Raw genomic sequence first — 71,038 nt, forward strand, 5'->3', positions numbered from 1 at the left:
GGGCTGGTGACGTGAGCAGCTGGAGGAGGAGACAGGGGGCCTGAGGTTGGGGGGGGCGTTGGTTGGAGAGGACCCTCTGCCTTTGCAGAGGACTGTGCCCCTCGGTCTCCCTTCCCCCTCCTCAGGGTCAGCCCAGGGCCCATTCACAGATGAGGTCATGGGGTTGGCAAGTGGCAGGGACCAGCTTGAAGTCCATCTGATGCCGAAGCCTGTGCTCTCCTGCCAGCCAACACCACCCTCATCAAGGCTGTCCACCTCCTTCACTGGTGGGAAGAGACGTCATCTTTCCTGTTCCAGACGGCAAGGCCCAAGGAGCTGCCACGCCACAGCCAGGGGAAGGAGGGTAACTTGGGTACAGAAAAGTGGTATGGAGGGTGTGAGAAATGGCATTCTTTACTCATAAATAAAAACATAAAATTACCAGAAATAGTTTACATGGCCAAAGAGGGGCATCAAAAATAAAATAAAACAAAGCTGTCAAAAGGAAAGCAAACCAAACAAGAAACAACCAAGAGAAAACTCTATACATATTCTTCTACGTGCCAGTCCATCCAAGGCCAGCCTCGACGGGGTCCAGCTCTGCCTGCAGATGCTGACCGGCCCCCCGAGAGGGGAGGAGGGCATGCAGGCGCCCCAGCTCAGGAGGACTCAGGATCCCCAGGGGAGTCCCCTCCCAAAGCCGCTGCTTGCACAGCCCAGCCTGGCTCACCCCTGGGCCTCCCTCTCACCCAGAAGAAGGCACGTGGACGAGGTGAGCAGGGGAGAGAGCCCCCAGTACCCACACTGCTCAGTGCCCTTGGGGGCCATGTGCTCCTGACAGGAGTTACCCCAACAACACAGTGGCCAGCGATACCACGGCGGGCGCCCTGTGAGAGTCTCGTCATTCCAAGGCCCCAAGGCAGAGTCCCCTCTGTGGTGAGGTGGTGCTGGATCCTGCTGTCTCTCTGCACAGAGCTGGACCATTTTTAGGCCAGCATCCTTTGGGGAGCAGAGTGGGTCAGTCTGACTGAGTGAGCGAGTGTGCCAGCAGGTGTGTGCAGAGGGAAGGCCAGCAAGCTCACGCCGGCTGTGGGCCAGGCCGCCTGCTCTGAGGCCCGTGTTGGCCGACCTCCCCAGTTCCTGCTCAGCCTCTGCTGTTCAGAGCCTCCTTCTGGAGAGGCTGGGTTTGGCATGGTCCAGGAATAGTAAGGATGTTTTTCCACAGGGAAGGGAAGAAAAATCACACGGTGGCGAGGTTGCTATGTTACAGGACACTGTTACACTCTGGGGTCACCATGGGCCACCCTGGGGCCTTGGGCTGGTGGCAGCTCAGGGAGGACAATCACGGGTTGGCCTGGGACAGGGATGCGGGTGTGGGGTGCAGGGCATGGTCACACGGCAGGGGAGCACAGGCTGTGCCTGAGCACCCTCCCTTGGGCTTAACACCCACCTCTTCTCAGGGACGTCTGGAGGGCCGAGCAGTGGGGCTGGGGCTGCTCCTTGGGAGGGAGAGGAAGAGGGTTTCCAGCCTGGGAGTGGGCAGCAGCCCTTTGTCTATCCTGTGAGGCAGTCTCACTGGGAAGAAGGACTCAAAAGGCACAGGCTGGTGGGAATGGTGGGACTGAGGGGTGGCACAGGGATTGGGACATCTCTGACTGAGGGTCTGCACTGTGCCCAGTGGAGGGCACTGCCCCCCAGGCAGGGAGTGGGCTCTTGGCCTGTCGATTCCAGGTTTAAATCTAGCCTATGCCTAAGAGCAATGGCTTAAAATTCCAGAAAGGCTCCCCTGTCATGTGAAGGCAGCAGGACAGGCACGGCTTCACTCCAGGACTGGAAGGCAGAGCCCCCCGCAGGGAAGGTGGCCCTACCCTCAGCCCAGCCGCAGGGAGGAAGGTGGCCCTGCCCTCAGCCCAGCCGCAGGGAGGAAGGTGGCGGGCCCTGCGAGGACAGGGGCAAGAAGAGAAACAGCTCCCCTCTCCCCTCCCTCCCTACGGTTAGGGAGGCAGAGAGGGGTCTGGTGTCGGATTCTAAGGGCTCAGACTTGCCCGTCCCTTCTGCCTCGGTGAACCCTCTCTGCAGGCAGCCATGAGGCTCAGGAATCCAGCAAGCGCTGGCTGTCCTACAAACAGCAGCTGTGGCCAGAGTCAAAAATAGAACATGGAACAGCCTGGCTGCCTGCTAGATCTGGCTTGCTCCTGAAGACATGGAAGAAAAAAAATAAGAAAAAAAGAAAGTTCCCTGCACCAAGCAACTGAGAAACTGCCCCTTTTGTCTCTTCCCCCAGCACTGCACGTCTGCAGAAGAAAAGCCCCCACCTCCTGGCACAGGCCCGCCCCCAGCGGGCCATCACTCTCTAGGCAATTGACAGGTGGGGCTCAGGTGGGGCTTGTGGCAGAGGGAGGCCTGCCGTGGCCCTGGGGCTGCTCATGAGGCTTGTTTGCGCCTCTGAGTCCCCTGCTGGGGGCTCTGGCCCACGGGCACCTGGGGACCCCCTCCTGACATAAGGACTCTGGTCTGAACTCAGCACTGCCGATGCGAAGGAGAAAATGTGTGCCACTGACATTTACATGGTGACTGACGAACAATAATGTATAACTAAAATTTCACAATGTTATAAACTATTATGACATCAATTAAAAAAAGTGTGCCGCTGAACTAAGCCACAGGCAAAGGAGGGCAGTGCCCAGGTCGTCCCTGCGCCATGTGGACACAGTTTGTTCTCGATCCAACAAAGGCTTGATTCTTGGGAGGAAAAAAGTTCAGAGTAGCCGCTGGCCAAACTGAACCAGGTGGGGAAACTCCTACCTCTAGCCCCACAAGGAAAGATACGGAGGCTCTCCCTGGGACAAGTGGAAAGCCACCCCCTCCCTGGTGACCAGGCCTTCAATCTGCCCTTCCCAGCATCCACCCCAGGGCCTTAGTGTCTATGGCTTTGAGAAAAGTGATCACTGCAGTCAAAGGCCACCAGCCATCCAGAGGCTGCTCACCTCCAGTCAGCGGGGCCCAGCAGGGTCTAGCCGTTACTACGGAGCTTCTCCCTCTGACTCCAGTGAGTCCTTGCTGAGTCTAGACGCTCCTGGGCTGCCCCAGCTTTCCCCTCCTCTCTGGCTTGCCAGGGTCAGGTCAGCTCTGATGATGCTAAGCCCGCTTCTCCACATCCCACTCCAGCCCCTACACGCCTGTGGCCAGAGGAAGAGCTCAGGTTATGACCGGGTCCGGTTCCAAGTCTTCTGGTCACAAATGGCTTCTTTCTATCTCCAAGGGATCCCGATGTGTTGGAGGAGAAAAGAGGTTGTGGGAAGAGAGGTGGAAGGGAGCTTCTGTCCTGGGGTGGCCACTGGCCTTCATGGCAGTCACCACCATCCTGGGAGAGGGTGTCTCTAAGTATTTTGAACAAAGGCCAAGGTTTACGGTGCCCTTAACCAAATGGTGGAGATACTTGGGCCCATCTCTTGGGAAAGCTAGAGGTCCAGCAGGCTGCAGGGATGTAAGGGCTGGAACGCGGGATGGCAGGGAGAGGCCACATAGCAGCCCCAAACCTCCCTTTCCCTTGAGGGGCCCAGGCCTATGTCTGGGGAGGCTTCTCTCAGGCCTGAGTGACAGCACAGGGGAGTGGGGGGCCCTCCCGACAGACTCTGCACCCTTGCCTCCCGCAGCCCTTCAGATCTCGGTGGCTATGATGTCCTCATAGGGGATGTCAGCCCCTTCAAGATCTATCTCCAAAGGCTCCCCTGCCCCGTCCCCGTGGGCCAGCTGCTGCAGGGCCCTCTCCAGGCGCTGGTTCCGCTGGTACATGGCCAGGTAGGCCTGCTGCAGCTGCTTCTGGTACTGGATCACCTTCTCCTTCTCCTCCTTCCACACCAGCCGCTCCTGCTGGAAGCCAGAGGACATCTGGTCGTGACCTTGTCGCTCCTCCTGCAGCTCTGCCCGCAGCCTTTCCAACTCCCGCTGCAGGGTGGGGATGTCCTCGCAGCAAGCAGGCCCGGCCCCCAGGCCCGGCCCCAGGGGCACACCGTCCCGCAGCAGGTCATCCCGGGCCCTCAGAGCCCGCAGCGCCCGCAGCTCCTGCTCCAGCAGGTTCCCCTTCTCCCGCAGGAGCTCTGCCTCGCTCTTCCTGCGCTGAAGCTCATTCTGGCAGACCTCCAGCTCCAGGCCCTTGGTGCGCAGGGCGCTCTCCAGATCCTGCGTCTTCAGCTCCATGCCCTCCAGCTTGCCCCGGGTGTCCTTCAGCTGTGCCTTCAGACTGAGGATCTCAGTGGCCTTGGCGTTGACCTCCGTCTGGGACTCCTTCAGCTGCTGCTTTAGGAGAGAGATCTCGCCCGACTTCTGGCACACCTGCCAAGGGTCAGGGTGGGGAGGAGACAGTGCCAAGAGGTGAGAGGTCTTCACATCTGAATAGCCTAAAGGAGTCAAGCTGGTCCTGACATGGTGCCTCAAGAGAGTGCCCAAGCATGGTGGTCTGGGTGACCCATGAAGGCCAGGCCCCTCATGGAGGCTCCTTTCATTCGGTAGTCTGGCTTGGCCTGCCTCACCCCCAATTCAAAGTCTCAATCTCAATCTGGGCTCTGTGTAAATCAACAATCAGTGGTTTAATCTGCCCACTGCTGGTAGCTCCAACATCCCACATTTAACATCCATGACACCAGTGTCCATGTTTGCCAGATTTCTATCATCTATGTTTATGCCCAGGCCCTCTGACCTCACCCCTGCACACAGCCAGCTCTCCTGTCCTCCCTTCAGAGGCAGAGACCATATTCTCACATTCACTGCTGTACCTCAGTGCCCAGCACCAGGCCTGGCTCAGAGACAGGCCCAACCTGGCAAATGAGGAGCAGTTGTGTCCCCCCGCTCCCCTCTTCCACCATTTCTACTCCTGTTCCCCATTAAAAGTTGTCCAAGAGCAGTGAAGAAACCAAAGGCACTGAATCAGATCCATGTGTCTCTGGGGTCTGGGCCATTTGGGGTTATCGGTGGCTCAAAAGAAGACCGGGGCCATTCTGGCTGGCTGTGTGACAAGAGTGTTTCCTGCCAGCCAGTGGGAAAGCTGGCCAGAGCGAAGGCCAGGCCTGGGCCTCTATAGAATGGACCCTTGGAACAAGCTTGGAAGCCATGCTAATAGCCCCTCACTCTCGCTCTCACAGTGAAAGCCCCCCTGCTCTCTTGAATCACCTAGGAAACATTGCACAGCCCCACCCTCGACGCCTGGTTGGGACCAAGGCGGCCTTTCCGAGGACATGCATTTGTCTCATGGACGGAGCAGCACAGTTGTGGTTGAGGCGAGGGCCTGGCTTTGAGTCCTAGCCCCATCACTTATGACCCAGGTGACCTGGGTACATCAGCAAAGTGGCAATAAGGTGGAGTGATTAAGAATGTGGACTTGGAGGCCAAACTGTCAGGCTCAAATCCTGGCTCTGATACTTATTATGTGGTGATCTTGGGCAAGACATTTAACCAGCTCTTTACTCTCATGACCTCCCTGTGCCTCAGGTTCCTTAACTATAAATTGAGGATTAGTAACAGTACCCACTTCACAGGGTTGTTGTAAGGCTTAGATGAGAGAAACTAGGGCGTGGCACTTAAGAAACTCTCTATAAATGATTATTATAAATATGTTTGTAATATATTTATGTGTTATTATAAATATTTATTTGTTTTACTACATAGCCTGACTGGACAACCCAAGACGAGATCACAGGAATGTCCAGCTTAGTTCCGGACTGGACAAACCAGGACGGATGCCTGGTGCCAGCACTAGCTTGTACCTCTGAGATGCCCTAGTGTCCCCGAGCCCTGGTGGAGAGACGACGACTAGGGGAGGGTCTGCTGTGCCAGTGTCGATGAGAAGGAGGAAAGGCCCTGCTCTATGGCGAATTCGTTCCTCTTGGGGAACCCGGCAAACAGAGCGCGGCTCTCCCTTCTCACCTGTTCATTGCCCGCCCCCCCATCTCTTCCATAGAAAGGATCGTTTTCCCCTACTCCTGCTGTTACTTGTCACTCTAACTTCCAGGTCAAGTACAGGAAGCTCCAGAGCAAACAGACGGCTGTGCTGCTGAAGGAGTATCCCCTGCCTTGGGGTGGTGCTGGTCTAACTATACCCGTTGAGCCCTCATCCCTTTCCCAGGGTCGTAGTCTCTGCCTGGGGAGAATGACACAGCTGCCATGTTCATGCCCTACCTGCCCCTGCACCACCTCCAGGGGCCTCACAGGTGAGAAAAGCTATTTCCAGTGAGCAGGACGTGGGGCCGAAGCTGGTTCTCCAGCAAGGTCAGGTTCAGATGCCTCATTTCCAGGTGTGTCAGAGCCCTTCCTCTTCTGTGTTTCCATCTCAGCCTACCTCATTTACCCTTCTGTGAGGAGTGGCCAATTCTGTCACTGAGACTTGCCACAAATGGGGTCATTCTTATAGCAGGTGGGGTCCCTTCCCTCAAGAGCAACAAATAAATTCTGTGCTCTCTTGGGGCTGGCCTGGTGGCACAAGCGGTTAAGTGCACGCGCTCCGCTAGGGCAGCCCGGGGTTCGCCGGTTCGGATCCCGGGTGCACACCAATGCACCGCTTGTCAAGCCATGCTGTGGCGGCGTCCCATATAAAGTGGAGGAAGATGGGCACGGATGTTAGCCCAGGGCCAGTCTTCCTCAGCAAAAAAAAGAGGAGGATTGGCAGATGTTAGCTCAGGAATGATCTTCCTCACCAAAAAAAAAAAAAAAAAAATTCTATGCTCTCTGGTGGGCTCTTGGACCAGCGTGGACTCAGGCGTGGCTGGAGCTTTCTTTGAGCCTCCTGTAGGCAGATGAAGCGAGTCGGCCCTCAGATAGCCCGGGGCGGCCTCGGTTCCCTCGGTTCCAGCTTCTCAGTCAATGATTCGGTTAGTAAATTCAATTCCGGGGGCCATGAGGCACAAAGTGGGGACAGAGTAGGAAGCTCTAAGTGCACCCCTATCATACTTTACCAGGGAGCCCCTTCAAAGCTGGCACTGTAGCCCTGTTGCCTGGGGAGTTTGTGTTCACACCCCATTGGCCAGAACATGGAGAAGAGGATGGGCCCGGCACCATCACCTGACCACCCCACGCCCATGACCGTCGGCCTCACCTCCCACTGCGTCTCCTCCAGCGCGGGTGCGAAGCTGGTCTTCTCCTTCTCGTAGGACCTGAGCCTGGTCTCCAGCAGGTCCTGCTCCTTCATGAGGCTCTCGAGCTCCTGCCGGAGCTGCCGCTTCTCCTGCTGGAGCTGCAGCACCTGGAGCTGCAGCACCTGCTGCGTGCGCTGGCTCTTCTGCGAGGCCTGCCTCACCTTGCTGCCGCACTTCTGCTCCAGGCCCTCCAGCTCCTCCCGGCAGCGCCGTGGCCGGTCCTCAGAGGCCTGGCTGGAGGTCAGCTCCTTCTCCTCGAAGCTGCGCCGCAGCTTCTGGAGCTCACCCTCCCTCTCCAGCAGCTTCTGCTCGAGCTCCTGGATGGTGCACTCGTCTGTGGAGATGGGGGAGCGGACACAGGAGGAGCCCTTGTCCAGCTTGCTCGAGTGAACCAGCTTACTGCCCCCATCAGAGAAAGACAGAGCCTTCAAGCTCATCATGTTGCTGTCCTGGAGGAGGATGCCCTGGGTGATGTTATGGGCTGAGCCCCCAAAACGGCTAGCGGGCCCCATGGGTGTGACCAGCGGGTCCAGCTGGTAACTGCTGCTGGTGCTGTGTGTGGGCAGGCTGGACATGGAGTTCCGGCCGGAGTCCGACAGCGCCCCGGAGCACAGGCCAGGCTTCAGCTCCTGCTCCTTGGGCTTATCTGGAGGGGCTGGGTGCAGCTGGTGGCTGGCGCCCTCAGGGGAGGAGTGGAGGATGGCTCCCGCCCGCGGCAGCACGGGCTTGAATGCCGTGGGCCTCGCCGCACCCTTCTCTGAGCCCTGGGGGGTGGAAAGAACCACACTGACCCTGTGTCTCCCCTCACACTCCTCCCACCTCTCCCTCCCCTACCTGGGTACTGGTGCCGTCACGTGGCACCTTTCTTGGTGGGCGGCCATAGGTGAATCTCTCTCTGTGCCTGGGGGATGCCCTTCAGGATCACCAGGGCACTTTGTTCATTAACTGCCAACCTGTCACCAGCTCGTCCCAGCCCTCCTGAGATGAGGAACAGCATTTCAAGTTCACTGACTGAGATCCCATGCCAGGGCTCTGGCTCTGGGTCTCTGTGTGGGGTAGGGTCAGGCATTAGGCTGGACGAGCGTGGTGTCCTTGTAGCAGTCAGTCCCTTCTCCATCTTCACGCCTCCTTCCAGTAGGCCAAGAGCAAGAACACTGACCATGGCCTCCTTGAAGGATTGGGAGGACCCCTTAAAATAACAATCCTTTCCTTAAAATTGTCATTTTCATTGGTAGAGTACTTTGCAGTTTACAAGCCCTTTCATATGAAAAGCTTAGGGCTCTATGCAAACGTAGGGGACCATTTCCTTAGTATATTAGAGCCGTGGATTCATTCCCCTGGGGTGGGTGCAGGGGACTGAACAGGAAAATTGTTTTCAGCATCCACTGGTGGCTCCCAGGAGAGCCTGAATGGCACGAGGGCTGGATTTCTGACTAGGTAAGACTCTTTTCCCTCATCCCTGCTGAACTGATGATGATAGCAAACTCATAGCTCTCATCCAGCCACAGATGCTTCCAGGTCGGCGTGAGCAAGGCGCTGGTGCACCAGCAGAGCAGCAAGCGAGGGAGGCGCCTCCATGAGTCCACTAGCCAGAGAAGCCGCAGGCTCTCCCCCAGTGGACTCCTCGCCTGCTCTTCCCGACGATACCAGAGCTGCCTCTCCTTCCCAGGCGCCTGAAAATGTGCTGTTGGTCCTGCCTTGACAATCCAGAGTCACATCCCCGTGAGCTCAGAAAGGCTCTCACTTCCCCTTTGCTCTTGGCTTAAGGGCTCACCCAGACTTCTGGGTTGGGCCAACCGGTCATCTCTGTGGTGTGGCTGAGCACCTCCGCCCTCACACGCTGCTCTAGCCTCTCGGAGATCTAAACGTTTAGATCACCGCCACCATCATCCCCCCGTCCCCCTGCTCTCCACCCCCATTTTGCCGTCTCCTGCCTTTCCAACCCATCCACCCTGACCCCAGACCCCTGCTTACCATTTCTAGCTGATTGGAGAAGGGCTTGAGCTTGGGTGGAGTGGATGGGCCAAAGTCCACCCCAGCCTGGCCCCCTACGTCCCCACTGCACAGTGCAGTGTAATCTGGGCAGTGCGAGCCCCGGGCCTTCTGGCTGACCTTGATGTAGAAGAAGTCCTCACTCTTCCCCATCTTGGAGCTGGACTTGCCATGACCCGAGTCCTGGGAGAAGCCAAACCTCAGCAGGCCGTCCGAACACCGATTGAGTTTCTTGAGGCGGGACGACTTGCGCAGCTTGTACTGAGAAGCCCGGCAGTGCTTGCTGTGGAAGCTGTGGCCAGAGATGAGGCTACTGACGCTGCCCATGGTGATGCGGGGCCAAGCACAGGCGGGGCAGGGCGGAGACCTGGTGTGGCGGTGGCAGCACGGGGCAGCCCTGGCTTCACAAGGAGACTGCAGTCATAGCAGAAGCCCCTCAGAGCCTGGAGTGCTGCAGACCTGGGGGGAGACACAAGGCAGGGGGAGCCTGGGTCGGGTCCGCTCACTGCACAGCCCTCGATGGCGACTCCAAGAGGAGTTGTCCTGACAGCTAGCTCTAGGCAGGAGGGAACTGGATGTTTCCCTTACTGGAAACTCAGCCCTGTTTCTGCCATTGGGCTCTCCACTCACTCTTCCTTCGTGCGCCAATTCAACAAACACTCCCTGAGAGCCTACTGCGTTCCGGCAAGGCTCTGTTCTGCACACTGGGATACGGTGGTGACTACAACAGTTACAGCCCCGCTTGCACGGGGCTTGTGTTTAGTGTAGGGTGGACAAGCCATAAACAAGTCAGTGTATACTATCTCAAGTGACATATGTGCTGTGGTGAAAACAAAGCAGAGTGGGTAGGACAGAATTCCGGAAGGTGCTTATTTTAGACAGAGTACAAGGGAGGCCTTTCTCCTGGGGTATCATTTGAAGAGACCTCAAGAAAACAAGGGAGCAAGCCATGTGGAAGTCTGGGAGGAGAGAAGCAGCTCCAAGTGCAAAAGCTCTGAGTCTGTGCCGCAGAATGTGCTGGGCATGTGGGAGACCAGCAAGGAGACCAGTCTGGCTGGAGAACAGTGAGCAGTGGGGGTGGAGGAGATGTAGAAGTCGAGAGCTAGCAGGTGCCGGGCAACACAGAGCCTGGCTGGCCATACAGGTTTTGACTTGTCCCTTGACTGCGATGAGAAGCCCCGATGGCTTTGAGCAGCTGACTTTGGTCTGACTCAGGCTGTGGAGGGTCACTCTGTCTGCTGGGTGGACAAGAGGCTGTTGAGGGGCCTGGGTGGTGGGCCAGTTACGTCAAGTGATAGGCTAATACGGCTGGGCCAGGGTGGTAGCTATGCATGACATATTGGATGTAATTTTAAGGTCAAGTTGATAGGATTCGTTAAAAGATTGGACACAAGGGGTGAGAGAAAGAGAGGAGTCAGCGATGACTTGGATGTTTTTATTCAAGCAACTAGAATAAGAAAGTTGCCATTTATTGAGATGCAAAAGACCACAAAAGAAGGCAGTTTAGGATGGTGGGGGTGGAAAATAGGAGTTTGGTTTAACACATTAAACTTGCAAAGCCTATTAGACACCCAAGGAGTGATGTCAAGTAGGCAGGCGGACGGGCGGGGACTGTGGGAGCTGCAGACTTCTACGTGAAAGTCATCCGTGAGAGAAGCAGCTCTGAGACTAGCTGAGGTCACCAAGCAGCAAAGGCAGGAAGACAGAGAAGTCTGAGGACTGGCTCATGGAGGTCAGGAAGGAGACGAGGAATGAGGAAGGGAGCCGAGAAGGCAGTGATGTGGGAAACTGAAGAAAGGCAAGTTAAGACACCGTCTCAAAAGGATCTGTCTCAAGTGCTGCTGAAGTAAGATGGCGCCTGAGAATTGGCCAATCGATTTCCCCATGGGGAGGTCACCAGTGACCTTGACGAGCAGTTTTGGCGGAGTGGTGGGAAGAAAGGCCTGATTGGAGAGGGTTCAAGAGAGAACAGGGAGGAAGTAATTGTTCCCTGGAATGCTGAGCAGTCTGTGAGAGACCTGGTGTGGATTCCCAGCTATGCCACCTGCCAGCTATGACATGTGAGGTCAGCTCTAACATCTTTAACCTTCAGTTTCACAAACTAATTCTAAGACACACTTAAAATTGTTTTAAAAAGTAATAGGAATGCATCTTATAACCAATGCTGAAAACAATAACAACGGCCTTGCCAGGCACCAGCAAGAGGAATACACGGGATGCCAATGCCGGCACACTTGCAGACACAGGCAAATCTCTAAGCATAGAAAACATGATTTTCAAAGCCAGGAAGGCTGTGTGGTTATCATGCACTGCAAAGGAGTATTTCTCAGTCAGTCAGAAGATAGATGATCCAATTAAGGGGGAAAGAACTACAAGCTTAATAAAAGAGAAAATGCAGAAGGAACCCCACATTCTTTACATTACACTGTTGAACCTACAGGGACCAAAGAAGTTCCAGGTGGGTTATGGAGAGGCATATGTGCACAGCGAAGGGAGCCAGAGACTCTGCAGACTCTGAACACGAGAACTTGGATTCAAACTTGCATTGTTATCCTGAAGAATAAAGTGATTATATTATGAATAAATATGTTCTATATTCCATTAATAAAAGCACAATACAACAAAAGATCATTGTGTAAGTTGAGTGTACGTTTTCCTATGAAAAGCTTTTACTAAATAGATGGCCTCTTGGAATCAAGGATGGTTATGAGAAGTTTATTAGACACACCATACGCTGACAGGTCTGGTACAATTACTGCCTTGTACATAGTAGGGGCTCAATAAACGGCAGGTATTTTCAACAATTAGTTATCGTCATTGTTCTCTCCAGGACTCGTCATCCCTGCTAGTTTCAGCGCTCACATCTCATTTTCCAGAACTAGTTCTCTCCCTTCCAAATGTGACTTTCCTGCATCCCATTGCCTGACAGTGCTGCTTACGAGTGTGGAGCTCCTCTGCTAACTGAACAGTTGACAATGACAAATGTATTTATTATTATTATTTTTTTGGTGAGGAAGATTAGCCCTGAGCTAACATCCATTGCCAATCCTCTTTTTGCTGAGGAAGACTGGCCCTGGGCTAGGATGTGCCCATCCTCCTCTACTTATGTGGGACGCCACCACAGCATGGCTTGACAAGCGGTGCACAGGTCCGCACCGGGGATCTGAACCTGCAAACCCTGGGCAGCCGAAGCAAGCTGTGGCCTTAACCGCTATGCCACTGGGCTGGCCCCACAAGAATGTATTTTTCATCCCCCAGGTCATCCATCTTTTGCTTAGCTGAGGCCTCCAGGTCCTCTGAGGCAAAAATTCTACTGTTGTCCATATGTAGGGAAGCTACTTTTGGCCAAAAGATTCACCTGCACTCTGCACATTACACCAGTTGGACAACCAGTGACTTACTTTTTGCCCATCCAGTATAGACAGTGTTGTAGAGACAAGACCACTGGCTATGGCATCAGACAGATTTGGATTTGAAAATTAACCTCTCTGGGGTTTCTTTGCTCACAAAATGGAAATAACAACTATTTCTTAGGACCAATATGAGGATGAAGCAAACTAAGAGAAGTCAAGTGTAATGCCTGGCACACGGTAGGTCCTCTCCAGATGTGTGTGTGACCAACAGAAGGACAAGAGGAGGGTGTCACCCTCAAGAAGCATATACCACAGTCGGAGTGTGACTGCAATATTGGGCAGACGTGTTAAATGAGTCTGTTTGCAGCTCTCCTGCTCCACTGCCGTCTCCTCTCACCTGGACCTGAAACAGCCTCCAAATCTGTTTTCTCCCCATCTGTTCATCCTAAGCGTCTGCAGTGTCACACTGGTCATCCTCCCTGGGGAAAATTCGTCAAGGCTTCCCACTGCTCTTGGAGCAAGCAGACTCCTGACCCTGTCCTGCAGGCCCTAGGCAGGCTCTGGTTCTGCCCACTACTCCACTCTTCTCTCACCCCGTTCTTTCTTTGCTCATAACCATGGTTCCAGCCACACTCGTCTCTCTTCTGTGGGTTGAACACACTAAGCCTTTCCCCACTGAGGAGCTTTTGTACCTGCTGTTGCCTCTGCCAACAGTTCTCTTCCCTCAGCTCTTCACGCAGATCGCTCTTTCTCATCTTTTAGTTCTCAACTCAAATGTCACCTCCGCAAGGTGGGTTTCTCTGTTTACCTTGGAAAAGTCTACCTCCCCATTACTCTGTTATTCCAGCCTATTTCCTTCGTAACACTTGCTTTAACCTGTAATGATCTTTTTTTTAAATTTGTTTATTGTGTCTCCACCAGAACATAAGCTCTATGAGAGTACAAACTTTGATCTACAGCTCCTAGAACAGAAATGAGGAAAATGAGGCCTAGACTCAGAGAGGGCAGATGACTTGACCCTTGTCACTCAACTGGCCAGTGACCAAGGTGGGATCTGAACCCAGACCCAAATGCCATGGTGTCCACGCTAGAGCCCACTGCTGGGGACTGCGCGTGAGGCTCAGAGATGTTAGGGGTCCTGTCCTGGATGGCCAAGTGAGTTTCCAGGATTGGCAGAGAGAAAGTTTGGGGGAGAGATCAGGGTCCATGGCCTCCAGCCATAGCTTCATTGCCGAGCCGGGCAGATGACAACAAGGTTTCAGGTACAGGTAAGCTCCTTTGTTCCCCTGAGCAGCAGCCTGGATGACTTGCGATACACAAAGAAGAAGAGAAATGATGCCGGGGAGCAGAGGAGTGGGTGAAGAATGGTGGCTCTGGTCCTCGGAGTATGTTCCTGTCCCCTAGCCCCAGATTCCCTGCTCTCCACTCCCCAGGTCTTGACACAGAGGAGCTCTGAAGCTTGAGATTATCCCTAGATCCACTTGAAGCTAAACTAATTACCTGTAAGTGTCTGGACTTGTTCCATTTTCAACTTGGAGAGAGCATCACAGAAAACTTGCCTATGATCCACCCTAGGTCCTAACCCTAGTCTTCCCAGCCACCCCTGACAGACCTGCTGTCTCTGCCCTCAGGAAGGTCAGGGGGAAAGGGCACATTTTTATCCCTGGGAAACAAATCCCCACTGGCCAGGGAGACACACTTAGGGTGAAGATCAGATTCCAGAAGGGGAAAGGAGGAGGGAAGAGGACTGGAGAGGAAACAGGAAAGGAAGCATGGAGGTTCCGCCGAGTATGTCACAGTGGCCTTCTTCCACGTGACCTTCTCCACGCGCTGTCTCAGGCTGTGCTCCTCTTTTCCTCTCTTCCCATGAGACATGAAGTCTAATTCTTGCTGGACTCCTTCTATAAAAAGAGTAGGAGGTCACGCAGCCCCAACGACAAAGAATTCTCTCACCCAAACAGTCAACAGTGCTGAGGCTGAGAAACCTGGTTGTAGAGGAACAGAAAGAAAATAAGAGTATAGACCCTCAGTTCTGCCACTGACTCAGTGTGACTGTGAGCAAGTGACTTCAGCTCTCTGTGCCTCAGTTTCCTCACTTGTAAAATGGAGGTACTCACACCTGCCTTGGCACAGGACATCACTATGAGCATGAAGGGAAGTGAGAACTTAGTATTCAGAGAAATCCCCAGTGCTGGTTACTGTCAGTGTATTTCTCACTATTCTCCAGGACTGCTCTGTAAGGTATTCAGCACAGTCAATGGTCTATTGGAGAAGCACCCAGGGCCGCACCCCCAGAACAGTGGCTCACCCCACAACATCTCTGAACTTGGGAGCAGACAGAGACCAAGGGGCCAGGCGTGATTCTCCCCGCTGCTGGTGCAGGGCCCCAAGTCCTCTCGGGGCTCAGTTTCCAACCACAACAGGAGGGGCTGGATTCATGTCAGTTCTCTGAGACCTCTTGAAAATTTAATGAAATCTATCAACCCCCTCCTCAAAAAAATGTCCCGCCTCCAACACTTTGACTGACTTCTCAGGGTTCCTTGACCCTGAATATCCCTGGATTGACCCAGTTTAAAAAGATTAATATATCCTGCTCTGGGGGATCAAATGTGAGCTTTGGGGCTCTGGGGAGGAACAAACAACTTGGTCTTAGATTGTTGACTGCACTAATGGCTCCCTGCTTCCCTTCGGGGACTGGGGAGGTGGAGCAAGGAGAGGCAGTGAAGCTACAGGAATGGTGTGTCACTTTAGCGCAGCGGCCCCCCCCAGACTCCAGGGTCTGCAGCCCGACTCCCCAAGACTTGGCCAGACTTCAGACCTACTTCAAAGGGGTCATAAGGTGAAAGGAGGGGCAGGGCTGGGAGGGGCGGCCACCTCGACGGTGATGAGCAAGGCTCCGGGCAGGGCAGCTCACCAGTGCTCCCCCAGGTCCCACACGCCCTAGTAGAGCTTTCTCCTTCTGCTTAATTTTAATTGTAATCAATTTTTAAAACACTGAAATACTATAAAAATAACTCAAGTAACTCATGCAGAATTGACATTGTCATACTTGTTTCAGAAGTAAAATATCTCAAGAGTTGGAATCTCCACCCTATTCCTTTCTCTTCTCTCCGTCTCTCTCCCCAGAGGGAATCCCAATCATGAACTTTGTGGGCACAGTTCTTGATCATTAAACATATGTAACATGTATGAATACTGTACGTAGTGCTTTGTTTTTCACTTCATCTAAATGGCATCATGTGTAAGTATCATTCTGCAACCTGGATGGTCTCACACACTTTAGATGTTGGGATCCACTCGCATCCTTCTTGTCCCTGCTGTGTGGTAAGTACTGCTTCACCACGTGTCCCGTACCAATCCCTACTCAGGAGATTCCATTTTGTTGCTGAATACCTCTTATATATGATTACTGCTCCCCATGTGTGGGATTTTTCTAAGATTTATTTTCTTTGAGTCTTGGAAGATGCTACTTTGTTAAATCCCCCTCCCTTAAATTGAAACCCCTGAGGAGAAGTGGTCTCTGAGACCCTTATTGGCCAATATGTCAAAGAGGGCAGCAAGGGTGGGACAGAGCCCCCAACCACACTTCACCAGATGACCCCAGGATGGGGGAGGGGCACGGCAACATTGTTACTAAGAAGAGGGTGCCATTGGCTGAGTGGATGTGGGAGGAGAAACCCTGTGACTGCGTGGCGTGAAGGAGCTTCGGCCAGAGAGGACAGCCTGCTGACAGAGAGGTGACAGAGGACCTCTCTGCTCTTCCATGGTCACAATTCCCTGACAGTGGAGCTAGGCAGGACCTGAGTGACCCGTTACCCCAATTCCTCCACTACACAGAGGCCCAAAGCAGGAAGGGGTCACAACACAAGTTCTGGACTCGAAACCACTATCCTTTCCATTTTACCAACAGGACAGGGCCAACCAGGTTCATTTTCCAGATGGGGCGGGGGGTTGGGGGGCAGCTCCCTGCTCTCCATGGGCCACGTGTGTAAGGGAGGGGATGTCCGTAAGGCTGCCTGATACAAACGGGATTCCATCTTGTGAGCTCTCCATGCTGCTCCATTCAGAGATGATCCCTGTGGGTCGGTGGATCATCAGAAGGCAGAGGAGCTGCCGCAGGCTCTGTGTGGGCCCCAGCCACGGATGGGAGAGCTGACCTGCTTCCAGGAATTGCTGGTGGCTGCTAGGCTGGGACCAGAGCTCTGCCTTCAGCTCTCTCCTCCGTCTGGGGGACATGAGCAGTCCACGATAACCTCTAATCTTAGCCATGGGCACCACGCCTCGGCATTCTTGTGTTCAGTCCCATCTGTGGAACCTGGAGAACTTCACACTCACTATTATCCATTCACATGTCCCTCATGGTAGACCACGTGCCAAGCATCACGTTGGGTGCTGAGAAGAAGAGGGGCAAGGCCTCTCACAAAGAACTTGAATCCAGTAGTGGAAACTCAGCTTCCTTTCAGAGGAAGAATTCGGCCCTTCTCCAGGCCTGGCTCGTGACTGCCCAGGAAGCAAGGGGCTTCACAGGAAGCCCCTCCGCCAAGGAGCAGTTGCTCCTCAGTGCTCAGCTCACTTGGCACTCAGCCTGCACAGCCTGGGGACAGCTCCTGCGTTATTCAATTTTTCAGGAGTGAAGGGTTCTCTCTCCAATTATCTTTAACCCTCCTTAAAGGCAGAGATGGGGTGGAAGCTTCTTTGTACCCCACAGAGTGTTGAGCACAGTGCTAAGAACACAGTAGGCGCTCAATGAATGTTTTTAATGAAATCAGCTCCCAGGGAGCATAGGGATGACTCTCAGAGCTTGCAGAGGGCAGGTGAGGTGCAGGGAGGACCATGACCTAGACTGGGCCACAACATGGACGGGAGCCAAGGCAACAAAACTAGAATTCAAATCTGGTTTCAACCCAAATTTTTGTCTCTTAGACTTTGTTTGAGTCAACTGGTCACCTTGGAGCTGAGGACATTCACCATCTCCTTCACCTCCTGGTCCTGTTCAAAGCTTTGCCCCAAGATAAAGAAATACAAGGCGACAGAGCCTCTGTTTTCAGAGGAGATGGTTGAGAGACAAGATAGGTACACCTAAATATGAAGGGTACAAAACAGCACCACTGTAACTGAAGATGCAGGAGGGCTGGAAGGAGTTTGCTGGGTTAGAGCCAGCTCTCTCCGCCCCAGCACACAAGCGTCTATTAACTTGTCCTTTCACACAGAAATGAGGTCAAGGTTCTCATGCTGTCAGCTGCCTGTTATGGACTAGGTGTTTGCGTCCCCCTAAAATTCCATATGCTGAAGCCCTAACCCACAATGTGATGGCATTAAGAGGTGGGGCCTGGGAGGTGATTAGGTTTACATGAGCATGAGAGTGGGGTCCTCATGATGAGATTAGTGCCCTTATAAGAAAAGACCATCGAGCTCTCTCCCTCTCCTTTCTGTCTCTCCTCCTGCCCTGTGAGGACACCGCAGGAAGGCGGCCACCTATAAGCCAGGAAGAGAGGCCTCACCAGAGACCGAACCTGCTGGCGCCTTGATTGTACACCTCCAGCCTCCTGCCCTGTGAGGAGTAAATGTCTGTGTAAGTCCCCAGGCTGTGGTATTTTGTTGTAGCAGTCTGAGCAGATGAAGACACTGCCCCCTAGACGCCCCGGTGAAGATGCTGCCAGGTGGTCAGGCCCGTTTCTGGCATTGTCCTTATTTCCTTCCCTCTTGCTCTCCATCCACGTGATGCTGAGCTCCGGAGTGTGCAGCCCTGCTCCCCACCCTGTTCTTGTGGGGAGCCCTCTAATGGAGAGACACTGCAGGAGGGCTGGGAGGCCTGGCCCCGGCTCTGGGACAAGCAGCCAGCTCACTTTCTGGCCAGCCTGCCTGCTATGTCTTGTTCTCCCCTTCAGGCAAACTCCTGAGGACAGGTGCTGTGGCCTGCACAGGTGTGGGTCCACAGGAGGGCCATCAGGGACCATTCGTCAGGACCACACACTGTGTGGCTCTCCCTGCGTTATAGTATCAGGCCCTCAGTGAAGGATCACAGACAGATGGATCTGCTCTGTCTCCTGGCATGAGAGTTAATCTTCCAGCACAGCTATTTCCTTATGTGCTGCATGAGCACAGCTGACACCTACCTCACAGAGCAACTGTCAGACTGAGGGAGATCAGAGATGAAAACGCTTGACCACAGCAAGAACGACATACACTGGATGAACTTAAACCAAAGGACTTGTGAAATCACAAAGCAGTGAGGAAAGAAGCTGGAACAAGATCCCCACATGTCTTTGGGAAGGGTTACCACGCCCAACCCATGGCCATACCCCTGTGGTGGGAGGGCTGGGTCCATGGGCCCTGGCAGAGCAGACCTGCCTCTCTGCCTTCAGGAGAGCAGTGGGGCCTACAAAGTAATGAGGGCAGTCCCGGGGTATCTGCCAGCTGGGGCTCAGGGGCCCTGGCTGCACCAAGCTGGTGGGTGGCCCCCAGCCCTCCCCAGCAGAGGTGTCTCTGAGACTAAAGCGGGGAGTGCCCAGGGTTCTTCGACCCCACTTTCAAGATGACCCTCCCCCTCAACCTCTGTCCCTCCCCCCAGCACACTGCCTGATTCAGCTTTCCTTATCTGCAGTTCCAGTGCTTGTATTCCTGTCCTTGACCTCTCCTCCCATTTGCTGTTCTGGATGAAGGTCGGGGGCCAGGGCTGGGGCAGGGGTGAGCCTGTGAGCTAGTTAATCATCTCAGCCCAGTCTGCAAACCTCCCAATGCTTGGTTTGCTGATGCCTGGAAGGCTCCATGTGCAAAGCTCAATACATATTTTCTGAGTGAATGGATGAATGGAAAAGAGGCGAGAATGGAGGAAGGAGTAGGGGTGCGTGGGCAGCGTGAGGAGAGGCTGAGGTGCTCAGGGGAGCAGGGGTCCACGCAGCTCCAAATTACGTGCACTTGGATCCATGGAAAGGCAGACAGGGAAAGGGAAATCGCCAGCAGGCTGAGTCATTCCATGGAGTGAACAATCGGAAGCAATTCCGTTTCCCACTGCTCCAGAGGAATCAAAAGCCATCATCCTGCCTGGCAGCCTTCTGTGTGTAGGTCGTCAGCATTCAGCTGCTGAGTCTTCCCTGTCGTCCGTCCCAGTGGCAGCTTTTGTCTCCGGAGAGCCGACGGATGCTTCTCCTCAGGAACATGATTACCCACCAGTCCCATCCCAACCTGCCCCACCCCTTCCAAAAACAGAGCTCCGTTACATGCAAAGCTCATGCAAATGGACCCTGCTGCTGTTTACACAGGCGCTGCTCCCACGGAGAGAGCAGCAGGCAGGCGAGCCGCATCCACATTCATGACTCGGTGCCCGGCACCGGGGCCCACGTGAGCTGGGCATCGCCAGGAGAAGGAGCCACTTCTCCTCCTGGCAAATGGGGCAGCACCTAAAGAACCATTACTCAGGTCTGGAATGGGGCGTGGGTGAGGTAGCCAGGGGAGGGCTGGGAACTTGGCTAGACTCTTTCCCATCCCACCAGGTCAGAGACAAGGAACCCAGGACCAGTTAGGCCTTTGGTGGCAGGGGCAGATGGCCCCCCTGCCTGCCAAACCCTCACCACTCTAGAGTGCAGGCTGAGTGGGCACCTCCAAAGCGAGAATGTGGATACCAGATCTGTGTGTCAACGAGTGATGGTCAGAACCAACGGGGTCTCGGACAGGGATTGAAACATAAGTTTTACCTGTTTATCATCTTTGTGGCTGCCTAAAGTATTCTGAGGTCAGGTTCAGGTTCAGAAGGGAAGAATCTGTGTTAAATGAGCAATGTGGGCCATGGGCTTGGGAAAGGGGAGTGGTGACATACTGTCAACCACATGACATCCTGTCTAGGGACCAAAGTTGGTACTGGTTCAGTGTGACAAATCAGACCGCCCAGCATCTTGACCTGGATGGGAGATGTCTCAAGTCCCCTCAGGAGCTCTGCCTCTGTGGCTCCAACTCTCCTAACTTCTGACCCTTCTTCACCTGTCCCCAGCTCCACATTGCAGTCCTCTCTACTCTTCAGACCAGGTTCCCTGGTCAGAGGAAAATGCAACAGGTGAGCTACCTGGTGCTCCATTTCATCCCAGGAGCCCGGGGAGGGAAACCGCAGGGAGCCTCTCACTAATGGTAAGCCACTTGAACTGAAGAAATCTATAGGGCCCCTTCAACGGCATTACCGAGACACACACATAATTATTCCACCCACGCATGAGGCCCATCCTAAGAGGGCAGGAGACCCGGGCAATCAGGAGGATGAGAAATAGGTTGGTACCAGATCATAGGTGGACAACAGCAAGGAAAAAAGCTTTTAAAGCCAGAGGTGCTGCTTCAACACCTCACAATAAGAGGCCCCTGTGGCCCAAAGAGGTGGGGTGACGTGTCCACAACCACACGCGAGGCAGGAGCAGGCTGGGGCTGGACTCCTGGCCTCCTGGCTTGCTGGCCAGCACTCTTACCACCTACATCTCCTTAACCAGGAGGAGGAAGGGCTGGAGTGGAGATGTTCTATCCTGAGAGGTGCTGCTTTGAAAACCCTCAAATCAAAGGGCCCAGACCAAAGACGAAACCAAGTCCCCAGCCCGCGTCCCAGCCACTGCAACCTCGTGTGTCATCACCAGCTGTCAAAAGGGGCTGAGGCCAGGTGATAAGTGGTATCTTCCCATGAAAATCAATGGGAAATTGGAGATCATACATTTGGTTGGTGTGAGGGTGTGACAAGTGACAGAGGTAGCAAGACAGAGTAGAAAAAAGCAGGCAGAGCAAAAAGCCCTCTACCACCTACAAGACCCCTGGGAAAGCTTTGCTTCAGGAATGGGAAGGAGATCTTACAACAGAAGGCACTGACCCTTCCAGAAGATGGGCAGGCGTGGGAGAAGGATGGAGTGTGGATGAGGTGGGGGGAGCACGTGAGTGCTTGTCCTGAAGCTCCCCTTCAGACTACACCGGGAGTATCCACGGTGTGTGAGTGTGTGCATGGGGGTGGGCAGGGAGATGCCTGGTGGTTTCAGAACTCAGAAAGCAATTGGAATTGGGGAAGCTCAAGGGAAAAGCTCAGATTCCTCACTCTGGAGGCTGGAAATGACCTGGACTGGCTTGAAGAGTTGGACCTGATCCCTTAGGCAGTGTGGCTTTTGGTATCTCGAGTTGTCCATGTGCACCTGAGTGTGTTTTTGACTGCTCCAAGACATGGCCTGTCTGTTGGGATCTGCATACACAACAGGGGAAGCCCGTAACTGTTCCTGATGAGTCGACATGTCCTGAGTTAATCCTCTCTTGGTGCCATCTGATGTGTCTGGCTGGGGAATTCTGACTTCTGTGTCACCCCTGTCTTGATTTCTCAACCTCCCTGCTTCCTCCTCCAGGGCGCATTCCTACTGGTGAAGTAGAAGCCTCACATCTTGCAGAGAAACCTCTGGTGAGCATCAAGCAAGCCCTCTACCCTCCTGGAGCCCGCTGCCCACACTGGCCCTGACAATGCAATAATTAACCTCTTTTCAAAGTCCAGGCATCCTGCAGGGTTGGCCCAAGGCTGCCCCTAAGTCCCTGACTACTGTCTTGTCCACCTCTGTGACACCTTCCTGGTAAAGGGTGCCGGCTGACAGAACCAGAAGCATGTGAAGAGGCTCTGAAGGGCTGCATGGAGACGCTGGGACTTGAGGGTCACAACAGCTTTGCTCCTGTCCCTCCTTGCACTTCATGCTCCAGTGATGCTGGAGGCTCCTGGCTTTCCAACTTGCCATCCTTGCCTCTCAGTGCATTTCCACATGCTCTTCCCTCTGCCAGGAATGACCTCCCTGACCTTGGCTGCATCGTGGGTAAAGTGGACAAGCACCTCTCCCCTACTCCTGCCTTGCTCGACTGTCTGAAGGAAGCAATGCCAGTCTGCTCCCTGCTCGGAAACCAAACCCAAGACCACAAATGCCCTCGCCCTGCACTCTGCAGGAGGACGAGGGTTGGCACCGGCTGCTGTTACTGGAGAGCACAGAGCAGAAGCTGAGAGCTGGGCAGGAGGAGGGGACTCCAGCTGGGGGCTCGTGAAGAACCCTCAGCAACAGTGCCTGTGCCGTGTCCCCGTCAACACCGTTTTGAGCTGGTATAGCATACTGGGTCCCCTAATCACCCAGAGCCTCTGTGGACAATATGTATCTACTTCGTCTGATTTCCACGAGGACGCTTACACTCAGTGCCCTGCCATTGTGAGTACTCAGTAATGGCTAGCTTTCGTCATGTGGTACCCCCGACCTCACCCATGTTTCAAGGCCCACCTCAAATGCCGCCTCCTTTGTGGGGCTGCCTAGATGAATTCAAGGCACGTCAATCTCGAGATCCTCTTTGGCAGTGGTTCTCAAAGTGTGGCCCCCAGACCAGCAGTGTCAGCAGCTTCCCCAGGGACCTTGTCAGAAATGCACCTTCTCAGGCCCACCCAAACCCAGATTGCTGGGCCCAACAGTCAGCATTTTAATGGCCTTCCAGAGGATTCTGATACTGGCTAAAGTTTGAGAACCACTGTTCTGGTATTTTCTTTATATTCCGTCATTGCACTGATCATAGCCTGACTTGAATTATCATTATAAGCTCCATGAGGGTAGGGACCTTGTCTTATATTCTAAGGAAATGGGGGGTTAGTCCTTGTGAATTTGAGTTGAATGAGCATTTTAATTAGATTTCATCTGAATAATTCCTAAACTATAATTCTTCCCCTGCCTCCCCATCCCCTCAAACTTCCCATCCATCCTGGGAATGGATCTTACCCATCCTCGGTAAGAGAAGACGGCTATCTTATCTTCCCCCCTCCCTTCCACCTTCCCAGGCAGCCACTTAGGGCTCATGAAATGGACAGTGAGTGTGAGCAAGGGTAGAGGGCACTTCTGGAGTATCAGGGAGCTCCCGACATTTAAGAGTTTGGATCAGGGGATAAAATATTGTCCCTGACCAAGTAACGTTGCAAAGACTTCACAAGCCTTCTAGGTGCTTCTTGGGCTGAAGTGTCCTCTCAAAATGCAAAATCAGGGCAAGGGAGTCTGGCCCTAACCGCCCTGCAAACAGATTCCTTCAAGATACCCGAGAGCCTGCTTACTATAACCCACTGCATTGCAGCCAGGTGAGCAGAAGGTGTGAGGACGCCCTTGCATACCTTCCCCGCCCTGCTGTACCAGCCACGGGGCTCCCTCCCCAGGCCCTGTGGGTGGGATAACTGGAAGATGGGCTGACTGTGGCCAAGGAGACAGACATACAGCATACACATGTTATTTAGCCAACCTGCCAGCCAGACTTGGTTCTCTCTGTGTCCCACCAAAGCCACTGATCTGCAAACATAAGCTTTCCCAGGAACACAGAAGCTGCGAGCACCGCACGGGCTATCAGAAGGGTGACTGTATAATTTGGACACTTTTAAGAGGGAAAGGGGCACTACTATTAGTTACACCAGGACAACAGACATAACCTGGGGAGTATGATCACCTTAGATATCAGCCAGGTTTCTTCCCACCCAGGCCAGGCCAGGGGTGAGGATGTCAGGATGGGAGTCTGGGTATCTCTGGGCCCCCTTCCCCCTCCCCTCAGCCACTTAGTGTTCTATTGACCACAGGGACACAGATAGGGAAGCAACAGGAAGCAGTGAGTCCCAGCAAAATGGACCACTGACCGGGTTATTTGCCTACAGTGACACTTAGGGTGCTATGGCACCTTATATTTCAAGCACCTTCGTGTCAGGTCCTTATCTCATCTGTCCTCGATACAACCCTGGACAAGTATTGTAAGCAGAGTTCCAGGGGGTACAGCTAGAAGAGCTGATTCAAGAACCCAGGACTTCTGGCTCATAGGCCAGAGCTCGTCCGTCACCTCACACAGCCTAGTCACGGGGCAAGCAAGACGAAAGCAGGATGGATATGCCTGCTAGGGCAGACCCAGCTCGTGTCGCCTCGCAGTACATGTGTCAGCGGTCACTTTGACAGATGGAGAGATCTGTCCCTGGAGCGGTGAGCTTGTGGGAGCACCTATGCCTTTGGTCAACATTCACAAGTCATGTTTGGTGAGCCATTACTATGGGCATGCATGATCAGGGCTCCATGGACACAGCGGCGAGCAGAGCAGAGTCTGCCCTTATCAACATGTAAAATTGCATCAGAAAACGACCAACCTAGCCGGCATTTGAGGCCCTGTACTATCTGACCCAACCTCTCTTCTTACCTCACCTCCCACTATTGCGAGCTACACCACCTAAGCGCACTGCCCGACTGGTCCAGGTACACAGGGTAAAGGACACTCAGGGTTGCACCGGGCATCTGGTGTGAGCTCCTTGCCAGCATCCCTGACCACCCTCAAGGGCCTGTCCAGCTCTTTCCCTTCTCCGCGTCTTTGTCACGCCGCTTCCTCCCCTCTGAGGCACAGCCCTCTCCCTCTCTCAGATCCAGCCCTCCCCAGCTTCTCCTGCTCCATACATTTGGTACTGCTGAGTAGTGCTTTTGTCAACTAGATAGTAAACTCCGTTTGAGCCCAGATTCTGATGGGCACACCAAACAATCAAGATCTCCTAGCAAGCCTGGCTGTGACTGCTGCCTTTTGTATTTCTCAAGTCGTATCTATTAAACACTCTCCACTGTGTAAGCCTGCACCCACCTCTGCACCTTACTCCCTGCAGGTCACTTCATCTCTTCATACAGAGATAACGAGAAACACTGGGAGCAGACTCCCTCAGCTCCCTGAACTCATAATTTCCCTGCAGCTGAAGCGGTTCCCGCTGCCTGTGTGCCTGTCACAGTGGAATGTTCTCACATCAGGTAATCCTTCCAGCTCTAGTATGAGTTCATCAACTCCAACCTTCTCAGGGCTCTTGCTCCAAGAATTCTGCTCTCTTCCTTCTATGTCTTCATGTTCTTGCTTTCTATTATTCTCTCCCATGAGCATTTAAATATGCACAAGTCTGCCAACTCAAAAGCAACCACCAGCTCCTGAACTCCATTTTCCCTCCAGGATCCAGTCTTCCTCCCGTTCACAGCCAAGCTCCTTGAAAGAGAAGGCCATGCGCACAGTGCCACTTGCTCATTTCCCACTTGTCCTCAGTCCACAAAAGCCTGGTTTCTGTCCCCACCAATCCACTAGAACTGCTCTCCAGGGATGTTGCTAAATCCAACTGATACTCTTCCGTAGTCATCACACTTGACCTCTTAGTCGCTCCATATTTTTTTCCCACTCCATCCTTTTTGAGACACTTTCTTTAGCTTACAGGATATGATCTCTTGGTTTCCTCCTAATCCTTTGGTCTCTCTTTCTCTGTCACTTTTACGTCTTTCATCCTGAAAAGTTGGTTCTCTTCAGGGTTCCATCCTGGACCCTGTCCTCTGTTCCTGGTTGGCCCATCCTTTGCCATGGCTTCAGCTGCATCCACATGGTGATGATTTTTAGATCCATGTCTGCAGCTCAAACCTTGCTCCTGAGCTGAACACCCAACTGTCTGCTGGCCACCTTCCCTTGGATGGGCCACCACATCTCAAACTCAACATGTTCAAAATGGAATTCACCATCTCTCTTCCCTGCTATTACCATCTTCTCCGAACATGGCCCTCCTTCTGGGTTCCTAGTCTTGGAGAATGGCACAACCAAGCCAGAAATCAGATTCCAAGAAACCTCACCAAGCTAGGAACCCTTGATCCCTCCTTCTCCCTCACCCCTGTATCTGACCAATCACTAGATCCTGACTCATTGATTTTCCTCAAAACCGGCATTTCCCTCCAACTCCACTACCACTGTCTTAGTCTAAGTTTCTTTCATATTTCCCTTGGGACATTAATAGGCCTGTTATTTGCTATTTTCCAAGCTCTCCCAAGGATTCCCCATTGCCCAAAAAATAAAATCCAAATTTCCTAACATGGCAGAGAAGGCTTTCATGATTAGGACTGCCTATCTCTGCATCACCATGTTGTAAGGCACTACTGTGCTCCCTCCCCTCATCCTGTCATCCATCCATTTGGATGACACAAGTTCTGTAAATGTGGAGTATTCTTCGGTGACCCTCTCCCAGTTCTTCCATGCTGCTCCCTATGCCTAAGTCCCTGAACTTTGCTGCAACAGGACTTCCACTATGAGCCCTTCCTATATGTCTTTAAGGCACCCTCTGTTTTTTCTTATAACAGCATTAATCACACTGCAGTGCAGGCCCTCTTTATTCATAGCTCTTTCTCAACAGATATAAGACTGTGTTTTCTTCAACACCATATTCCTAACTTCTAGCACGGTACCTGGCCTGGAGCTCAATAACTGTTTGCTGAATGAATGGATAAGCATGCATTTAAAAATCATATTCTATTTTATGGTGTACGGTTCCATGAGCTATCTTCTCCTAGCTGCAACACCATAAAACACCACACATTGGGTGTTTATAAACTTTTTCATCCCTAACCCCAATCCCAGGAGGCTCCCTGGAATGCACGTAGCCTGGAGCACAGCTGTGACAATCTCTGTCGCCCCACTGTGCGCTAGACAGGACGTCTTTGTGTGGTACCTGTGCCTCAGTGGCACCCTAGTCGGAGCATCTGGTCGGGGTCTGTGGGTGTGTTGGAGTCTGTAGGCCTGTGTGTTAGACCTTCCTCATGCAGTAAGAGTTCAGCTGAATGACATAACTTGTGGAGGCATAAGTGTGTGCACTGGACTCAACATCCCTATGGGTGTTGGGTTTTCTAAGCCATCTGCACTCCAAGCTCCAGTTTGTGAAGAGAATCCAGAACTCACAGAGTGACCCACTGTCCTGATCTGCCTGGGCCTGTGGGAATTGCTGGGACGTGAGACTTCAGTGCTAAAATGGGGAAAGTGTCAGTAACACTGGGATGAGTTGGTGGCCTTATCTAGCCAGGAAGTTTATTTAGTACAAAAGAAGATTGAATTAGTCCTGGTGACAACCTCACCTTTCCCTTGGCCCTTCACTGAGTTGCTCGCTGGAGTGACCTGATAGAAAACAAAGATACAGTGGCTGCCTGTGTGTGTCTCAAATGGGTTACCTATCAAGGGTATGACCTTGGGTTCCTGGAGGAAAGTGTCTATAGGGCCATAGGTGGGGGCAAAGAAGAATGTGTGTGGAGGGGATGGGTGGATCCTCAAGTAGAGGGTAGAAAGAAAAGGAAGAACTGAGCATTTCTCAGTTAGCCCCAGCCCCACTCCTCCTCCCTGACCCAGAAGCTTTCCTGAAGACCCCAGAGAGAGATGAGCAGGGGGTTGGGGAAAGGCTTGAGCAGGAGGAGGAGGTCTAAGAGGATCTGGGAGGGGAGGGATCCAAAAGGATAGGGGGAGCTCTGGGTGTAGGGGAGGAGAATGGAAAGGAGAGGAGGAAGGAGGAGGAGGATGGAAAGAGCTGGCTGGTCCAGTGTGATGGCAGCAGAGGGTGGGGCCAGACCTGGACCCCTCGGGGAAGGCCTTCATTGGGATGTAAATGGGGTGACTGAGTGGGGCCAGGGGAGACTGCACTGCAAAATTGGCAGTGGAGATGGATGTAGAGATTATATCACAGCTGCTGGTTATGGAGATCTGATTCTTTTGTGCAGATGTCACATGCCAGGTGAGCCATTATTAACTAAAAGAAGTCAGGGCTTAGTAGCAAGGAGGTGTGTGGTTGAGTGCACCTTAGTGTGGTGTTAGAATCACGGAGCCTGCAGAAGTGGAGGCAGGTTTCAGGGAATGGAGTGCATTTTAATAGGAGGAGACATCTGTAAAGCTAGTGGCCACCCACCTCTCCCCATTACCACAACTACCACCAAAAACAAACAAAGGGAAAAACGAGTGACAGGCCTGCAGGGTATTGAGAAATAATATAATCCTGGAGTAGACTCATTTTGTTTCATTCACTCTAAGATACAATGCTTGACGAGTAGTAACTATTAAAGGTGTTGCCAACATTGGATATCAGGACTGAAGGTGCGTATACAAGGCTGGTATTAAGTTTAACAGGACAACACCAAGAAAAAAAGGGTTTAAGAAGCAGGCTTTTAATTGTGGATTTTCACTCTGGATGTCACTCTGAGCTGGCGGGGGGGAGGAGAGCACTAGAAAACCCTGGCAACCCCAGGTGGGCAAACTGTCCTAAAAGCACCATTTTCTCTATTTCTACCCACCACAGAGCCAAGAATCTCCTGCAAGACCCAAAATAACAGGATTTGTCAGCATTTTAGAAATTTCCAAAGTGGCTATCTGTGTCTATTGCCAATTCCAGCTTGGTGCAGAGTTTGGGAATTCTGGACTGGAGGGAAGTTGGCAGTAGGAGAATGTGTGTGAGAGCCCCTCCATTCACCCGGGGAAGCCCAGTGCAGAAACAGCCCCGTCAACTCTGAGTCCCCTGGAATGTCTCACTCACCACTGCATCATGTAGCACAGTGCCTGGCACACAGTTGGAGCTCAGTACATGTTCAATGAATGAATGAATGAACGTCCTGCCTTAGGTGCCTCCTAGCTCAAAGAGACCTTCCACAAACGCAGCAGCAGCAGACCTGATGGCTTCAGGCTGAGGTCCCTTTCAGCTACTCCCCTTCAGAATAATTGTCCTAATTTCCTCCCCAGAACCTGCACTCCCAGGGCGACTCTTCACACCCTGGGTCTCAGTCCCCCTTCTCAGTCTGTTCCACCCTTCACCATGTCCTCCAAATCCCACTCAGTATACAACACCATCATAGCCTTGCTCAGGCTGCTGTCTCAACCAAGAATCTCTTTCACAACGTGACCCTGCAACCCCAGCCTTCTGCCTGTGATAACCCACTCTTCAAGGTCCCACTCAAAGGTCACTTCCTCCGTGAAGACTTCCTATGTCTCCCTTGCTTCTTTGTCTGTCGTTTCACAACAAGGGGTCCGAAGCTACTGAGCACTGATTGCATCCTGTCTCTTAGGTAGCTTGTTCTCGCCCGTCTATCACCCTGCACTAGTCTTTGGGCTTCTTTGGACACTTGTCTTTGTCTCCACACACTCAGCCTAACTCAGACCCTTAAAGGAAGGAGGGAGGGAAGCCAGAGAGGCTCAAAGAGGTTGGAAGAAGGAATGTAGTGGCTTGGTGTTAAGAAAATGAGGGCCGGCCCTGCGGCTTAGCGGTTAAGTGCGCGCGCTCCGCTGCTGGCGGTCCAGGTTCGGATCCCAGGCGCGCACTGACGGACTGCTTCTCTGGCCACGCTGAGGCCACATCCCACATACAGCAACTAGAAGAATATGCAGCTATGACATACAACTGTCTACTGGGGCTTTGGGGGAAAAAATAAATAAATAAATAAAATTAAAAAAAAAAAAAGAAAAATGGCAGACACCTAGCTATTTGCCTCAGAAACTGCTGTAATCAGCACCGAATTTCCTTTTCCTGATTCAGCTTCCATCCCAAGAAGTAGAACTGCTACTGAAAGAGGGGAGATGAAGGAGCCCTTGACCATCCTCCTGCTAAGGGGTAGTGAATGCTCTTGTTCCAGTAGGCACTCGCCCCCCCAAGTTTCATCAGAGAGAAGATGAGGTTGGATTTCCCTCCTTTCCTCAGTTCTTTCTTTCGAAGAATTGGCCCTGATCTTCTTAGAGCCTCCCAAGATAAGGGTGCGCCCTTGCTGGGCTTTAATCTGCCCAGTAATAGTGCTAATTGGAGGGACTGCAGCTCCTTCTGCAGCCTTGTTCTGTCAGGCATAAAAGTCCTCTCTCACTTTCTGGATGTGGACACAGTTTCTGCTGGCACCCTTCCTTAGTTGTCATGCAGGCCTCGTGCAAGGCCCCTCACGACCGGCTCATTCACTGCACTCATTGTCCTTGTGCATTCACGCCATTCACTGGGATAATTCCTCCTGCTGCGACATGCACGGAGGCACGTGCACATGTGTTCAGACCGCGTGTCCCATTAGCAGTGAGGACACTTGAAGTAAAGGGCAGCACCGCCTGAACGCAGAACCGCGCTCCCTCTCTCACAGCTGGGGAGTCCACTGCGCTAATGTTATTTCAAGAAGTACCGGGAGAACTGGCGGCCCCTGCAGAGCCGGCGGTGGGGAAGGGAGGGGTGTTCTCTGGCCGCTCGCTTCTCTAAAACACTGTCAGCCACATCACTCTACTCGATACCACTTTCCCCTCCCACTCCTCCCAGAACCAGCTAGTTCTGGAGATCTAATCTCCGCCTTCCTCTTGCTGCTAGCCTGGCACTCAAGGGTCCCCAAAGGTGGCTTTCAAGGCTCTTCCAGGCTTATCCACTACCTCCTCCCTCCAAAATTCTACTCCCACAGCCAGGTCTGCTCCTATCATCTATAGCTCACCCTGTGCTCACAGATTCTCTCTGATCACTGCAGAGAGGCCGGGCCATTGCAATGGCAGAACAGTTGTTCTACCTCAGCTACTCAGACAAAAGGGGGTCTTTTCAACATTTTTTAAGGTAATGGTTAACAAGATGGCTGTTAGGACCATGAAGAAAGTCATTAGAGAAAGCAGAGCAAAGGTGAGACTGAAATAGGAGATACAGGGAAAAGAGGCAGTGGAAGATGCTGCTTTCCTTAAAGTCCAGTCTATCACCTGCCACCAACTGCGCCGCCCCTGCCCGGCCTGGCCTCAGATTCAGGCTCCTTTCTCCTGACGATAGGACCCCGAGTCTCCTGAGTACTGAAATCCCACTACCAGGACTCCCAGGACCTCCTCTAGTCCCGCCCTTCCATGAGGGAGACCTTCCCTGGTCCCCACCAGGGCCCACAGTCCTCATGCTGCCCATGGGCTTCTTGGAGGACCTTCAGCTGGCACTTAGAAGGCCTGCGTGTGCACCTATCATAACTACTCAGAGGAGATCCCATGTTCCTGGAGGGAAGAGGCAAGGGCTCTTACCGCCGGAACCCCCGCAGAGTGCCCGGGGGAAAGGTCAGCACCTAGCAGCTGCTCCCCACGCTCACCAGGTGGCTGGTCGGCAGGTGCAGACTGGTGTCTGCTTGCCTAGTGAGAAACAACGTTTGCTCTTTCCTAGGACAGATAGGACCTGGTGGGCAGTTGCCCTCGAACAGAGGCATTTTGCAACCCAAAGAGCACACGATTTGGGTCAGACAGATGTGGACTGCACCGTAACTCAGCCACTGACTAGCTCTAAGACCTTGGGGAACCTAATGAACTGCTTGAACCCCAGTTTTCCTTTTTGCATTTGTAAGTCACAGTTGGGCTTCTCAGCCTTGACATTACTGACAAATTGGACTAGATAATTCTTTATTGTAAGGGGCTGTGCTCTGTACTGTAGGAAGTTGAGCAGCATCCCCAGCCTCTACATACCAGATGCCAATTGCACTCAGTTGTATAATTAAAAATGTCTTAGAGGGCTGGCCCCATGGTCAAGTGGTTAAAGTTCCATGTGCTCTGCTTCAGCAGCCCAGATTTGTGGGTTTGGATCCCAGGCGCGGACCTACTCCACTCATCAGCCATGCTGTAGAAGCGTCCCACATACAAAGTAGAGGAAGATTGCCAGCAAATGTTAGCTCAGGGCTAGTCTTCTTCAAGCAAAAAAAAAAAAAAAAGAAAGAAAAAGAAGAAGATTGCCAGTGGATGTTAGCTCAGGGCGAATCTTCCTCACCAGAAAAAAAAAAAAAAAAGTCTTAGACATTGCCAGGCAAAATCATTCCCAGTTGAAAATCACTGATATATACACCTTGGGATGGTTCTAAAGATTATAGGATGTGACAGCATATCTAACATATCTGACACAGCATCTAGCACATAATAGGTGCTCAATAAATGTTAGTCCCATTTGATACTTTAAGTAGAATTTGGCAGTCTCCCTTCCATCACATGGAGTGTCCCTGGGGCCTCAGAAGTGGGGTGGAGTGGGGATGCCTCTAGAGAAGAGAAGGCATAGAGCCCAGTGATCTCGCCAGTGGCTTCACTAGTCTCAGAGGAGGTATTTCATGGGTGCTCAGGGGTGCCTTGGAAGTGTCTGATGGGAAAGGGCAGTGTAGCTGGAGGCCCGGAGAGGGATGCCAGCTCAGCAGCTCCCCTGGAGAGCCTTTCCCAAGCAGATGCCTATTTCTGCGTCAATCTCACCTCCTCCCACCTGACTGCTCTGGGGAGACGGGACCATGGCTCACGAAGAGAAGCAGTGGCACCAGCACGGGAAGAACGTGAAGACACTGCTGCTGATGCTGGCTTGGTTGGGGCAGAGGACGAAAGGAAGGGCTCGGAGTACGCCGGCTATAACTGCAGGTCGAGAACAGTCTGCCGGCTCACCTTGTCCACGGCGCAGCTGGCCTTCACAACTGCCACGTCCTGCCTACCCCGCCCCAGGCCTCTCCACTGGGGTGAGACGACAGAGCTGAAGGAGAGAGGTCTCCAGAGGTCGTACTTTCTTCAGGCCTAGGATCCACAGAAATCTTCCAAGTCCACAACCAGGCTTCTGTGAGAGCAAAACTGACCCAATATAGGCAATCTCAGAGCCATCCAAACTAGAGACACTGCAACTCCTCAGGGTCTTTTTTTTTTTAACAATGGAGTAGAAATGACAACAGACTAGGGCCTTGAACTTGCCCTCCGGCTATGGACTAGGTGTGTGGTGTGGAGCGCGTCCATCTCTCCAGGGCCCCCTTCATCATCTGCTCTTGGGCACCATCGGGACTGCTCTCTCCGATACAGACACTTTGAGAGGATCTGGGGAGACCAGAGACCAAACACACTTTGAGAAGAGAGAAAGGATTGTTGGTGTACGCCCACCGTGAGGTCAGCCTCACGCTGAGGGGCGCAAGCTGCACCAGAGCCATTTACAAGGGAGTCACCGGACTGAGCTAACAGGACACGCACAGACCAAGGCGGCCATCTCTAGGAGGCTGGGGTGAAGCTGCCCTGTGAAGACCGACAAGGTCTGTGTAGAACAGGAACCGGGAGCCCCGGCCCGTCGCCGGGAGAGCGGGTCCAGCAGAGCCGCCGATGCGGGGGAAGAGTTTATTGTTTGTTTTGGTCTTAACCAGGAGATTGGCTGAGGAAGGGTAAAAGACATGCAAGTTTCACTTTTTTTAAAATGGGGAGTTGAGATCTCAAAGCCCCAAAGGAGCATTCTTCACTTATATGTGTCATGAGTGGGGTACCATGGACCTGACCCAGTGGGCACCTGGCCTGTTCTGTGGTTCCTTCCTCTGCATTTGCTCTCTCCTCCCCGTTCTCCAGGCCTGCATCATCTCAGCCAAGCATGTGGCAACAAAGTTCAAGATGGCCTGTCATCTCTCTTCCCACTGACCCAGTCTGCACAAAGGTCTTCTCAACACAGACTTCAACACCTGCATCACTTACCTTCCTGGTCACCTTTCCTGCTCCCGTGGCCTATCTCATCGAGACCAGTGCTACCAATTGACAGCGTCAGGAAACCTCTCCATTACATGGTGATATGAAAAGGCTCGTGTTTGAAACCTATCTTACCAGTTACTTCTTCACGGACAGAACTTGGCCAAGCTTCTGAGCTCTCTGAGCCCCTTTCCTAATCCCTGAAAATGGCCTCAAGATTGTACATGTGACCTCATAGTTGTGCAGTGAGGATCGAGGACACAGTGGATGTGAAAGGGCTTTACAAACTGTAAAGTGAAGTACCAGCCTCACAATCCACTCAGGTCTCTTGAGCCTCTCTCAAGGTCCATTCAGGATGGTTTTCTTATGGTTCTCATGTTGTTTCTCTCCATCGGGAGACTCCCTCCTTTAACTGGCCAGGTCAATCCTTCCCTCAAGAGCTCATCGACCTTCTCACCCCGATGTCCTCTTTCACTAACCACACCCTGAGTGTTGAGTCCCTGACCTGCCTCAGTTCTTCTGCACAGATAAGTGTTAGGGAGCCCCCCACAATGTGCCTGGGTTTACCCATTATCTCACTTAATCCTCGCAATAAATTTAGCAAAGTGTCTGGATACAAGGTCAGTATACAAAAACCAATTGCACTTCTATATACAGCAACAAATAAATAGGAAAAAATTTTAAAAACATACTGTTTAAAAAATGTATATACCTGGGAACAACTAAGTTATACATGACCTCTACACTAAAAACTGTGAAGTATTATTGTGATCAATTAAAGAAAATCTAAACAAATACAGACATATGTCAGGTCCGTGGATTAGAAGACTCAGTATTCTAAAGACTGTCGTTCTCTCCAAATCCATCTATAGAGTCAATACAATCCCAATCAGAATCCCACAGCTTATCTACCAAAATGCAAAAGGCCAAGAATAACCAAGACTATCTTGAAAAAGAACAAAGCTGGAGGGTGTATGTTACCAGATTCCAAGAGTTATGAAGTAACAATAATTAAGATAATGTGGTATTGACATAAAGGTCGATAGATTGACCAATGGAACAGAAAGAGTCCAGAACAGTCCTACACGTGTCTGGCCACTTGATTTACGACAAAGGGGACAAGGCAGAGCAGTGGGAATATAAAGTTCTTTTTATTAATTGCTGCGAGGTCAACAGTGTTCATTTACAAAAAGTGAATCTTGCCCCTTACTTCACACTACATACAAATAATTCCAGATGAATTATAAATATAAATGCAAAAGGTAAAACACTAAAGCTTCTAGAAGAAAACACAGAAGAACAACTTTTTGGTCTTTGGATAGGAAAAAAATTTCTTAACCAAAACATAAAGACCACCAACTATAAAGGAAAAATACTGATAAATGAAGAATTTCTCTTCATCGAACGTCTCCTTTGAAAGAGAAAAGGCAAACCAGAGAGTGGAAGAAGATATTTACAATACATGTGCCTGACAAAGGGCTCCCAACAGAGTACAAAAAGGACTCTTATAAATCTCTAATAAAAAGACAGAAACCAAATAAAAAATGAACAAAATATTTGAATTAGGCATTTCATATAATAGGATATGCAAATAGCCAAAAATGTATAAACAGGTGTTCCCCATGATCGGTCATCAGGAAAATGCAAATTAAAACCATAATTAAATACCACTAAAGCACCACTACAATGGCAAAGGGAAACAGCCTGACAACATCCAGTGCTGGTGAGGATGTGAAGCGAGTGCAGCTCTCACGCAGCCCTGGTGAGAGTGCAGGTACTTTGACCACACTGGGAAACTGACAGTATCTATTCAAGTTGGACATATGCACAGCTTATGACCCTGCAATTCCACTTCTAGATGCACACCCAGTAGAAACGTTCACATGTGTTTACTAAATGACCTAGCAGCATGGTGTGTAAGAGTCCCCAGCTGGAAATGCCTGGAAACCTAAACCCTATCCCCAGTAGAATAAATGAGCCGGGGTATATTCATACAGCAGAATATTAACGGAGCATGATGGACCTACTGCTACACACAACGACACGGATCAGTCTCACAAAAGAATGATCCTGCATGATTCCATTAACAAGACGTCTATGGTAAAGATTATGGTGTCAGGGTAAGGGATAGATGTGACTGGTAGGGCGACCAGTGAGGTTTCTGGGGCACTTTTAATGCTCTATCTTTTGCCTTGGCTTCTATTTATATGAAAATTGTGAAAACTCACCTGGCTGTTTGCTCATCCATGATTTGTGCACGTTTTTGTAGGTATATTATACTTCAATAAAATTTTCACTTAAAAAATTCTCACAATAACCCATGAGGTGATTCTTTCTTCCCAATTTACCAATGAGGAAACGAGGCTCAGAGGGAACAGGAATGGGTCAGACGTCACATGCGGTGAGAGGCAGAGAAGGATTCCCACTGGCCCTGTGTGTGTTCCTAAACTGTCCTCATCACTAGGGCTCTGCGGTCTCAGAGGCAGGGACCCTGCCTCCTGCTGCCTTGTGTTCCCTTTGCTGTCAGCACAGCGCTGGCCACTGCAGCCCGAGAGACGCTCAGTGCTATGGACAGGATGTTTCTGTGCCTCCAAATTCTTATGTGGAAGCCCCAACCCTCAATGGGGATGGTATTTGGAGGCAGGGCCTTTGGGACATGATGAGGTTTAGATGAGGTCATGAGGGTGGAGCCCCCACGGTGGGAGTAGTGCCTAATGTGAAGAGAAAGAGACTGGAATCCTCTTTCTCCACATGAGGACACAGCAAGAAGGTGCCATCTGCAAATCAGGATATGGGGTCTCAGCAGACACCAGATCTGCCAGCACCCTGAGCTTAGACTTCCAGCCCCCCGAACTGTGATAAATGAATGCTGACTGTTTACAACACCCAGTCTATGGGATTTTGTTAGAGCAGTCTGAGCGGACTGAGAAACTCAATAAAAGGAGAATGCCAGAAGCGAAATCTACAGACTTGCCCACCTAACCTTTGCCCTCCCTCCCTCCCCCTCTCATACTCTCCTTTCCTTCTGGCTCTCAAGATCCTTCCTGAGCTTGCCCGGTTCTTGACTCTGCCTCCCTACCTTGCAGAGTGGCGCCATCTTTAGGACAAGCCTGGCAGGGTGGCTTCAGCAGTGCTCCAGAATGTGGTCCCGAGGCCGAGTGGAGAGCAAGCGAGGGGGAGAAAGAAGGCTGCCCTGGCCGCCTTCCTCTCCCCCAGGCCACCTGCAGCCGTGCCACCACCAGGCAGGGTGGGGTCTCCTCCCTTGGCTGCTCCTGATGAGATCTTCATAGGCGACGGGGGCCAGACTGTGGGGTCTGCTCAGCTCCCACCTCTCCCTCCCGCGGGGCTTAGTCCTGACTCCTCCACATCGTCTCAGCCTCATTGCTCTTTTCTCCTTCCCCAAGAGAAGAGGGAGTGAAGCTGTCCCCGTTGGCAGATCACTGAACAGGTCTTCCTTCCCACTGTCTTCCTCCCCCACACAGATGGGAGATTCTTAAGTCTCCGCCTTGCTGAAGATTCAGGACCTGGATGCTGTCAGGAGCCTCCTCTGAAAAGGCTGATTGCCAGCCTCCCACGGCTCAGGAAGGGGGTCGCCCCTGCCCAGGAACGGCTGTGGGGAGACAGCTTACCTCTCCTCCCATCACCTCTGGCCAGAGGCGGATGCCCAAGCTCAAACAGCAGAATCTGGTCCCTTGGATGTCCAGCAGGGGGACAGAGATTCTTCAGTTCCCATCTGCTGAGTGCTTCCTCCGGTATTGGATGAAGCACCATACATACACGATCTGGTGCAAGCAGCACCCCAGCCCCAAGAGGGGGCTCTGCTATTATCCCCACCTGACAAATGCAGAAAATGAGGCCTTAAGGTTTATATCTGGCAAGTGGCAGTGCCTGGCTTTGAACCCAGGCTGTGGTCAATACCTCCAGCACCACACACTATTTCTTTACCTCCAGCGGCATCAGGCACACAGCGCTCTGCTCAGTGCAGACCTCACCACTGGCCAGTGATCCCCCTGCCCCTCGCCCCCGCCCCAGGCTGGCCAGCTCCTCTTCCTCACCCTAACTCTGCCCCATAAGCCCACCCCTCCTCCCTGCCACATCATTCCACCCCTGGCCTTGGGCCACTGCTGCAGTGTCTCCAAGCTTCTAACAGTAGGACCTACCTCGTGAGGTTTCTGTATGTACTGAGTGAAAGTTTATTTGTAAAGGAACTAGGATATAATTAAGAGCTTAATAAATAGCAGCTAGTTTTCTGTTTTGTTTTTTAAACACATGGGACTTGGAGACTCAAGGCACTGCTGGGCTCCCACCCTAGGCTCAAACTCTTTTTTTTTTTTAAAGAATTTTATTTATTTATTTTTTCCCCCAAAGCCCCAGTAGATAGTTGTATGTCATAGCTGCACATCCGTCTAGTTGCTGTATGTGGGATGCGGCCTCAGCATGGCCGGAGAAGTGGTAGCGTCGGTGCCCACCTGGGATCCGAACCTGGGCCGCCAGCAGCGGAGCGCGCGCACTTAACCGCTAAGCCACAGGGCCGGCCCTAGGCTCAAACTCTTGATACATTTTTCTCCAATTTTGCAGATCCCTGGGGTCTATTTCTTTTCTTTCATTATCTAAAGAACTGGAGACATTTCCACTTGGGGCCTTTAGAGATTAAATTAAGAAAAAGATCATCTATCAATTGTTTGTAGGACTTGCTCTTAAAGTGCTTAGAAATCAGTGATCTGACAGAGTGAACTCCCTGAGGACAGCGCAGTATCCCTGGGGACCAGCACAGAGCCTGCCCGGCGGGAAGAACTCAGTACCTTCAAGGAGAGGAGCAGACAGGTGGAAGCACGTGTATGTACAGGAGGGAGTGGTCCCAGCTTCTCACCTGGTGATACAGAGGGTTGGAGGCTGGGGTGTTTTTAGGGAGAGCCATCTCTTGGTTCCCTCCGCAGGAGCTCTGAGTCCCGGCCAGCTGACAGCAGCGCAGCGCCCCCCCGCACCTCCCCCTCACCGTGTGATGAGAGCAGTGGCCTTGTCTCTCCTGAAGCATTTCTTCCATGTTGGCTTCCACCTGTCTCTTGCCTCCACTGTTCAGTCCACACTGTTTCTGCCACCACCTCCTGAAGGGAGACTGGAGAGGAGCACCCGAGTCCAGGGAGGGCAAGGGGAGGACAGAGCTGGGGAGTCCGGGGTATGGTCTCCGCTGAGAGGCTCAGGGCAGGAAGAGTGAAGGCAGAGCAGCACAGAGGCTGCGTGCACAAAGCCATGCTCAGTCTCACACTAGATCTGGTACACACTGAACGCCCCATGGTTTTCTGGCAAAGAAACATTCACAGCCACCACTCTTAGACACCAGACTCTACCTTCTGCGGGCACCCTTCTGTCCCTCAGTGTGGAAACATAGTTGCTTGCAAAGACTGAGATCCTAAAAGGCCTTTCTGGTCCTCAGAAGAAGTGGCTGATCACAGGGGCCCCCCGCCACTCGGCCCCTGCAGACCCCGTCCTGGCTGCCTCAGAAGCGCTGTACAGCCAGCACAGTCTGGGCAAGGCAGGGAGACAGCGCTGCGGTCAGGTGGGTCTGCAACTGGCTGCTCCCAGAAACCCCACGTGCCCCCCTCCCCTGTCCCTCAGCTGCTCTGGGTTCAGGCAGTGGAGCCCAGTCCTCAGTTGCTGGTGGAAAAGATATGGAGGAAGGGCAGATGGGCTCTGGGTTTGTGCTGCCCTCTCTTCATCCTGTTCTCCTGTCCTGGGACGCGCTCCTGCGTAGAGACATCTTAAGCAGGGACCTCAACATACACCATCATTTTTCCCTCTCGGCAGGCTTCCCTAAAACCACTCCGTGCCAATGAGAGTAAGGACTAATTCCAGGCTGCCTTGTGTTTCTTTAACAAGTTCCAAATCCATTGTCAGCTTCCGAGTCCATGAAGCTGCTGTCCCAGGGAATGGGCAGAGGGCAGTCCTGTGAACTCTGTCCAGTCCCACCTGTGGGAGGTTCCCACCTCCGCCTAATTTAAGGGGGAGGGCAGAGACTGCAAGGAGGCAAGTCCCAGGGCTTTCTTTGCTCCTGGTGGCTCCTTGAGATCTCTTCAAGCTCTCCTAGTCCCTGCTCGCATCAGAAGGCCCTGCAACTGAGTTGGCAGCCCTCTCCCAGACGCTCCTAACAGCCATGCGAGCCTGTGCGGGTGGAGGCACTGCCTTCTCCCCAACAGACACCAACACGCTAGAACAGAGAAGTCGTTGGACTCTGAAGACGAAGGTTCTAATGTCAGATCAGAGACTAACAGCCGTGGGCCTTGGAAGAAATCACCTCAACGCTCTAGGCCACACCATTAGTGTGATAAAGTTTCCTCCACTAAAAAAACAAAGACACAGAGGAAGAAGAGAAGGCAGGTGGAAAGTGCATTAAATGCCAGCCTGCTTGTTTCACCTGGGAGGGTGCATGTATGTGTTCCTGGTAAGGAATGCATGTCCCCAACAGGAGCAGCTTCCCTGGGTCCAACCAGGCTGCCTGCCCGCTTCTTGTTCAATGCCATTTAGGCAGAATAAATGTTCCCCTAACTTTCCAACGCAGAATTAGACACTTCAGTCTTTTGCATTCTCTTGTGTGAGATTCAGCCAGACCTGGGCCCTCCCACCTCTGTGCATCTCCCATAAACTGAATGAAGAGGGAAATTTCATTTTATTTGTTTTTCTTTCTCCCCTTCTCCTGACCTTATGTGCTATGTAATCCAGAAAATGACCCAGATGGGAAAGACATTGGCTTTGAAGCAAGAGGCAGGAGGAAGGAAGAAAGAGGCGCAATGTAAACCCCTAGTACTGTGCCATTCTCCCTGGGGAGAAACCCTCCTCCCTGAACTCTGAGGGACCCACACGTGCTCCAGATGGTGTTGTGGCTCCTTCCTGAGGAGGAGGGAAACCCAGCTGACCCACAGAGTGTCTGAGCCTCCCCTCTCACCTCCTCCTCTCCCTCACACACATCTGGCATAAGCCAATGTGAGCGAGAGATCCACTTTCAGGGCCGAGTCCAGACCTCAGGACATTCTATGATGTCACATCCTCCGTTCTACATGATGTCATAAGTCATCCTTAATTTAGTCACATTGACAATGTCAATGGGGATCCAGAGTGACAAAGGTGGACATGACACCCTTCCACATTGTTTTCAGTTACAACTGTCTCTCTTTGCCAAAGTGAGCAGATAACAGGGTAGTTGTCACAGGCAGCACTGCCTGACCCCAAAGTTGTCCCTCCCTGACCCCCGGACACGTGCTTGCTCTAAGGGCTCAGGACCCTCCTGCACAGACGGCTCAGCCTCACGCCGGGCTTCCTTCCATTAGAGCTGATGGGAAGGGGCCGAGGCTAACACACACGGAGCTCCTACTGTGCTTCACTGCCTTTACTTTTACTGGCTCCCGTCATTTTCATAAAAATTCTATAGGGGACATAGTACATTTTACAGATGAGAAAACTGAGGGTCAGAGAAGCTAAGTGACTTGCCCAATGCCACACAGTTAATAGGCAGAATGGCTGGGATCCGAACACTGGCCTGATTGCCAAACCAAGTTCTTTCTGCTGTCCACTCCCAAACTTGCCCACAAGACTGAAGAGCATGAAAAAGCCCACGCCTCACCTGTGGGACTCACCTGCTTTCTCTACCAGGGCAGGGCTGTAGGCTGCCGTGCAGGTGAGGATGCACCTCTCTGGGAGAGTAAGGGCACAAGGCATGGGACGAAGTGTTTCCTGAGGAAGACCCCGTCTCCAGGTGTCACCTCCCTGGAGACTGCTCAGAACACGGCCTGGTCCTGCCCCTCCCTGGGCTAGCAGGCAAGAGGGAAGCTCTTAGGAAGGTCCCAGGTCAAGGAACCTTCCAGAGGAGATGGGAAATGGTGTTCTGAGAGCTTCTCAGCTGTGGGCAGGGGGACCCTGGCTCCCTGTTTTTCTGAGATTGAAGGGGTCCCTGCTTGATGAGACCTGCCCCCTCCGGAATCGGGAACACACCGGCCTCGCGTCTGGACCCTCTCCCGATGTGACGCCAACGCTCTGGCCAGTTAGCACAGCTGACTGGCACCTGTCACCTTCCCGTTTTGTTCAAGTTTAAGCTGAGAACATGGCAGACAGAGGCAGAGAACCGGTTTCTCATTTTTGAAAGGTGCCAACTGGTCGCAGCTGTGACTGCATTGTAAGCCTTCACTGTCACGCTAGCTAGGAGCTTCTCAGAACCTTTAGAAAGGAGGGAAAAGGCAGAGGAACAGAAGAAAATAAAAAGTCTCAAGCACCCAGAGAAACAAGAAAGAAGACAGGAGAGAAAAATGGAGGCCATGGGTATCAGCTGTCGCTGAAGTCTAGGGACTCCGTTGACTGGGGTGGGGAGAAACCCACAAAGACTGAGAACATCCCACTGCTGACAAGTTCTCATACGTCCCCTGGGGCAAACCTGACCCTCGGGGTTGGAGGCTCCGATGAACTCTACTCGCCTCAGTCCTCGTTCACCACCAGCAGTGGGTTCGTGGAAACAGTCTGAGGTGGGAGCAGCCGTCCTGGTCCCGGCCCTGCCACTAATGGCTGTGGGCCGTGAGCAAGTCCCTCTCCATCTGGGCCTCTGCGTCTTCGTCCACTAAAGACAAATGCCCCTGTGGTTCCTTCTAGGTCCAAAGCTAAGAGGTGTTACCCATGTATCCTGTTATAAACAAGGCCTAGACCCAGCCCATTCACCCTGACCTTCGATCTTGGACTAGGAACTTCCCTTTCCTTGAAACCTTGGCTACCCCACGTTTCCAGGCTGTGTGAGATCTCTGGGAACATGTGCTATCAACTAGGAGACAGGGAAGACGATAGGAAGGTGTTCTAATACATAATGCTATTTCTAGAAAGAAGGCTCTCCACCCTCAAATCCATTCCAGACTCCACTGCTAGACTAACTTCCTAAACCAAGGTCGGCTATATGCCACTCCTCTGCCCATGACTTCAGTGGCTCCCCACTGCCACCAAATAACACACACTCCCAGCTGCAGCAAGGCCCTCCTCCATCTGACTCAGCTTGCCTTCGTTTCCTGCCACTTACTGTCCCTTATCTTTGCCACCCCTCCCTCTATCTCTTAAAATCACACCCAGTCCACAGGGTTCTTCTCAAATTCTACATCTTCCATTAAGACTTTTTAGACTGTTGGGCTTTGCATGGTGATATTTTTTTAATGCATCTGTCTCCTCTCCCAATACCAGGCCAGGGAAGCCTCGCCTCGGGGCAGGTCTCTGTCTTGCTTGTCTTTGCTCCTCCCAGGTCTGGCAGAGTACTTGACATGAACATAGCAGTCCATGACTTTAATAGAATGGAACTAGGGGCTGGCCCTGTGGCGTGGCGGTTAAGTGCGCATGATCCGCTGCTGGCGGCCCGGGTTGGGATCCCGGGCACGCACTGATGCACCGCTTGTCAGGCCAAGCTGCAGTGGCGTCCCAGGAAGATGGGCACAGATGTTAGTCCAGGGCCAGTTTTCCTCAGCAAAAAGACGAGGATTGGCGTGGATGTTAGCTCAGGGCTGATCTTCCTCACACACACACACACAAAAAGAATGGAACTAAACTAGAAAGAACGGGCTCCTAGGGCTAGAACAACAGTTCTTAAAGGTGAGTAGAGAAAAGACACCTTGGGGAAGAAGGTGATTTTTGGCGGGGGAGTGGAGTGAATGGTATTTAAAGATCCTTTCAACCCTGAGAGTTTGTGCTTCCGTGAAGAGGACCGGACATTTCTTCAACACGAGCTCTTGAGTTTCCTAGTAAATCTTGGAATCCTGGACTGGAGGTCCTGTGTAGCTCTAGCATATAAGTCACTTCATCGTCAGAGAAAGTTTCTAACAGACGGCCGAGGAACCTTGGGAGGCCCAGGTTTTGAAAGCCTGGTGCTCCTCATCACCCTGGTGAACAAGGAAATGCCCTCTCAGGAAAAGCCAAGCATCTTGCCCATACCCGTCTGGCGGGCGGAGCTTCTGAGCAGGGGCAGCTGCAGGCCCGCAGGGGTGGGGGTGGTGGGGAGTGCAGGCAGCTGGGAACCCTGGGCCCTTCAGCAGGCGCTCCCTTTATAATGCAGGTGGAGGCTGGGGGCTCTGTGGGCCTGGCGGCTCTTGTTTTCCCACCTGCTGGCAGTGTGGTTTGTCTGCTGGCGCCACTGAGGCGTTGGGCTGGGGGAATCTGATCGCACAGTGGGGGAGGTTGTCTCCCCAAGACGTGAGCACATTCTAATCCTTCCCTCCCTCCTTCCTCCGCGTGCACTGCTGAGATGCCCTTCCTGAGATGGGGAGGAGCAGAAGGAGCTGAAGGTGGAGTGTCTGAAGGTTGCAATAAATAAGGGAGGTGCCCTGAGTGCTTCAAGTGTCCTTCTGAACCCCTGCCACCCCGACCTCACTGCGGAGGTGGTAGGGCGGACCCAGCACAGGCATCCTCTGGGCGAGACACTCCCTTGGACAGGGCTGCCTCTTAGCAAGTGGCAGAGGTGAAGAGCAGCCGCGGGGCTCATTCCCCTAGAGTTCTGCCCCTTAACATTCTCAGCAGGGTTCCCCAGTGTCCCTGCCTCCCTAGTCGTGTGGAGGCTTCTGGGCCCAGGGTTTTCCCATTATCTCCCTTGAGAAGAGGGTGGGAGGGAAGGACCTGTGTTGAGAGGCCCACCAGGTTCCAAGCCAGCTTGGGTTGGCACTGCCTTCCCCTTCCAACCTCTCCCTGGGAGACCAAACGCACGTTATCAGTGACTCAAGGAACCTCCTGTCAAGGTCATTCTGCTCTGCAGATGCTGTCTCTGCTGTCTGACATGAGAGCCGACTCTGTTCTCACCTCCTGGCAGCCCAGTGCAAGGCTTGGGCGCTGGATGAGCTCTCCAAGAGATCCCCCTTCGTCAGCTGCAGATCACACGAGCCTTCTGCACCAGGACAGAAGGCCTCGAAGTTTCTGCTTCCCTAGCTGGTCTGTTCTTCTGTGGGGTAACCCTTGCCCTCCCTGAAGCTTCCCCACTGAGACAGGAGACCAAGTCCGGAAAGCTCCCTGGTGATTCCTTCTCCTCTTGCCTGCCTGGGTTTTTGTACCCTGTGGCAGCACAGGGAGATCTGAAATGTCTAGGTGGGAAGGGCCACCATAGGCCTCACCACCATCAACCTCAGCCATCTGTGGCTGAGCCCTGACTGTGTCCAGGGCCTGGTGCTCACACGTGAAGCATGACACACTTTCTCTCTCAAGGGGTTTATAATCTAGGCAGGAAGGAAGGCGAGAGATGAGAAGCTAAACACTAACACACGGGAACATATGCTCAAGGGGCGCAGCAGTACCTACCAGGGAATGTAAGGAACAGGGAGTTGATGAGGATGGAGTCTCTCTCCCCACAGCTATGTCCTTTCCTCCCTCCACACCAGGCAGGGGCAGCCCGTCAGTAGTGCGAGGACCTCTGTCATCCTAGAACACCTGCATCTCCTCCTACTGGGCCAGGACCCGCTCTCCCATCGCCCACTGCCCTATGTTACTGGAGTCACTGGGGAAGGTGCTGGCGAACCCGAGCTTCGTTTCCCTGCCTCCTCCGCTTTCTCCTACCTCCTTCCCTCTCCCCTTTCCTTGCATGCCTATGCTCAATTCTCTCTCTTTTCAGCAGGAATATAATGTTCGGCTGCTTTACACCCACTCTCTGAATGCTGCCAGCGAATAATGACTAAGGTGGTGGGTGGAAGTACAGCAAGTTGAGACCAATTTAGCAGTCCAGGGTGCCAGCAGGAAGGTGATTTAGCAGCAAATAGCTTTGCAACAGCAAGGAGAGTGAAGATGCCCCCAAAGCCAACCAGCCAGCGAGCCAAGTGCACAGCTCTGCCCCAGTGCCCTGGGCAGGGACTGCCTCAGCCACCTGGCAGTCTGTGCACTGAGGTTAGGTCATGCACGGGGCAGGGTTTGCCCCTAGATACCACTTGATTTTCAGAGCAATGCCCACCTCCACTGTTGACACCTCTGAGGGCTCCATGTCCTTGCATACCCCTTGAGTTGGGAGTTTCACCTCGACTGGTCTCTTTTTTTCTGGTGGATGCTGCGGCCTGGGAGCATCTACAGCTCTGAAAGGCTGATGGCACCCAAAAGACTGCTTGTGGATGTGGCATAAATGAACTTCCACGGTGTCAGGGAGATGGCTGCTTGAGCTCACTTCAGACCATGCCACAGAGAGGCCAGCCCAGGTAGACACAGGTGTGGATCGTGCAGGTCCTGCCATCTGGGACTCTATGGGATGTGCCTGAGTGTGGGTATCAGAGGAGAGCACATCTCCGAGGAAGAAATGAGGAGAATGGATGAATGAGTGTAGTCTGTGTGTCTGCTGGCAGCATCCTGAAGGCAGATTAACTGACGTGGAAGCAAATCTATGGGTGATCTGGACAAGACAGCTCTGCACTGCCTTTGTGCCATGTCCTGGATGAAACCCATGTCACATCTGTTTAGACACCAATTTGGCCTGTCACTTAGGAAGAAAAATCCCCTCTCTGCTGGATTGCTTGGAACAATTAGTTTTAGTTGTGAGCTAACACACACACACACACACACACACACACACATTGTTTGTCCACTGTCTCTTCCATCCTTCCTTCTCTACCCACTGCACCCTCTTGCGCACCGACACTCCATGCAATTCTCCCTTACTCTGGGGGCAGCGTCCGTGTGTGATCACTTCAAAGTCTGGTTTCCACACACTGCTTACATTACCAACGAGGAGACTGCTGTCCTGTTTTAGTTTGGAACTTATTTGCTTATGAATAAGGTGGAAACACTGAAATAGATTATGGAATAAAGTTTGATATTCCAATGAAATGTCACTAATTCAGATTCTGTGAAAGCAAAATTAGCCATAATTTCAAAGTGGAGTGGACTAAACCTTATGAATTAACTAGCTATAAAGAAAGAACTGACATATGATAAATTTCGTTCCTTAAGGTCAGTCCCAAGTAGACATGCCATTATTCTAGATATTTCCTGGTTTATTGTTTATTGAGCTTAACATATATGCATAACAAGTGCTTAGGGATAAGTGAGGCGCACAGAAAAAGTGAAGAAAACTCTTAAGACTGTCTCATGCTTGAATTACAATAATTATGAAGTAATCAAGTTCTTACAATTTTAAAAATCTTTTTTTCTGTACATTAAACACCTGTCAACAATTTAGTGAACCTAAACCCGTTTAATGAATGAGGCCCGATGATTGGGTGGTTATAGCCCTGGACTGGGAGTCAGGACAGCTGGGTTCAAATACCAGCATTCCACTGAAAATCTTGGGTGAATGCCTTCAGTGCAGATAGGTTCACTCAGTTTTCTCATCTGTCAAATTGTGAAAGAAATCGTCTCACACAGCTGTAAATAATAATAATAATAATGTCCCTTTTAAAGTGTAAAATAAAAAGGGCTATTAAAATCATTACTATAGGAAGCCTAGGGATGGTGCTAGGCCCCCCGGTGGAAGTCGGCTTCTGGCAGGAAGTGACAGAGAGAAGCAGGATGGAGATGGCAGATACAGAGGCAGGTCTGCCAAACAGCAGCTGGCCTGAAGCCCAGCTCAGCCACACTTGACTTGGACACATCCCCACCCACTTCTCTAACCCTTGAGGAGGACCTCCAAGGCCAGTCTGCCCGCTCGCTCGGCTGGAGGCAGTCGTGAGAGGTGAGTCACCTCCCATCCTTCACTCTCCAGCTCTGTCTGGTCTGGGTGGCTGGCCAACCCAGGCAGAAGGAGGTGACAGGTTGCCACATGCCTTCCCAGGGGTCCATGATGATTTTAGTTTTCCTTTGCTCGAATTTGAAAACCTCTGCATTTTGCTATCTGTAAAGGTCTTATCTACGCAAGGTGCCAGGGAGATGAGGGATTTAAAAAACGGCTAAATAATGGTTTGAGACTAAAATTGGTGATGAGGATTAGGAAGAGGAGCCAGCACACAAGAATCAATGACTAGTACATTGAAAATTGGATTGTGCTTACTTCGAACACAGCAGCTGCTCAGCAGGCAGGAGGTGAGCTGGAAGACTCCAGTGGGGATGTGGTCACGGACCGAACCTGGAAGCTGAACCTCAGGAAGGTAAAGAGGGAGGAACTGCAGCAGGAGCCCAGGTCATCACTCCAAGATGACAGCTGACAGCGGAGGAGATGGGGCTTTCTCTTCCAAGAGGAACCCTGGTGGGAGCCTGTCACCTCCTTCTGCCTGGCTTGGCCAGCCACCCAGACCAGACAGGGCTGGGGAGTGAAGGAAGGGAGGTGACTCAGCTCTCACCACTGCCTCCAGCCAAGCGAGTGGGCTGATTGGCCTTGGAAGTCCAATATGACGAAAAGCCGGGTGGTGCAAAGGGCAGGGGAAGGGAGTCACTGGACCCTGACCGTGTGACCTTGAGCCAATCATGGCCAGATTACCTCCTCAAACATGGTAGCAATTCACACTCCCAACAGCAGCATGAGAGTGTCCATTTCAGACCAGTAGTTTTCAAACTGTAGCAGAACAAATATCTATTCAAAGGCAAAATCAAAGACCTACCCTGTAAATTGCCTAAAGATTCCCCAGGCAGTTGGATACTTCGCTATTGGCAAAACCCCAGAATCACCTCATCATTGCCTTGGAACCACCGCCCGCTGGGGTTCCAAGTGCACAATTTGACACCCCAAGTCTAGATCACGCCTGGCACCTCCCACCTGTATAATTATACTTGTCTGTTGATTGACCTGGAAATAGAGCACGTGGGTTGGCAGGATGGGTGGGGGCTAGGTTTTCCTTAGGCTCCTAAACTGTTGGAGGCAGGAAATGGGATGGAGAAGCCCTTCAGACAGAGGCCCTAAAGGAGCTGGCCCAATAATAGAGGCAGGAAAGTCAGAGGCCCATGCAGAAATCCGCTGCCGGGAAAAGTGCTCCCTGCCAGCTCTTCTCTCCCATTACCTTATTAAACAAGCACATACTAAGGGCCTTTCACAAGCCAAACACTGTACTCTGAGCTGAGGATTTACCTCACAATCTCTGCCTCTGAAAACATCGCAGGCTCTTCAGGAGCCAGTGGGTACATGCCAGGCTAGCACGGATTGATGGTAGCAACTCAGAGGAAGGCACGTGAGCCAGTCGTACACAAAGGAGAGGGGAAGGTTTCTTGGAGGTGTTGATCCTTATGGTTAAAACCACAAGTGCAAGCGGGAGCTAGTTAGATGGAGGTAGAGGGACAGGGCAAGAATATTTTACAGCGAAGAAAGATGTATTTCTATGTTTCGAAGGTAGCAGAAGAAAGTGAAAGAGCCAGTGGCTGAGCTGAGTTCAAATCCTCCATTTTCTATCCTAGCTACATTATTTTAACTCTCCTTGTCTGAGTATCATCCATAGCCTGCAGGGCTGTGGGTAAGATTAAATGATAATGAACATAACGTACTGGGTACACAGTGTACCTAGGGAATGGTATTAAGCAGTGTTAACTCCCACCCGTGACACTAGTCTGGAAGCTGCTGAACCACAGGTTCACTACCACCACCCCCTCCTCCTTGTAGCCTCACTGTCTGGCCCAGAGCCTTGCATTTTGAAAGCACCCAATGAATATTTATTACATGAATGTCAAGTAAGTACAAAGGTGTATAAACAATTTTGGGGGATTAGGAAGCCATTTTTATAAGGCTGGGGCCCATCTACCTCTTGGCGCACACAGGCAGACCACGGCTTCTCAAAACCTCGTGACCGGTCTTTCTCTCACACAGTCCCACTGCACTGGCTCCCCCAGCACACTGTCAATGGACCCCCACGCACACACGTCGACTGGGGCACACACAGGCCGGCGGGGGCTCCTCCTACAGACACAGATGCACAAGCTGAATGGTTACAACAGGTTTTACCTTGTGAAGTGCACAGAGGCTGCCATAAATGTTAAACAACAACCACCTCAAACGTCCTGTCCTCCCTCTTGCTCGCACAGAGACACCTTCAAGAGACACCTCCTTTCTCCACCTGAGCTTCTTCTCACCTCAAGCAGAGTGAGTGCCCACACTCACATCTACCTAGCTGAGACCTTGCACTTGGACTCCCAGCTGCTAAGCCCAACTGTGCCCCATTAGCTGTGATCCCGGGGATCCCTGCCCCTCTGCTGCCTCAGCTTCTGCACTGACAGAACACAGAGAGCTAACTGTGCTTCATGCCAACCTGGGAGTTACGCTGTGAGGAGACGGGAGATAACACATGAGATAACGTCTGAGATGTGCAGAAAGCACCTCAGAAGAAAGGCGCTGGATAAATACAAGGTGTAAACGCCACACCTGATTAGTAGGTATGTCTCTGTCCGCAGAGGTCCACCCACAGACTCTGCTCTTCTCCATCCTTGAACACAAACACTCTTCCTGCCTGTAAACGCTGTCTCTAATACCCATTTTCATGTGTGTACATACGGATACATACTTCCAATACCTGTATTTTCCCCAGCAGGCCCACAGAAAACTGTTTTTGAACTTAGAGTAAGCTCAGGTTACAAGCACTAGCTTGGCCCTGCCCATAGACTCTTCTCCAGGGTCTCTGGTGCAGGAAGAATTGCCAAGCACACAGCTCATCTCTGTAGCTGGTCTCCTTGGCTCCCACGATTACAATTAGGCTGCACTTACAGCAAAGCAGGAGACCCTTATCTGGCACAACTCCTGCCAAGAGCTCTCCAGAACTCAGTGCTCAAGCACCCGAGACCACAGCAGAGGGGCTGATGGCCAGCAGTGTGGACTGAATGGAAGAGAAAGGACCCAGAAACTTCAGTTGCTCAGATCTCTTGTTCCTGGGAAATTAAGGGCTCTGAAGCTAACTAGTCTGGAACACTTTTCTAGGCCTGACACACTCGTGGGCGAGCAGAATACTTATTTGCTCCCATTCAATACTTTCCACTTGGAGCAGGAAAGAGAAAGAACACCTGGCTATTGGTGTTTTGGTGCCTGTTGCTGCTGAACTGTATGCTTTGAAGGTTGCAGTTAAGCATGTGGAAGGGTATATGTATGTATGTATGTATGTATGTATGTGTGTGTGTGTGTGTGTGGATGGACAGGGGGCTGGCTGCCTGTGGTGGGTGAAAGAAAGAAGTAAATATGATGTGTGCGTAGGCGTGCGACTGTGTGTGTGTGTGTGTGTGCGCGTCTGTGTTGCTCTGGCTCAACTGCATGTCCAGGACTGACCCTGGTGACCTGCCATTTCACGGGCCCACTTAAATACCGAGGTTCATCACCCCCTCTCTGTCCACCCCAGCCAGTGTGACATATTCCTTCAGGGAAGCATTCCCACTCTCTAACTGCAATCCGAGTCCCCACCACCAGTGCGGACTCAGCCCATCTCCAAACTTCCAGACGCAAGTTCAGTGTCGGGCCCCAGCTGTCAGACCCTCCGCCTGGGGTCAGGCGCCTGCGGCCTCACGCACACCTCCGGCTTCCTCACCTTCCACATCACTGTCACCCACAGTGACGTCTACCAAGACCAGACTCGGGCCGGGAGTCGATAAACGCTGTCTGCAGGAGACGAGACAAAGACAGAAGGACGGACGCACCCTCTCTTCCAGCACCCACTCCCGCAGAGGGCAGACCCTGACAGCTGCGTGCAGAGACAAAGACAGCTGGACAGACCCGACAGACGGACGGGCGCGCGGGCACGCGGCGGGGCGCGGTTTCCCCGGAGCCGGGCGCCGGGCCGGCCGCAGACGCTTCTCGGGAGGGACGCGAGCGGCTCCACGTACCCTACCTGCCTCCTGCGCGCCGGCTGGCTCCAGAATCGTCGTCCAGCGTGTCGTGCGCTGTGCTCCCGTCTCTCCTTTCCCAGAGCGGCCGGGCCAGGCGGGCCCCGCGGCGCCCGTCTGGCGGCTGTGGTCGCTGGACCAGGAGGAGAGGAACTTCGGGCCCCGCGCCTGCCAGCCCGCCCGCTCCCGTCGCCCGCCCGTCCGCTCCCGGCGCGCCGGCCTCGGCGCGAGTCCCGGCCGGGGCGGGCGGGGCTGGGCGGGGCCGGCGCCGCTCATTGGCCGGGGCGGGGCGGGGCGGAGCCGGCGGGGCGGGGCGGGTGGGGCTGGCGCCGCTCATTGGCCGGGGCGGGGCGGGGCCGGCGCCGCTCATTGGCCATGGCGGGGCGGGGCGGAGCCGGCGGGACGGGGCGGAGCGGGGAGGGGCGGGGCGGGTGGGACCGTCGCCGCTGATTGGCCGGGGCGCGCCCGGCCTGGTCCCCGCCGGGCCGCCTTTGTTCCTGCTGACAGCTGGGCTGTTAGACCTCCCGGCTCCTCCGCGCTCGCCGCGCGGGGACCGGCCTCATCTCTCCGCTCTCACTTCAGCAGACCCCGCGGACGGCCCTGTCCGCCCAGCCTTTCTCTCCCTTTCTCCGACTGTTCCCGTCTGGCCCTATCCCCTCCTTTCATTACCTGCACTCAGTTCTTATTCCTTCGGGTTTCCTTTATCCATCCTTCTCCCTCTCCTTTTCTCCGTTTCCCCCTGCTCTATCACCCGTTCCTCTTACTCATCAGTTTCCTTTTCCCAGCACCCTCTCCCCATTCCAACCTCCAAACCCCACGGAAAGGCTGGATTTCTAGCTTCCCAGACCGGATCAGCAGCCTAGCGAGGGGAACTGCTTCTCAGGCCAGCATTACAGCCCGGAGCCTTGGACCTCCTCCCAAGACATTGCAAAGGCAAACTTTCCCAGCTCGCTCCCAGTGACTGAGTTTCAGGCGAAAGCTGAGGCCTGTTTCAAGTTTATAGCTAGTCCCAGTACTATTCTAAAACTATCATTTTCTCTATTACCCTCACTTTCAACTTCTAGCAATTGAGCTGGGAGGGGAGCCAAGCTTATACGCTTCGGTTGGACAAAGGGTTAGTTAAGTGGGGTGCCAGGTGTTGCATGAGGCTGAGGTCCTGAGGGTGCACAGAGGCTAATCCGATAAAACCAGACATGGCTCTGCCCAGGGAGTGTCTGGCCTCAGCCGACAGAGGTGTGTATATGTGGAGGCAGGAAGATGAGTTGGCTGACCTTTGAGTATAAGTAGAATGGGGAAGACAGCCCAAAGGGAAGCAACATCATTTTCTTCCTGCCACCCCTCCACTCAATACCCTGAAGAGGATCCTCACTACCTCCAGATCTTGGCGCTAAAGAGGGCAACTCTCAATTCCAGGCGTCCTGGGAGGCAGCACAGCATGGGGTTCAAGAGCCCAGACAAGCTCTGCTACTTATCATCTGTCTGACCCTGATCCAGTCCTTAACCTCCCTGTATCTCTGTTTTTTCATTTATGAATAGGGTAATAATTCCCAGAATGTAAACTCCCCGAGGGCAGGGACTGTTCTCTTTTGTTCATGGCTGAGGGTCTTGGTCTGTTTGTCCATCCCCAACACCTAGAACCTGCCTGGCACATAGTGGGCACTCCACAAATATCTGTTAAATGAGTGAATTCCTAGTTGATAGGCCTGTTGGGAGGATTAAATAAGAATCCTTGGCATGTGGTGAGTACATACACCAGTTATGGCAGTTATGACAAGTAATACTGCAACTCCCATGTGTCAACCCCAAAGGCTACTCAGCCTTCTCTGAACATCACTTCTTCTTTCTCACCTGTGTACACACTCATCCCTCAGTTTGAAAAGCCTTTTTCCTGCTCCTCTCAACTCTACCTGTCAAAATCTGAGTCCTAAAATGCAATCCCTACGCCTCCTCTGATCATCCCAGGCAGAATGATGGCTCTTTTCTCTAAGCTCCACGCTTCCTGTGACCTGTTCATTGGCACAGCACAGGTGTGCTTGCTTGCATGGTGGCTGTGACTTCAGGCCTGTCTTTCCCTAGGGTGTGAGCTGTCTGGGGTCGGGGACTGGACTCTACGTCTATCTCCAGGGACAGATGTGGTGCCTCACAGGTAGGAGTTTCTCAGGAATATTTGCCGAATGGGTTAACGTAGATCAAACATTCCAGCATCTTAAAGAAAGGGTTGACTCTTGGAAGGTAGAGGAAGGGATCAGATGGGCTCCAGACTTCAGTCAAACTCATTTTGTGTCTTCAGATGTGAAGTTCCGTAGAAAGAGCAAAAGGATGCTGGAGGCCTGCTCCTGGTTCTGGCCCTTACACTGGCTATTTACACACTCTTGGACAAACCATGTTCTTGGGCCTCAGTTTTCTCATCTGCAGAGTGGGTAGATTGGATGAGATATACTTTAGGGCCCTCCTCCAGCAGTGACATGCTGTGGTTCTCTGTAGAGTCATTCCGGGTAGAAGACAGACTTGGCACACAGCCCTCTTCTAATGCCTGGGTTAGAAGTGAGCAGTGTGCTGGGGTGTGTGTGAGGGTTGGAAGCTGGATACAGCATGGAACAACAGAAACACCTTGTGCAAGGGATGCTTCAGAGATAAAGTGGCGGACGTTGAGAGTGGGAGTAGAAGTAAGAAAGCAGGATGGGGGAGGAGACCAGTGACGGTACAGCACACACGGGCGTGTGTGTGTGTGTGTGTGTGTGTGTGTGTTCATAAAGGCTTCAAGAATGCGGTCTCTAGAAGTACAAAGCCCTAGTTAGCTCCCTGATTCAGCTGTTGCCTATGGTAATTCGATGGCTGGGTGTGTCTGCCCCTAACACCCCTGGCAAGATCTTCAATGTGGCTCCTCTTCTCCTTTGTCTAGTGAAGAAGTGCTGCCCGTTCTGGGCCCTGGGTATCCCATCTGGACCTCTGCATCCCTCAGGCTCTCCCTTGCCTGAGCTGAGTCTAGAAACCAGGGTCACCAAGCATGTTATTATGAAAAAATTCCCTACCATTCTCATCTACTCATCATCTAAGATTCAAGTAGCTCACTGTTCTGGCTTATCATTCTGTTCTTCATCTCTAGAACCTAAGAGTGGCCACACAGGGCCAGGCCCATGGACCAGTTAATCCAGCAGCTTGTCTGGATCAGAAACACTGCTGCTTTTCACAGTGTTCTCTATCACAATTTAAAAAATTGCCCTGCTTGTTTGTCTCTTCAACTCTTGTAAGTTTCTCATTCAAAGACCAATGTTTTTCTCATTCAACATTGAATAAGACTTGGACTTGGTCACAACCTTCTCAAAACTCAGTTTGCTCTTTGGTAAAATGGGCCTAATAACATTAGCCCTATCTATCTTGTGAGAATGATGAAAAGATAAAAAGAATTAATGAAGTAGAAGGTGGTAAGAAAAATAAAAAATCTCAATTTTTTAATATTATTTCAAATCTAAAAATCCAGGGCCTTAACATTGGGAGATAAGAAAGGCCAACTAGGGGCCAGCCCAGTGGCGTAAGCGGTTAGGTGTGCGCACTCTGCTGCGGCAGCCCAGGGTTCACCGGTTCAGATCCCGGGCACACACCGACGCACTGCTTGGCAAGCCATGCTGTGGCGGCGTCCCATATAAAGTAGAGGAGGATGGGTGTGGATGTTAGCCCAGGGCCAGTCTTCCTCAGCAAAAAAAAAAAAAAGAGGAGGATTGGCAGATGTTAGCATAGGGCTGATCTCCTCACACACACACACACAAAAAGGCCAACTATATTTAACTGAGGTTGAGTAATCTCCAAAAGTAGATGAGAAAATATTATAATGCTAGATCATTGAGCAAAGCTTAAGGGATCAACAGGCTGCCGCTACTCCAGCTATGTCCCAGCTACGCCAGGAAAGTATAGGAAGGCTGGTTTTCATGCAGGCTGAGCTAATGCCCCCTGACCTTAGAGGATGCTCCAATAGTACCCTATCTCCTCCAGGGCAGAAAACAGTTCCCCTGGATGTGCAGCTCTTATAACCAGAATTTACATTCCTTCCCTATATGGCCCTGGGCACCTCTTATCTCTAGGCTTCAGTAAACTCCCTTTTGCATTGGGAGGAACATCTCCTCCTTGACTTCTCTGGGTGTTAGGAAGACAAATGAGGCAAAACGCAAGTAGTGTTTCTCTTTTCCTAGAAAGTACTACATGACTTCAAGGACTATTTATCATTATCATCATCATCATCAGTAGCATTATTATCTATAACGTCACTCTGAGTACCTAACCTGTATGCAGGTTTGGGAGACCAGGGAAGATGTAGAGGGAACAAACACTCTGCAGTGTCCTGGGGAGAACCTGCTAACCTCAGAATCCCTATCCAATGATGACTCATCCCCACTAACATGCTCAAGTTACCTTAGGAAATATGTCCACTCCACTCTTTCACTGAAAGGAAAACTGAGTCAAAGAGCAAGACGAAAAATTGGCCCAGCTTCTCTGGAGCTGGGACCCCAGGGTTTTAAGGCACGTAACTGATGCAGTGCCTGAATGTGGTTTGGTTTGGACAGTGCAGACCAAGGCGGGCAGCCTTCCCCTGAGCGGAGAATAGTGGACCAGCCACCTTAGCTAATGCAAAACTAGGCTCAAATGGCACTAACTAGCTTCTAGTGTGAGTAAGCTTTGTTCAGACGCCAGCTGACAAAGCTCATGTGCTAACCATTTAGCAAACCCTTCAATAAAAATGCCAGGTTGATCTAGATTATAGAGAAATGAGAAGGAAGCACTCTAATTTGAGCACCCCCCCAACCATGGCGTTTTCAATAAGATGTAATAGGCTGTTTCTAATTCAGCATCCTAGCTCTGAAAAGTCCTGGCCTATCTTGCACCTGTTCTGGAATCTATCTATTCCATGGTTTTGACTAGTTTGTCTAAAACCTAACAGAAAAACCGAAATCAAACTAGCTTAAACAATAGGAAAAAAATCTTGTGAATTAATAAAGTAAGAGATTAGCTCCCAGGTTAGGTCATATCTCGGCTTCAGAGATATGTCATCAGAGATCAGGTTTCCATCTCTCTGTTCTGCCATCCTCAGACTGGGCTTTGCCCTCAGGATGGTTGCTTCATGACTATGGGTTGGATTTATCAGTCTAGTTGTTACACCCAGAACCAACAATGGGCTGAGGAATAAAGGATCTTTGTTCTTGCATCTCTTTCCTAGGATCAAGGAAATCTTTCCTGAAAGGCTCTCAGCTGACACTGGGTAGGCCTGGCCACATCCTCTAGCAATCATGGAAACTCAGTGAGACTACCATGATTGGCTTTGGCCAATTGGTTGGGGGTGGAATAGATATTGAGACATATCTGTGTATCTCACCCTTGTCTTCAAGGGGGAAGTGGGAAGCTGTGGAGAGAACTAAGAGTCATTGCTTGCCTGTTATGTACCACATTTTTGCTGGATATTTTATCTACAGTATCTTATTTAATAATCATAGAAATCATTACCTCTATTTTCCAAATGAAGAAATTGCAGCTCAGAGTGGTTAAATACTTTGCCCCAAATCCCACTACTAGTAAGTGGAGGAAAAAGGACTTGAATGCAGGTCCATCCAAAGCTTTTGCTTTCTCTGCTTCTCCAGGCTGTCTCTCTAGAGTCAACTCTTCTCAGCTCTACCCACGGCTAGAGACCCCGAAATGAATTGGAGCCTTCCAGAACCACTGTAAGCACAAGGGATAACCTAGCTTCTCCTTCGACCATCAAGTTTCAGCTTCTTTGCTTAGCTCTCAAACACCTCTACAATGCACTTCGTCCTTACCTGTTCATCCCTTTTTCTTCCTCTTCCCAACGTGTATGTGTCCGTAGTTCCACACTGCTTCCCCACCTCCATCAAGGCCACTTCCGTCTCCGTGCCCTGACCTTCCTTCAAGCCGAATGGAGTGTCTTTCAAGGCACTCCTCAAGCCCTGCCCCAGCCCTCTTGGATCCCCGCCCCCACCGCGCTGAAGTCCTATCGAACAGACATCCGTGTCCTGTTATTCTTTCCTTTGTTGTGCACTTTTTAACTTGTGTTCTAATGTTTCAGGTGAATGATTCTCATTTTCCTACTAGATTTTTAAGTGCTCAACTCAATGCTTGGCACATGATAGACACCCAAAAAATATTTAATGACTAAATGAGGGCAGGGACGACCTCGTATTTTTCCGTATTTCTAATAACACTCAGCCTGCTGCTGAGCACATGGGTGGTGACTAATGGACTAATCGACTTTGGGCTAATTTCTCCCCAGGGCTGAGAAACGACATGCAGACAAAGAAGTTGGCATGGCCTTTGTCAGTTCTGCGGGAGACCTTTGGCAAACTGGCCCTGTCAAGTTCGTATTTGCTTGTAGCCCTAAACTCATTTAAACAAATAGAGCAGGTGAGACCATGACTTCTGGGGAATCATTTAGTGTCCCTGTGGGGAAGGTCAGCATGCTCATTCCCCACCCCACCGCCCAGGGGCAGGAGAAAATAGCAGAGGGGCTTTTGAGACCCTGCGTGCTGACATTTAAGGTACACATTTACTCAGTCACGTCTCAGGAAGCTGCTCCAGGAGTTCTAGACAAAAGGAAAGGCTGATGCCATCCCTCTAAGAGCTGGTGGGGTCAGAGACTGGTCGTCTGGGACGAAGGACTGCCCTCAGCTTGGGTTCCTGTGGCCAGCTGGCTTCCTAATTGAATCTTCCAGGTCAGCGCACCTCTCAACCTGCATTGCCCTTCTCCGTCATGTCTTCTGGGATAGCGTCACTCTCTTCACTTTGTGTATCGAATTCTCTAGGTGTTGACTGTATATTTTGCTTTTATTCCCAGACTGACTACAGTCTCCATTGAGAAGGCCTCAATCTTATCACCTGCAAAAATAGAGGAGGAGGGGAAGCAGGCAGAGGAGTGGAGGTGGTGGGGGTCGTACAGTGTAATCTCCGCGGTCGCCTCCAGCATATTCTGACTCTTTTTACCTAAGGTCACTGGGAACGACAGCAAACAAGGACTGTTGCAGCAGCCAAGCGAGCATTCTCTCCAGAAGGGGCTCTTGGTAAATATTGACTGTTTTGCCTTCAGGTACAGTCAAGGCACAATGGGCAGTTGCATAAGTTTGCTGAGTTTCCTAGTGCAGCACCTCCCTCACAGTGTTGCTGGGGGGTTAGCGCCTGTGAGGGCCCAGCACGCACCCACCTGCAGGAAACCCCTGTAGTTGTTTAGTTGTTCTCTTTGACCAACCCTCCTCTCTCCCCCTCAGAAACCCAGGGCCTTTTCTACCCTATTCCTTCCATTAGAAACTCTTGGCCTGAAGCCCATCCAACACAGTGTGGTGGAAAAGAACCGTGTTCTGAGTGTGTAGACCAGCGTCGCAGACCTGGGTTTGAACTCTGCTCTGCACCCAGTAACTGTGCTGCCTTGGCCAAGTCATTGCCTCCAGATCCTGTTTCCGGCGCTTTTGAGTGATATTAACAGTGTAATTCCACATGAAGGGACATAGGAAAAAAAGTACAGCAGATTAAAAGAGTATCTACTACAATTCTCGAGGATACTGCGATTGTTATAAAATAGAGCACTTCACATAAGGTGTATGTGACACTGACAGCTTAATGTTGCTTCCTTCCCAGCCCCACCTCCCACCCTCTTCCCTAAGGTCTCTGAATTTGATCAAAAAAGATTATCAATGTTAATGAATGAGGCAACAGTGAACTTTCTGGCACTAGCAGTGGGCAGAGGAGGTACTTGGGAGGACTACAGGACTTCATCTTGTCCTTGAAACTCCAAGGTTAGGTTCAGAGCAGAGCTGGAATGCTGAGTGCAAAAGAGCTGGCTCCCACGTAGGGGAGGCAGCCCAGGGAGCAGGTCCAAAGTGGCAGCTTGAGAGGAAGTAGCCAGCTGCCTGTTCTGGAACCTCTCAGAGCAGTGTTTAGAATGTTCTCTCTCATTAATCCTATTTAAAGCCCCGCTGCTGAGAGAGGAGGCGGGAGTCTTGTTTCGACTTGCAGCGGTGAGTTTCCCTGCCGCCACCCCACCACGCCACCGCAGGGCAGAGTGAGCCTGTGCTGGGAGTGGGAGGGGCTCTTAGGGTCCACCTCTGCTGGCCCTCACAGCATCCTAGAAGAGCTCTCAGGCTTCCCCTCCCCTCAGACTTGCATTTTACTGACCTGCCCCTGGCTCTCATCTGTGCTGAGGGAGAGGCTGCTGTGCTGAGCAGGCAGGAGGTGTGGGCTGATGGCTGGCTATTCGGTCAGGAAGAGGTGCTGGAGAAAGGTGAGGAATCTCCACTGAGGGGCCGGTGGCTGAGGGAGCGATGAAAACGAGGGGGCTCCTGTGCAAGAGTATTTTCTGGGAAAGCCCCTCTCCCTCTGGGCATGAGGAGGTCTCTAGCTGGTTTGAAAGCTAAGGACAAACATTCCCAGCCTCTCTTTTTGGGGTTCTCATAGAAGAGCCAGGTCTAGGGAAAAGGGGCCTCCCTCACCTGGAAGGGGAAATGTGTGACTGAACCTGCTAGTAATAACGTAGGGTCCGCCTTTTGCAGAGGGAGAAGAGTGGGCTGAGTTTACTTCTATGGTGTTATATCTGGGAGACCAAAAAGAGACTTCTTTTCCTAAACATATCCCTATAATGAGAGTCAATGCTTGAGATTCATTTATGGGCAAGACAGAATCTTCCAGTGTTGTCTGCAGACCAGAGTTCATGAGTAGCTCTGACATTCACCAGCTAGGTGACCATGGATGTCATTTAACCTCTGGCTGACGTCTCCGTAAAGCAGAGAGACCCTCCCCATCTGTCATACATATCTTGCTGCGTTTTCACCAAGACCCAGTCAGGTGACAATGTGAAAGTGCTTTTAAACTGCAAGTCACTGTGTACACATGGCAGATGCCACCCCTTCACTTAGCGTCTCCTCCTGCTCACGCAGACTTTAAGCCCCTCGCTCATACTTGTTCCCAATATTCTGATAGCTTTAAGGGCCAAACTGAAATTTCACAACGGAGACCAGCTGGCTCTCTTGGTTCCTTCCTCTTGTGCTGAGGGCCTTTCTTTGCCTGGCCCTTTTTCTGATTGCCTGAAAAGGCACTGGGATAAAAGTCAGCGCCTTTCCTAGCAAGACTGGCCGGTGATTGAAAGACCTGCATGCCATGACCATAAGAGTGGATTGAGAAGAGAATCAACCCATGGGAAAGGACGAACCATCCAATGGTGTCTGAAGGTTTGGTAGCACAAGCAATGTGTCAATAGGAAGCCATACTTGTAAGCTCTGGACCAGCTCTGGTGGGGCCAAGTTACCTTTTGTAAAGGCACTTAATTGTTTCATACTGAATTTTTCCTCTCAGTAAAATAGGGATAAAAAAACCCATCTCATGTTTCCATTTGGCTTGCATGAGGCTGAAGCATTGTGAAGGAATGCAATGTAGGTGCTTTCAACCCCTGGGATGTCCGGCTGTCCTCAGTAGGCACCCATTTGGCATGCTTTTACTAGCTCCACTCTGATTTGCATTGAACTCCCACAATGCCAGTCACCATTCTCATTGCCTTGAAAGCAGTAAAGCAGTCAGGTAGAATATGCTATTTTAGGACTTAAAACTGAAAAGCAAAAGAAAAAAATTGATGTGAACATAAAGGGAAAATTTAACAGGATTGTACTCATGAGGAAAGGGAAGAGACCTTATGTGTTAACTTCTACTCAAGTGGAACTTGACATTTATGTAACAAGTGAAATCACCACAACTGAAAAACAAGTTAACAGCCCTATTATCGATAGGCAGGGAAGGAAAGAGGTGCAAACTCTCCCTAGGACGTCTGGGGGTGTGTGAGGACCAACGCTCCTGTTTTACACTGATAGAGTCGTGGCCTGGACACCAGACGATGGGGTCCTGTGGGATTTCCTTTCCTCTTTCTGCAGCAGACGACGTATTTGTAGAGCACTTTATACTTTCCAAGTCCAAACATCATCTCATCTGGTCTTTGCCAAACTTTTCATGTAGGAAGGGCAAGTATCATGATTCCCCCTCAGCAGATGAGAAAACTGAGGCTCAGTGAAATTCAGTCACATGCTTCACAAGCTGCAGAATAGGGTAGAAGCCATTTCTTTCTTTGGTTCACATTCTCAATGTCCAAACTGAAACACTCAGCTGGTGGTGATTAGAATGTCGTAGATTTGAAGGAGCTAAAATTCATCCTGTCCAAGATCGCATCTAACACAAGAATCCTCACTGCAACACACAGGGCAGGTGGTTATCCACTCTGCTCTAAGATTTATATCAACAGAGAACTCGCTATTTTATGAGACAAACCAATCTATTTTTGACATCTATAAATGTTGGAGAGTTTTGGTGAAATTAAAATAAAAATATCTCTCCCAGTAATGTCTACTCATTATTTCATGGTTCATTAAATGTTGAAGCCTGAATAGAGCTTAGAAATGATGGCTCAGGTCTTAAGCGATGAGGCCACCATGAGTTGGAAGTGAGCTCAGGGCTCCAACTTCAGGCTGGTCCTCTTATCCCACTGTACTCTGCTCACTTGAGCAGCCCTAATAAGCCTACTCCCTCCTTCACCTGAAACTCTTGCAAATATTTGAAAACCACAATTCAGTCCACTTGAATTTCCTCCTTTTTAAATTTAATGTTCCCATTTTACTTCATCATTACTCACACGATGTGATTTTAACTCACTGTGCTCACCACTGTGCTAGGTGCTAGGAACAGAGCAGTGAAGAAGACAGCTGTGTCCTTGTCTTCATGAAGCTTGCCGCGTGCTAAGGATACAGTCATTGATCAAGTCAGGTGTGGGGGATGTGATGCTCTGGGAGGCAGGGTCCTCTAGGCCCCTCCTCTCACCTGTGCTGCCCGTAACTGTGCTTGTTGCTGTGTGCCCACACGCTGTCTAGTTAGGGTCTCTATAATGTGTGGGCCCTGAAGAGGTCACATTAATCCGGTATTTGTTCAAGGCAGAGTGCAGCCATTCCCTTTCTCTCTCTCTCCCCCCCCCCCGCCCCCACACTAAACTTCTGCGGGGGACAAGCTAAGAATGAGTTTGCTTTTTCACCACATGCACTGTGTTGCTGGCTTCCCCTTAAATCTATGTGATCTACTGACCAGTTAGACCTGATTACTTTTTTATGTTGAAATGAAGCAATTCACAATTTATTTATGTTACATTTCATCTTTTTGGTTTGGGCCCAAGATTCTAGTCTGTAACAATCTCTTCTTGTCTCTGTTTCTGTTAACAAAGATATGTTTGCAAGAACTAGAGATGTGCTCAGGCTGTCTCAGTTTATGGGAGTTGATTGTAAGGACAAAGAAAACTTCTGCAGACCCCCATGAGGGCTCTCCGAGGAGAGGAGAGGAGAGGAGAGGAGGTGACCCCAGGAGCTGCAGAGGAGAACAACCCTGGTGACCCATCTGCACGTGAGCATTCTCCCTCCACCTCTCCTACCTATTCTGCTCTCTATTCTTTTCCTTCCTACTTCTGCCTGTGGTTTTTTCTGATTCTTGGTTTCTTCCTGTTGTCTTTCCTCTGTGTCTTTCCACTTTTACACTATTCTGTCAGCATCATTTGCTGCTACTGAACACCCAGATCTGATTAAGTCAGCCATCCCTCTCAAGAACCAAGTGCCCATATGGCCCTGGCTATCCGGCTCTGTCCCTGACCTAATGAGCTATGGGCAGGACTGTGGCATCGTGTGGGACCAGCATACTTGCTTACTCATAAGGAATCTCTCAGAAGAGGGATGTGGACATGCAGGCCCCAGAGCACAGACTCTTAAAGACACTACAAGTGTTTGAGTGCCTCATAATGATCTCTTTACCTGTAGAGGGATTTAATTCTCTTAAACATTTGTCTTCTGTGTTCTGGGCTTTATCCATTTGTGTCTCAGTTTCAGACCTGCTACCTCCCTTACAAGATGAGCATTTTCCCTTTTCCCCTTCGTGCGTGTGCTGAAAGCAAGGATTGTGACCCCAACCACTTGTCACCTGAACCAGAGGAGATTTACTACTTTTAATCTAAATGGTGCCTGTTATAACAGGAATGTCTTATGCATCGACAAGGATATTGTCCAAACTTGTGGTGGAATCAGCAGTCCTTCAGTTTCTCTTGTCACTGCATCCCATCTTTGAAGGACAACTGGGAAAGGAGACTTGGAGGCTGGTTTTCTGAAGGGGTGGAGGCATGCATCTGTGGTCCCTGTGTTCAGCCTTCCAGCACTGTGTGCTTGGGAGAGCTTTATAGTTTCTGCAGAACTTGAAGGCTGCCATTCGAAGTGGGACTTGACCAAGTGTTCATTGGCTACCGCCTGCTTCAAATATGGAATGCAATTACTCCTCCAGTTGCGAGCAAGCACAGAGCGAGGGTGAAGTCAGCTCACGGCCAGCCGTCATAAATTCTGAGCTTGGTTATAGACATTATAACATATATTAAGATCAATAGGGTGAGAGAGGTCCTTTAAGTGTGAAATTAAAGTATTATCCAAGGATAATCATGTCTGTGGGATCAATATTCTCCTATTGTTTGTCCTGTCGTTTTCAAAGTGTGGGAACTTATTAGAAATGCAGATTCTCAGGCACCACCCCACCTACTGAATCATGGACTGGGGATGGGGGTTACCAATCTGCATTTTAATAGGTGGTTTTGACACACACTCAAGTTTGAGAATCACTGCGTTCAGTCTAAGAACCAGGGCCATTTTTATTTTTGCAAATATTACTAAGGTAAAGGTCCAAATAGACATTTATAATGGCAAATAACAAAACTCTGTAGGTGTGTATATATGTATTGTATGTGTGTATATATTTTAATATATTATATATGTATTTATATATTTCACATATATTTCTTATATGTATTTCATATATACGCGGACATATATTTTCATATTTTATGAAATTATTTTTCATAATATATGGAAATATACAATATATAAATATTTTTATATATAATATTTATAAAAATTATATTTCATGTGTATGTATGTAAAAAAAGCCTTACGAACTACTGTGCAGTTTAAAGATGATGTTCTTTAGGGGTTTGAATAGCACCATTCTTTTCTACTTTGCACTCACAACCAATTGTCAGTAAGACAAAGAAAAAGTAGATGTGGTTGAAAAATGAACACACCCCCTTTATTACTAACAAAGACCAGATTGGAGAATGTGGATTGAGTCAGTGGGCAGTGAGCTTCTTAATATACCGAGAAACCCCTCTGTGGAGAGATAGAGAGAAACCAGCAATGCCACACTTCACATTGAAGAAAACATCAAGAATGGGGACGAAATATTTCTCCCTAACAGCCCTAGATGTTTAGCCCACGGGTTAGCCATTAAGCCAAGAGTCCAACAAGAATGCAGCCCTGCCCCTTCGGGCTGGAGACAGCACTAAATCAAGGCAGTGGGCTCCTCCAGTCCCTACTTCCCAGGGACCAGCTATGGCTTCTTTGAGTATCTTCCTGGGACCTCTGCAGGGCAGTTTAGAGTTTCTCTCTGAAGCCTCCGAAATGGGTTTATTTAATTAAATAAACACAAGACCACTCCGTACTCATGATTGAAAATTCACTCCCTTCCCCATCCCAAATTATGTCCAACCACATTTTCCAACATAGCATATCAGAGGTTCTTCAATGAAATTAAATGACCCACTAAGATCTTCCAATTATAAACCATATAAAGACAATTCAATAATAAAATGTCAACAATTTAGGCATGCCCCAGATTTGCATATAAATGCCCCTCATTATCAAATTCCCAGGGAGAATTTTAAGTTCAAAGACTAAATTTCCTTGCCAAGTCAAAGTTCAAAGAAGCTATCTCCATAGCTTTTATGAGTTAAACTTCAATGAAATTAAAGACTGAAATTCGTCCTCTTCGATTTCTGACTCGCTGAGACTCAGCCAGAGAACTTCCTCATGGTTGGGTTGGCCTGGGCTTCCTTCAGCAGCTGCACCCTGGCCTCTCACTGGATGGTGTAATTCCTTCAGGGCCTCTGGAGTTGTATTAATCCAATGCCAAGCCTCAAATACCTTACTTTTAAAGAGCTTGATCGGATAATAGAACACATAGATTATAACAGTACAGACTTCATATATCCCCAGACCCCTGACAAAGATTCTCTCCTTGACCAAACTCTAATCAGGCTCTGAGCTCTTTTTCTACTAGGCTGGTCCTTGGGCATGTTCTCAAGAGCCCAATTTTAGCAAGAATCCTGCCAAGTCAGTTCAGCCAGAATCCCTCACCTTTGCTGTCTGATCGCCCTTGATGTCTAATCGGGTGCGTCAGCCCCTTCCCCTCCCGGGTGATGTCCGATCGCCCTGGCCAGCCTTCAGCAAGAACCCTGTTAGGAAGATTTAACCAAAATCTCCCCCTACGCCTGATGTTTCCTCTTAGTTATTTTCCATCTGCTGACACCTAGCCTGCTCCTTGGCTATAAATCTCCGCTTTTTCTTGTTGTATTTAGAGCTGAGCCTCATCTCTCACCCCACTGCAAAACCCCCTTGTGGTGATCCCTACACCTATGGTGATTGTCCCCTGAATAAAGTCTGCCTTACCATTTTTTAACAAGTGCAAGAATGAATAATTTTTTCTTTAACACTTCCAATTAAGAAGACCAGTCAGGGGCCTGCCCCGTGGGTAGCGGTTAAGTGCGTGCGCTCTGCTGCTGGCAGCCTGGGTTCGGATCCCAGCTGTGCACTGACACACTCCTTGTCAGGCCATGCTGTGGTGGCGTCCCATATAAAGTGGAGGAAGATGGGCACAGATGTTAGCTCAGGGCCAGTCTTCCTCAGCAAAAAGAAGGAGGATTGGTGTGGATGTTAGCTCAGGGCTGATCTTCCTCACACACACACAAAAAAAGAAGACCAGTCAATGGGGCGGCCCCGTAGTGTAGTGGTTAAGTTCGCGCGCTCTGCTTCGGCTGCCCAGGCTTTGCTGGTTCAGATTCTGGGCACGGACCAATGCACCAGTCATCAAGCCATGCTGAGGCCGCATCCCACGTAGAGCAACGAGAAGGATGTACATCTATGACATACAACTATCTACTGGGGCTTTGGGGGGAAAAAGGAAAAAGGGAGGAAGATTGGCAACAGATGTTAGCTCAGGGCCAAATCTTCTTCTTCAAAAAAAAAAAGAAGAAAGAAAGAAAAAGAAAAGCAGTCAACCTCCAGCAGTTATCCTAGGCAAAATTATGTTCTCAAACTCCAGTACTTAGTGCCACCCAAGGACCATTCTATCCGAGACAAGGAGGAAGACAGAGCAACTCTTGGCCTCTGCTTCATCACTATGTCCCTCAACTGAAATCATTGTCTGGGATCCACAGCTGATGAACTTAGCCTCAGATGAAGGAAAGCTCCTAATAAGAGGTTAATTTTGGCCCTACACGCTGATTTTGCACTATGCACTTACCTAAACTGAGGCAGGAATCCACCCGTGCATCTGCCTGCGCTCTCTGAGAAGGGCGCTGAGATACTGTTGTTTCCTGGCAGAGGTTGCAAATTTGCATTAGTGTTGTCCCTCCGCCCTGAATTCCTGGAATTTCAGTGTTTCGGTTGAGAGTGAGCCCTGTCTGGTAACACAGCCTCTACCCTGTCTTGTGAGCAGATATTTTCAGTTCTGGACCACACAGGAGGCTACCACTGCCTCTCGTTTTGGAATTGTTATGACCAAGAACCTTCTGGAGAAAGTTTTCACCTCATGCCCACATTTGTTTCAGTTGAAAAATCACCCTCTGCTGACTCTGGCTGGGAGCTACTGTGGGCATCTAAATCTTCTGCCCCTATGGCCTAGAAATGACCAATTTTGTCACCTTGACTTTTCAAGAATGTATTTTTAAAAAATTATTCTATTGAGGTCATATTGGTTTATAACATTGTGTAATTTCAGATGTACATTATTATATGTCAGTTTCTGTATAGACTGCATTGTGTTTACCCCCAATAGTCTAGTTTTTGTCCGTCACCATATATATGTGCCCCTTTACCCCTTTCACCTCTCCCCCAACCCTCTTACCCTCTGGTAACCACTAGTCTGTTCTCCTTATCCATGTGTTTGTTTGTTCACATCTTCCACATGTGAGTGAAATCATACGATGTTTGTCTTTTTCTGTCTGGCTTATTTTGCTTAACATAATACCCTCAATATCCATCCATGTTGTTGCAAATGGGATAACTTTGTCTTTTTTATGGCTGAGTAGTATTCCATTGTGTGTGCATGTGTGTGTGTGTGTGTGTGTGTGTGTGTGTATACCACATCTTCTTTATCCATTTATCAGTTGATGGGCACTTGGGTTGCTTCCATGTCTTGGCTATTATGAATAATGCTGCGATGAACATAGGGATGCATAAATCTCTTTGAATTGTTGATTTCATGTTCTTTGGATAAATACCCAGTCGTGGGATAGCTGGATTGTATGGTATTTCTATTTTTAAGTTTTTGAGAAATCTCCATACTGTTTTCCATAGTGGCTGCACCAGGTTGCATTCCCAAGAGCAGTGTATAAGAGTTCCCTTTTTTCCATATCCTCTCCGACATTTGTTATTTTTTGTTTTGTTAATTATAGCCATTCTGACAGGTGTAAAGTGGTATCTCCTTGTAGTTTTGATTTGCATTTCTCTAATAACTAGTGATATTGAACATCTTTTCATGTGCTTGTTGGCCATCTGTATATCTTCTTTGGAAAAATGTCTGTTCATATCCTCTGCCCATTTTTTTGATCAGGTTGTTTGTTTATTTGTTGTTGAGTTGTATAAGCTCTTTATATATTTTGGAAATTAACCTCTTGTTGGATATATGATTTGCAAATATTTTCTCCTAGTTGGTGGGTTGTCTTTTTGTTTTGTTCATGGTTTCCTTTGCCTTGCAGAAGCTTCTTAGTCTGATGTAGTCCCATTTGTTTATTTTTTCCTTTGTTTCCCTTGCCTGAGTAGACATGGTATTTGAAAAGATACTGCTAAGACTGATATCAAAGAGTGTACTGCCTATATTTTCTTCTAGGAGTTTCCTGGTTTCAGGTCTTACGTTCAAGTTCAAGACAGTGTCTTTTTTTGATACCTGAATTCCATAAATTTCTTGGAACAAACAAAATTTTTGCCAGGGCCCAGGCCTTTTTTGCCTTTTTTGCCATCTCAGCTCTGATGCAGATAAAGGCAAAGTCATAAGACATGGCTTATATCTGTGGGCAAGTGTGTTTCCTAATTTCCTGAATTAGACACACATACCCAAGCAGTCACAGAGAATGCCAATCAGATTGGAGACTCCTCACCACTCTCCTCCTTCTCCCCATTACATAGACCTAGCGCAGAGCAGAGGAGAGCTGCAATTCCCTATGGGCAGCTCACTCCCACAGGAAAGAAGGGAAGAAATGAGCAGAGCTGAGCATACCCAGTTTATTCTCCTTAAATTCACTAATTGGATTAAATTATAGCTTTTTCCCTGGGAAGTGAGAAGTGGAGAGAGACAGGAGTGTCACACCTCCCTATGGAAGAAGCATCTGGAGTGAGGAGGACGTGCTCACGTCATCCCTGTGGGAGAGGTCACCTTATATGGGAGTAAGAGTGATGTTTAATAAATCTACTGTACACCATAGTTCCTAAACAGGGAGTCCATTCCTTCTTTTCTTTAGTTTTTGCTCTAGAGATATATTAAAAACAAACCAATAAAACCCTTGACATTGTTGCACTTGCATTTTGTAAGCTATATAGTTCACTCTGCCTCTAAACCTTCTGCCATTCTTACCACTGCTTAATTTGTCTCTGCAATATTTAATCATCTGAATGTTTTTCCTTAAATCTACCATCAGCGATACCTATGGCTACCTCAAGTTTCATAGAGCATCTCGTCCTGTTCAGTTATGTAACCTGCTTCTCAAACATGATGGTAAATTGGTCAATTGACTTTCCACATGGACGTCAAGGCATTAAATGAGGGAAAGAATATTGTTTTCAACAAATGTTGCTGGGACAACTGGATATCCACATGCAAAAGAATGAATTTGGACCCCTACCTCACACCATACCAAAAAAAGGAACTCAAAAAGGATAATAGATTTAAGTGTACGAGCTAAAACTATAAAACTCTTAGAAGAAAACATAGGTGTAAATATTCATGATCTTGGATTAGGCAATGCTTTCTTAGATATGACACTAGAAAGTGTAATTTACAAAATAAATAAATAAATAGATAAATTAATAATTTTTGTGTTGCAAGGGACACCATCAACAAGGTGAAACAACAACCCACAGAATGGGAGAAAATGTTTGCAAATTGTATATCTGCTAAGGGACAACAGACTGTCTAGAATATATAAAGAAGTCTTACAACTAAATAATAAAAGGCAACCCAGTTTAAAAATGAGCAAAGAATATGAATAGACATTTCTCCAAAGACATAGAAATGCCCCATAAACACATGAAAAGATGCTTAACATCATTAGTCATTAAGAAAATATAATCAAAATACAATGAGATACCATACCCCTTAGGAAGGCTATAATCAAAAAGACATAATAGTAAGTGTTGGTGAGGATGTGGAGAAGTTGGAAACATACATTGCTGACGGGAAAATAAAATGGCACAGCTGCTTTGGAAACCAGTCTGCCAGTTCTTCAAAAAATTATACATAGAGTTATCATATAACCCAGCAATTTCACTTCTAGTTATATACCCAAGAGAAATTAAAATTTATATCCACTGAAAAGCTTGTACAAGAATATTCAGAGCCAAAAGAAGTGGAAACAACCCAACTATGTATCCACTGATGAATAGATAAATAAAATGTGGTATATCCATACCATAGGATATTATTCACCATAAAAAGGAATGAAATACTAAAGAGGCAACTCTGTAGAGGCAGAAAGATTAGTGGTTGCCTAGGGCTGGATGGCTGGGGGAAGGGAAATGGGAAGTGCCTGCTAATGGGTTACAGGGTTTCTTTTTGGGGTGACGAAATGTTCTAAAATTGATTGTGATGATGGTTTCACAACTCCGTGACTATACTAAAAACCATTGAATGGTACACTTTAATTGAGAGAATTGTATGGTATGTAAATTATATCTCAATAAAGCTGTTAACAAAATGGAACAAACGAACAGCGTGCTTCTTGACAGCAGAGACCATGTCTCCTGCTTCTTTGTGCATTGAGTACGAGGAAAGGAATGGGCTTCACGGATTCTGCCCACGGTTGCGCTCCCACCTCATAAGGCTTGGTAGCATTGGAAACAATTAAAAGGTCCCATTTTTTTTTTTTTTTTAAATTTTTTGTTTATTGCAGTAACATTGGTTTATAACATTGTAAAAATTTCAGGTGTACATCATTGTACTTCTATTTCTGCATAGATTACATCATGTTCACCACCAAAATACTAATTACAACCCATCACCACACACATGTACCCAATTATCCCTTTCACCCTCCTCCCTCCCCCCTTCCCCTCTGGTAACCACCAATCCAATCTCTGTCCCTATGTGTTTGTTTATTGTTGTTATTATCTACTACTTAATGAAGGAAATCATACGGTATTTGATAAGGTCCCATTTTTTAATGATGTTCCTGGAGACTGCACTGGGCAGAGGTCAGGTTCACCTCCCATGCTCATCTTCTTCCTTTGTGGTTTTATTAAGGCAGTTGGAGAAGGCTGGGTCCAGAAACACCAAGAGCAACAGGCCCTAGAAAGCCAGCCC

At 50.5% G+C, this 71,038-nt stretch overlaps 1 protein-coding gene across 1 annotated transcript; it reads right to left on the bottom strand.

The window, feature by feature from the left end:
• Positions 1-375: 375 nt before the first annotated feature.
• Positions 376-51,521, bottom strand: LZTS1 (leucine zipper tumor suppressor 1). Its single transcript, XM_004442324.3, has 4 exons — positions 51,373-51,521; positions 9,081-9,557; positions 7,067-7,870; positions 376-4,314 (listed from the first exon to the last, which is right to left on the bottom strand). The coding sequence occupies exons 2-4, from the start codon at positions 9,423-9,425 to the stop codon at positions 3,640-3,642; spliced, it is 1,824 nt and encodes a 607-aa protein (XP_004442381.2). The 5' UTR covers positions 9,426-9,557; positions 51,373-51,521; the 3' UTR covers positions 376-3,639.
• Between the last annotated feature and the right edge of the window lie 19,517 nt (positions 51,522-71,038).

This window comes from Ceratotherium simum, chromosome 12 (assembly GCF_057802395.1).
Source record: "Ceratotherium simum simum isolate JZ-2026a chromosome 12, ASM5780239v1, whole genome shotgun sequence".
Taxonomy (NCBI): domain Eukaryota; kingdom Metazoa; phylum Chordata; class Mammalia; order Perissodactyla; family Rhinocerotidae; genus Ceratotherium; species Ceratotherium simum.

Excerpts from the sequence above, each read along its gene's own strand:
- LZTS1 (XM_004442324.3), bottom strand. The coding sequence starts at position 9,425 with ATGGGCAGCGTCAGTAGCCTCATCTCTGGCCACAGCTTCCACAGCAAG. Across the intron at positions 7,871-9,080 it reads TCTCCAATCAGCTAGAAATG|GGCTCAGAGAAGGGTGCGGC; the intron begins GTAAGCAGGGGT and ends TCCACCCCCCAG. Across the intron at positions 4,315-7,066 it reads TGGAGGAGACGCAGTGGGAG|GTGTGCCAGAAGTCGGGCGA; the intron begins GTGAGGCCGACG and ends GACCCTTGGCAG.